Here is a 72,089-nt window from a genome sequence, read left to right as displayed (position 1 = left end):
ATCTTCGACCTAACAGCGGGCTACTGGCAGATCGGTCTCACACCCTGGGCTCAAGAACGGTCCGCCTTCTCTACCCCCGATGGCCACTACCACTTCAAGGTCATGCCCTTCGGCATGAAGAACGCCCCCGCCACATTTCAACGTCTTGTGAACCAGGTATTGGCGGGGCTCGAAGAGTTCAGCGCTGCCTACCTGGACGATATCGCTGTATACAGCTGCCACTGGTCCGACCACCTCCTCCACCTCCAGGAGGTCCTACAGGCCCTCCAGCGGGCCGGCCTCACGATTAAGGCCGGCAAATGCCAAATTGGTCAAGGGTCCGTGACCTACCTGGGGCACCAGGTGGGAAGCGGGCTGGTGGCCCCACTGCAACTTAAAATTGCTGCCATCCAGTCCTGGCAGCCCCCCGTCACCCAGACCGAAGTCCGAGCCTTCTTGGGGCTCACCGGCTACTACCGGCGGTTCGTGAGGGACTACGGCAGCATTGTGGGGCCCCTCACGGGTCTCACGTCCAAGAACCAACCGAAGCGGATTAACTGGACCCCCGATTGTCAAGCGGCCTTCGAAAAGCTGAAGGCCGCCCTGTGCACCGCCCCTGTGCTCCAGGCCCCCGATTACAGTCGGGAATTCGTGGTACAGACAGACGCCTCCGACCACGGCATTGGGGCGGTTCTTTCCCAAGTGAACCCCGAGGGTCATGACCAGCCGGTGGCCTTCATCAGCCGACGCCTCCTGGCCCGAGAACAGCGCTGGAGCACAATCGAGAGGGAGGCCTTCGCAGTGGTGTGGGCCCTCAAAAAGCTCCGGCCCTATCTCTTTGGTACCCACTTCCGGGTACAAACCGACCATAGACCCCTGCAGTGGCTGATGCAGATGCGGGGGGAGAACCCAAAACTATTGCGCTGGTCCATCTCCCTGCAGGGAATGGACTTCACCGTGGAGCACCGACCGGGCCAAGACCACGCCAACGCAGATGGCCTGTCACGCTTCTTCCGCCTCGACGAGGAGATTCCCCAAGAAGATGGGTGACTCTCCCCGCCTTCAGCTGGGGGGGACGCATGTTGGACAGGCCACACGAAGGGCTTGCTCCCTCCCCGCATGACAGGGCCCAAGCCCCGGCCCGCCAGGGGTGACCCACGAGAATCACCCGCACCCCGTCTCCCGACGGAACTCCTGCCCTCGGACCTCCATGCATCACGGGCCCAAGCCACCACCGGCTCCCTCGGCCGGGTCGAGCCGCCATCTTGGGCCCTGCGCCACGAGGCCGCGTGGCCTTCCCCCGACCCTAACCCTGGGCCTGGCCGGCCCCGACATCCCGGCACCACCATCCACCCAGGAGATGAGCGGACCACTTGGCAGGTCAATGGGAGAACGAAGCGCCAAGGACTCTCCCCCGCCAGGTGACGATCGCCTCCAGCTCCCCCAGGCACCGGCTCCACCCCCCGCTGAGTGTCTGGACACCTTCACCCCGGACCCTCCGACCTCCAAGTGCGAGGGTCCGGACATCAAAGGGCGCCTGCCCTATAACTGGAGCAGCTCCGGAGCAGGAAGGCAGTTGTATCCTGGAGTCGAGAGACACCGAGAGAACTCAGCCTTGACGGACTACTGGCGCTGCCGTAGCCCTATCTTGTGAACCATCGTCCTGCCTGCTGGCGCTGCCGCGGCCTTCTGCAACATCCATCCTCGTCGGGACCTGCTGGCGCTGCCGCGGCCCGTTGTAACGACCATCTTCACCGGGACCTGCTGGCGCTGCCGCGGACCGTACATCGACCACCTTCACTGGGACCTGCTGGCGCTGCCGCGGACCGTGTATCGACCATCTTCACCGGGACCTGCTGGCGCTGCCGCGGCCCGTACCAGCGAGACCACCAAGCTCGAAGATTGCGAGCTACCCACCATACCATCTCAACTACCAGACTGGTAACCAGACTGTCCCGCTACCCCCTTTTCCCATCTTGAGAGACTTGAATCGAGGGGACCCCTGAGTCCAGACCTCCTTGTACCTTTTCATCGTACCTTAAGAAGTGCTTATAAAGAATGCTAACTCATCTCCTTGTGTGGTATCTGTCTGTGGGGGGGAAGTTATTTGTCTGTACGATCGCTGGAGACGGCTCTCCCCGGAGACCTCTCCCCTTGTCCTCGGCCGACCCTCCCGGTCCGTCTAACATGTGACATCATCAGCAGTGCATTGCGGGCGCGCGAGTTATAGTTAGCTTAACTAACTATAACGGGGAAATTTCATTGGTTTTTTACGAGTGAAATGTCCAGCTAACTATAACGTGTGTGAAACCTATGGTTTTTTCACTGAATTTGCAAGGTTTTTTAAATGCTAATTCCTAACTATAACATGTGTGAAACCTATGGTTTTTTCAGTGAATATATATATATATATATATATATATATATATATATATATATATATATATATGCCGATGAGTGGTAGTCCTTCTTGAGCAGCACTCGAGGAGACGGCGGAGGTTACCAGCCTCAGTCAAGGGTATGGACAGTTTAAAAGTAGCAGGTTGGTTAAAGCAGCCTTTGCAATGCCTGACGCGTTTCGCTGTGTAGCTTCTTCGGAGGCTTTTTGCCAAAGGAAGTGCAGTGGTGTGCCTGCTCCCCCATTCATTGGCCCACAATGACACGCCCCTGATTGGAGCTGCCCAATAGAATGCTGTTATAGGCATTGTGGGGGATGTAGTGCAATTTATTTCACCATTTAAAAATTATCGTTTGCACAATTGCTGCCAGGGATAAAGTCCTTAGTGAACCCCTGCCACAGAGAACCGTCCTCAATCCCGCGCCGCTCCTCCGCTTCAAGGCCGGTGCATCCGACCTCACGGCCCCCTTTGTCACGGGGTGGTGCTTTCTCGACGGCCGGACCGCCGTCTTTGTATGCCGATGAGTGGTAGTCCTTCTTGAGCAGCACTCGAGGAGACGGCGGAGGTTACCAGCCTCAGTCAAGGGTATGGACAGTTTAAAAGTAGCAGGTTGGTTAAAGCAGCCTTTGCAATGCCTGACGCGTTTCGCTGTGTAGCTTCTTCGGAGGCTTTTTGCCAAAGGAAGTGCAGTGGTGTGCCTGCTCCCCCATTCATTGGCCCACAATGACACGCCCCTGATTGGAGCTGCCCAATAGAATGCTGTTATAGGCATTGTGGGGGATGTAGTGCAATTTATTTCACCATTTAAAAATTATCGTTTGCACAATTGCTGCCAGGGATAAAGTCCTTAGTGAACCCCTGCCACAGAGAACCGTCCTCAATCCCGCGCCGCTCCTCCGCTTCAAGGCCGGTGCATCCGACCTCACGGCCCCCTTTGTCACGGGGTGGTGCTTTCTCGACGGCCGGACCGCCGTCTTTGTATGCCGATGAGTGGTAGTCCTTCTTGAGCAGCACTCGAGGAGACGGCGGAGGTTACCAGCCTCAGTCAAGGGTATGGACAGTTTAAAAGTAGCAGGTTGGTTAAAGCAGCCTTTGCAATGCCTGACGCGTTTCGCTGTGTAGCTTCTTCGGAGGCTTTTTGCCAAAGGAAGTGCAGTGGTGTGCCTGCTCCCCCATTCATTGGCCCACAATGACACGCCCCTGATTGGAGCTGCCCAATAGAATGCTGTTATAGGCATTGTGGGGGATGTAGTGCAATTTATTTCACCATTTAAAAATTATCGTTTGCACAATTGCTGCCAGGGATAAAGTCCTTAGTGAACCCCTGCCACAGAGAACCGTCCTCAATCCCGCGCCGCTCCTCCGCTTCAAGGCCGGTGCATCCGACCTCACGGCCCCCTTTGTCACGGGGTGGTGCTTTCTCGACGGCCGGACCGCCGTCTTTGTATGCCGATGAGTGGTAGTCCTTCTTGAGCAGCACTCGAGGAGACGGCGGAGGTTACCAGCCTCAGTCAAGGGTATGGACAGTTTAAAAGTAGCAGGTTGGTTAAAACAGCCTTTGCAATGCCTGACGCGTTTCGCTGTGTAGCTTCTTCGGAGGCTTTTTGCCAAAGGAAGTGCAGTGGTGTGCCTGCTCCCCCATTCATTGGCCCACAATGACACGCCCCTGATTGGAGCTGCCCAATAGAATGCTGTTATAGGCATTGTGGGGGATGTAGTGCAATTTATTTCACCATTTAAAAATTATCGTTTGCACAATTGCTGCTAGGGATAAAGTCCTTAGTGAACCCCTGCCACAGAGAACCGTCCTCAATCCCGCGCCGCTCCTCCGCTTCAAGGCCGGTGCATCCGACCTCACGGCCCCCTTTGTCACGGGGTGGTGCTTTCTCGACGGCCGGACCGCCGTCTTTGTATGCCGATGAGTGGTAGTCCTTCTTGAGCAGCACTCGAGGAGACGGCGGAGGTTACCAGCCTCAGTCAAGGGTATGGACAGTTTAAAAGTAGCAGGTTGGTTAAAGCAGCCTTTGCAATGCCTGACGCGTTTCGCTGTGTAGCTTCTTCGGAGGCTTTTTGCCAAAGGAAGTGCAGTGGTGTGCCTGCTCCCCCATTCATTGGCCCACAATGACACGCCCCTGATTGGAGCTGCCCAATAGAATGCTGTTATAGGCATTGTGGGGGATGTAGTGCAATTTATTTCACCATTTAAAAATTATCGTTTGCACAATTGCTGCCAGGGATAAAGTCCTTAGTGAACCCCTGCCACAGAGAACCGTCCTCAATCCCGCGCCGCTCCTCCGCTTCAAGGCCGGTGCATCCGACCTCACGGCCCCCTTTGTCACGGGGTGGTGCTTTCTCGACGGCCGGACCGCCGTCTTTGTATGCCGATGAGTGGTAGTCCTTCTTGAGCAGCACTCGAGGAGACGGCGGAGATTGAGGACGGTTCTCTGTGGCAGGGGTTCACTAAGGACTTTATCCCTGGCAGCAATTGTGCAAACGATAATTTTTAAATGGTGAAATAAATTGCACTACATCCCCCACAATCCCTTTATCCTTTATCCATTAAAGTACAGGTGGTATCCTGACAACTGGGGGTTGGTTTTAACTCAAGATTTTCAAAGGGGGCCGCAGCCCCACTTGAGATTAGCGAACACCGGATATAGATGTAAATGTAAGAACGTGGAATAATATGTCGTATGGGTGAGTACCCTTACCATGCAATATTATCACAATGTCTCAAAGATTATCCCTGGATTCACAACAATAATCCTTAGCTCAGTCCTGGTAGTGTGGCAAAGAGCAGTCAGGCATTACTGAAGGAACATGTGTCAGGTATTTTACAGTACCATAAGGGTTCATAAGTAATTGACAAGACTCAAGAAAAATCCAACACCAATTTATACAAATAGAGTATATTTTTATGTAAATTTAGACACCAAAACGAACTAACTAGCATGCATATAACTGGAGTTATGGATTTTCAAAAGCATTAAAAAATAAATGCTTTAAATAGTTCACACATTTAACATTGCTATCAATGGGAAAATCTGCTAGTGGCAAACGGTCATTTAGGGGTCGAGTTTCATTGTGCCCCGCAGGATAGAGGTCTTGGGGGTCCCAGGACCCAACCTTCAGTTCAATTTACCCTGGCACATGAAGACCAAGTGCAGTGGGTGTCCTGGCTGTCAGTGGTCATAAACGGGAGTCACCCCCAAGCTGCTTTTACCATAGGGACAACGCCACCAGAAACGGGATGCAAATACACAAGAGCCGGGTTGTTACTGACAACGGTCACTGGTGTTGTGAAGTGCCCTCTTCATGCAGCGATGAGGAAAGGGGTCAGTTACCGGACTGGTGACCAACAAGCCTTGGTAGCTGTAAAAGTGACTAAAATTAACTTTGACGTCTGGATGTCCAGGAGAGTGTGGCAGCGGCTTGAAACTTTGGTGAATGCTGGACTACACTTCCCACAGTGGCCCACACCGTTGCTTTCGAGCGATCCCTCGGAGGGCCTGATGGCCAGCGCGTCTTCGGTTCCAAAGCATAATTACCTGCAGTTTGCAGGGGACTGGTCTCACCAATCCAGGGGAGTCTGAGTGTGATTCTGGCTTTCACAAGGGTCCCTCACTTCGGGAGTGTCGAGTTTTAGTCAAGGACGAGGATCGTTCACTCAATTCCAAATCTGTCGCCTCAGGGACACAATATCCCTCTTTTGTTTTCTGCTGGTGGGCAAAGTCCTGTTGTGAGTGACATGGGTCTCCCCTTGGTCCTTCTTTGAAGTAAGTTTTTCAGATCTGAGGTTCTGTGGCAGGGGGGGTCCCTAAAATCCTAGATTTAGGGGAGTTCAGGGGGTGGGAGCTAGTAGCCAATGGGCTGCTAGTCCCTGAGGCTAATCCGCCCCTGAGGTGACCACATCTGGTGGTGTAGGCCACCTTCCTGGAGGTATACAACTCATGCATACCTGATTTCCAGCCTCACCCGGGGTCCAAGCACGCCTGGGGCAAGAGAAGGGCTGTATCCCCCTCAGGAAGACTACCCAGTTGCATATCAAAGGCGGTGCTGCCTTTGAAGCTTACCACTCTGATGTGTCACTTCACTGGCCCACGTGGATGAGGGAGGTGTGACCTCTTTCCTGCCAAAGCCTTTGAGGTCAGAAGCCTGTCTTGGTGGCAGATGTGTTGGGGAAACTCAGGCCGGACAGCCAAAGCATGTCAGATAAGGTAAACTGGTGGGCAACCACTAGGTAGCCACCGGGGTACATGCCAGCCTTTCCTTGGCACCCGATTCGTGTCAGGGAAGAGAAGACATGTTGTTTGACACTAAACTCAACATATTTAGGTAGTAGTATAATGGAGCTATCAAACCGGATGTGCCTGGCTACTAGTCCCATGTTATCCTATGGAAAGCCCATCACTTATAATCTACTTTAATGGTAAAACCACTATAGAAGCATATAAGCTTGCACTTACATGTCTACACTCACAATATACTGCATCCTGCCTCCCGGGCACAAGAGACTTTCTCTAGGGGTGACTGACATATTCTTAAGAGCAGTGCTGTGACCCTGTCACACATGGTGAGGAAATAGAGCATTGAACACTGTTCCTGCAGTCTGCAATGGCAGGCCTGCTGTCATCTGCTTACCTGGGCCACTCAGGGTGGCACAACCAGTGCTGCACGCGGTGAGTACCCCTTATCACCCATGTCCTTGGTACCACAGTACCACTTACCAAGGACTTACAGAAGGGTATTATCTCTGTCAATTGAGGATGCCAATTGCACATGTCACTTTAAGGGAGAGAGCACTGGCACTAGAGCCTGGTTAGCAGGCCTCAGTGCACTGTCAAAATGGAAAACAACCCTCTAGTAGTCCAAGCGGGGGTCAAATTGGGGGGACTTCTGCAAAAAGGCTTGTGTTCTTACAGATGTAGTAAGGAAAGTATTGTATCCCTGGTCGCTCTGGCATGGCATTCAGGATGGGGTGTCAGCGATTAGATTTTAACACAGCGCTGAACACTCCAATCGCCCATAAGCTAACTCTACTTGTGTGTCAATAAGGTTAATAAACTTGCAACAGTTTCTCCCAACCAAAACCTGTGTGGTCTGCTTTTGTGCTGCATATATAACCATCAAAGATTGTGTTACGATAATGAACGAGGCTTGGTGTGGAAATGCTAAGGTTGTAGGATGTCATTTTGTGTAACACACAACAAAATATAAATACCTATGAACGAACTGTACACATTCAGTAGTTACAAAAGCAAAAATGAAGCACATTTGTTTGTAAGCCTAAAGTGTGATGGAAGCAAGGATTTTAATAACATCAAAACAAATCAATACACTTTACTTGGTGTTGCACAGATAATAAATATTCACTAAAACCCAATTTGCTCTAATCATTTTTGTGCAATATATTTTTATCAGTAAAACTGTCGGTGCAAATTTTGTTGCCATTTCAGTAGAAAATGTGTTGTCTGTAAATGACACTGCACTTCAACATAATGCCTTAGTTACATTAAAAAATCCCCTGCCTCGTCCATTAAAACTATTTCAGTCGCAAAAGTTTGCCATTGAAAATAGTGGGTCGTTGTTCTAAAAGGTTGAGCAATTGGAGGAATAACACAGGTGAGCGCAAGGAGGGGGAGAAGCAGTCAAGTAATAGAGAGAAACACGAAGTGCATGAGGAGAGGCGTACATGAGGGAGACAGCTCAAAAACACATGCATTGTAATGGAGTGCTTCACACAAAAGAAAAAAGCAGTTCTTGAAAAGCAAGCAATGGAAGCAGTGATATCAGCCACTGAAAGAGATTGTTAACAGGCAATGCTCTATGGGACGGGCAAACACAAGATTGACAAGCTGAGACACAAATAAAAAGCAGGCAAATGAGAATGTCAACGAAATCAAACCAATGTTAGGCAATGAACGGGCTCCAAGCCCCTCTGTGTTCTTGGTAAGACACAATATGCCTCTCAACAGACAGCACAATTGTTCATTGGGTGTTGAGCCTCAAATACTGTATCAAGCCATGGGATTGGTGGTGGGAATGTTAGTTATTGAGATTTTTTCTGACACTGATGCCTGACCACGTCAGCCTATCTGTTTGAGTGTGCCTTCTCTCAGAACGAGGGCAGCCAGAAGAAGTCACGTGACCAGAATTGGAGCTGGTGCATAAGCAGTTCTTCAAGGTTGACCTGGTCTGACTTCACTCTTTCTCTATAGCACGTTCAGTAGGCAATCAGCCGCTAAGAGACAACTACCCTACAACAATGGTGCAATTTCTTCATTTCCTGCAGTCTCCATGCTCAGAACCTGGCCCTAGGACATCAACCTGTGCCACAGTAGGGCTCAATACATCTTCTGTTGCTGGGAGACTTGCACTGTTTGTATCTGTCCCTTATTGGATACGTGGCAGCGAGTGCCCCAGTCATGAAGTGTTGATCTCACTGTCATACCTATTCTATGTGTGCGGTGAATGTTGCACCGCGGCTGCCAATGAAGAACCTGTTCTATGTCTTATTAGAGTCGGTAACAGTACAAGAGCGAATGCCTTTGCATTACCAAAGCTTTTTTCTAGTTCTACTGGGCAAAAACCTAAGCGTAGAATCTCAATTAAAACCTGAGATTTTGAAATTCAAGTCTCCACAACAGTATTAGCGTTGTATGTCTCTCAGATATATTTAATATGTGCCTTTTCTGAACATGCTGTACAAACTTTAGCATTACCTGTTTCTTTTAAACCCAACCTCAAGGGGCCAAGGAACAAAAGAAGGATTCCCACCGTCTCTTGCTTTGAAATATTGCTGCATCCTGAGATTTCTCTTAACATAAAAAGGGGGGATGCAAGTATTCAAGAAGCGCTTATGAGATAAGGCCCATTCTCTCTGCGGAGAGTAGGGTAGAATCCCCATGCATCACATTTACCCTGCAATGGCTCACTTAGCAATGTAAAGGCAATGTAGATTTTCCTAATAAGTTATGACGGAAAGTCTTAATTTTATTAAAGACACGGAGGCGAGTATTATGCATTCTTTTCTTGCATTTATTATAATAGCAGCAAGATAAGAAAAAACAACTACACTCCCAAGAAGGCTGCAGGAGGAAACTACTGGCCAATGGGGAGAACACTAACAAAAAATACACCAATCAGGTCAGCCCAACTACATTAGGACCTATCTGACCGCAAGCAGTCCTCTTTTCTTGTGCAAGTTAGTAAGAAGGCGAAAACAAAGGAACCAAAAATAACAGTAGATAAACAGTCAAAATCCAGGTAAACAGATCTTGAACCAGGAACACCATGGAGGAAACATCCTGAGGAAACCACATTGGTAGGCAGTTAGACGTCGATGCCAAGAATTCTGGTGAGTTAGGACGACTCTCACGAGGAAGGTGGTGGTAGAGCCAGAGTACCTAAGGGGGGGAAAAACAGAACAAATTAGAGCTGTTGTGGAGGGATAATACTCGCCTCCGTGTCTTTAATAAAATTAAGACTTTCCGTCATAACTTATTAGGAAAATCTACATTTTATGGCAAGACCGGAGGCTCCTATTATGCTAGTTCAAAGCATATCAACAACCAAAGAAGAAGCAGTAATCACAGGTTTACAATAAAAGGTCTTAAACACATTATCATTAGACCAATCTGCTGACTTAAGGATATCCTCCAGGCGCGAGCCTGACCAAAAGGCCTTAGAAGCCATGGCACTCCTGGTAGAATGAGCTCCAAAAGTAGAAGCGTCAATGCCCGCAAGAGACATGATCCAACGGACCCAACGGGCCAGGGTAGCAGAAGAGACGGGGAGGTGAGGTTTGCGTAAAGAAATGAGCAATTGCGTATGGGAAGAAGACCTAAAGTCAGCAGATTTGTTTTCATAGGCTTTTAGGCAATGACCTACACATAATTTTGGTTGAGCTGGAAAATAAGGATAAAACACTGATTGTAAATTTGTTTTAGTGCGTCTCTGCACTTGAAACAGCACACCAGTAGGAGAAAACTGTCTTGAAGAAAGGTCTAAAGCTCTAACATCAGAGACACGTTTAATAGAGATTAAACACAACAACATAGTAAGTTTTGCAGACAACATTTTCAGGGAGAGAGCAGTATTGTCAGGCCAATCCAAAAACAATTTGAAAACCAAATTAACGTCCCATAAAGAAGAATACTTAGCCAACGGAGGTTTGGAAAAACGAACTCCTCTTAACAAACGGCAAACAAGTGGATGGGATCCAACCGGTTTATTGTCAACTGGACAATGATTAAGAGAAATAGCTGATCTGTATAAATTCACTGTGCGATAAGACTTGCCAGCACTGGCCTCCGAGGCCAGAAAATTGACTACAAAAGTCACAGAGGCTGAAAAGGGATCGACAGACCGTTCAAGACACCAGCTTGACCAAAGAGACCAAGCGGATTTGTATGCCCTGGAAGTACCGGGAGCCCAGGCCCGGCTGATAAAGATTGAAGCTTCTTGAGAAAGGAGTTGGTCAGAAGAGAGAGACCGGACAGCTTCCAGGCCGATAGGGTCAAGGACCGATCGAGAATGAGGTTGTGAGGGGAACCTCGAGGATCCAGGAGAAGATCTGAGGAATGAGGGAGAAGGACCGGAAAGTCCACTGTTAGTTCCAAAAGGGACGGAAACCATATCTGGGATTGCCAAAAAGGTACCACTATGACCAGTGACGTCTGTTGGCGTCGAATTTGAGAAAGGACCCTGTTGATCATAAGAAAGGGAGGAAAAGCGTAATTGAGATGCAGTGACCAGTCTTGGAGGAAGGCATCGGTCGCTATTGCCAGCGGATCCAGGCACCAACTGTAGAAACGAGTTAATTGAGAATTGAGGCGAGACACGAATAGGTCGATGAAGAAAGGGCCCCACTTGAGAGAGAGAGAAAGAAACACGGAGGGAAGTAACCTCCAGTCGCTGGAATCCCGGAGATACCGAGAGTGCCAATCCGCGATGGAATTGAGATCGCCGGGGAGATAGTCTGCTTGAAGAGAGAGATTGTGAAGGAGACAAAAATGCCACAGACTCTTGGCGAGTTCCGCGAGGGGTTTGGATCTTGTGCCACCTAGATGGTTGATGTAACGGACCGCAGAAACATTGTCCATCCTGAGAAGAATGGAACAACTTACCTTGTTCTTTGCGAGACTGCGGATTGCAAAGGAGCCTGCAAGCATCTCTAAACAGTTGATGTGCAATGACGACTCGTCTAGAGACCATGTACCTCCAGTCGAGATTGGTCCACAACGGGCGCCCCAACCCGCCAGACTGGCATTTGATTCTAATACAAGATCTGGGGCCGTGGCGAAGATAGTTCTTCCGTTCCACGCATCTAAATGGTCTATCCACCATTGCAGCTCGGACCGCGAGTCTCTGTCTAGAAGGATAAGATCGGAGTAAGCCAGACCCTGACGCAGATGTCTGATTTTTAAGCGTTGAAGGGCCCGATAATGAAGAGGGCCGGGGAAGATTGCTTGGATGGAGGCTGAAAGGAGCCCCACAATCCTTGCGAGGGAACGAAGGGAAATTTGGGATAGAGAAAGAACTTGAGAAATTTCTGCACGAATAGCCACGATCTTTTCGGTAGGAAGGAAGAGAGATGCGGAGGGGGAATCCACGCGAAACCCCAGAAATTCTACACTTTGAGAGGGAGCTAATATGGACTTCTCCGGATTGATAAGAAAACCGAGATCGAGAAGAAGGGATTGGGTCACCTGAAGGTCCCGCAACAGACCTGGTTTGCTCGTATTCATTAGAAGAATATCGTCCAGATAGATGATCAGGCGAATACCCAAGGCTCGAAGATAAGCCACCACTGGCTTCATGATTTTGGTGAAGCACCAAGGAGCCGAAGAAAGTCCGAAGGGGAGCGAACAAAACCGATAAGTTACGCCCAGCCATTGAAACTGGAGGAACTTGGAATGCGAGGGATGGATGGGAACTGTCAGATACGCATCCTGAAGGTCCAAGCGGACCATCCAATCGCTGGCCCGCAGAGTGTCTCTTAGATGGAGAATGGTCTCCATCTTGAAATGTCTGTAAACGACAAACTGATTGAAAACTTTGAGGTTGATAACCGGTCGCATCTTTTTGTTCTTTTTGCGAACCAGAAACAAAGTGCTGAGAAATCCAGAGGGATCGAAAGGAAGTCTTTGGATAGCTTTCTTTGCCAACAGGGAAAGAATTTCCTTAGATATCAAGAGCGAAACGTCGGCGGAAAACACCAGAGGCGGAGGCAAAGTATCCTGGAGAGGAGGAGCGTAAAATTCTATAAGATAGCCTTGGACAGAATTGAGAACCCAAAGGTCGGAGGTTAAAGTTTGCCATTTGCTTAGAAACAGAGCCAAGCGCCCTCCAACGGGAGGGCCAGAAGACAGGCTTACCTTGTTGGGAATAGTTGGAGTTGTTGACGTTGCCTCTGTGGCCCCTCTGTCAACGACCCCGGAAGCCACGGCCACGTTGGGGGTAGAATTGAGGCTTGTACTCTTGGTATCCGGAGTTGGAAGCACCTCTGGAACCTTGGTAGGAGGAAAAACGGCCGGAAGAGCGGTTCCTGCCTCTGCCGGCCCTGCCAAAAACCCGAGGGGCAAAAACTTTTTTGATTGAAAGTTGTGCCTTATCCAACGAGGCGAAAGTGGAAACAAATTTCGAAAGGTACTTGACTAAGGAGTCACCAAAAAGAAGACCATCTGCCTTTACTCCAGGGTCCTGAGATGCCAGATTGGCTAACTTAGGGTGTAACTTGATTAGCAGACCTTTGCGCTTCTCGTGAGTAATAGCCGCATTGGCATTGCCCAATAAACAAAAGGTACGCTGGGCCCAAAGCGAAATATCTTCTGGATTCAAAACCAGCTCTTCTGATCGGGCTGTCTCCGCCAGATCCAAAATGCGGGCAAGAGGGCCTACCATATCCAAAAGTTTGTCCTGGCAGGAGGACCAAGCTCTGTCTACCCCCTTACGAGGGTCTTTGCCAAACTTGGAGAAGAAGGTGAGGAGCGGTTGATCAATGGCGGGAGTGACCGTGATATGAGAGGCCAAAGAAGGTTTGGGGCACTCGGATTTTAACTTAGCTCTGACTGACTTGTCCAGAGGCTGTCGCAGCTTAGAAGAGATGTACTCCCCTACATGGGGAACGGGAAACCATTCCGTAGAATTGGGATGTCTAATCAGGGCATGATCGAACATAGGCATTCCCTCCGAGTCCAGAATAGGTTCTGACTCAAAAGGTGATAATTTTTGCTTTTTGGGCGAAGAATCGCCAACTCCAAAAAGATCAAAGAGATCGTCGTCATCTGTGTCACCCAAATCGTCATCCGTATCCTGGATGGTATCAATGACCAGCTTCTTAGGAACCTCCACATTATTTTTCTTGGCTTTGCTTTTGCCAAATGTCAAAGTAGACCCCTCCTTTGACTGAGGCCTGGGAGGAATAGTATCCTCAATCTTGCGCGAGGAAACCTCGCTAATCAAATGTGACACTTTTTTAGAACTAGTGGAAGGAACCAGTTACGTTTTCTGCTTTCCCCCGCAGAATGTGCCAAAGCTTTGGTCATGAGACTAAGAAAGGAATTTTCCATAGTCTTAGAAACTTTCCTCATGGAATGTTCTACCGCAGTTTCAACAGAAGAATTGATAAAATGACTTAAATCCGATTTAAAATTGGTAGTATCGTCATTATCAAGCTCAGGAGAGCTGGGCACATCCATTTTCAGTAAAACTGGTGAACAAGGGGTTAACTGCAGGCAGAACAAAAAGGGGGCGTGCACAAGCAAGCTTGCCGGTGAAAAACGAACTGCAGAGGAGGTTCGCTGAGGAGACAGGCAGTCGAGCTCTGAGGCGAGCGTGAGAAGGAAGCTATGAGGGAATGAAGCGTCTACAAGAAAGACCGGTAAACAAACAAAGCGCGCGCGCGTGTAGACGCGCTGAATATGAAAGGCGAGGGGGGGTCAAAAGAGCGGACCACAGGGAAGCCGAAAGCGCAATAAGCAGCACGTGTAAACAGAGCGTGTGAGAAGCGCTAACGAAAATATTCAATTTAAACCAAATTATTCAATTTAAACAAATTATTCACACAGCGTAATGAGGAGAATAAATTAAAATCGACTTATCTGACTGCGAGCAGAAAGAAAAGAGGACTGCTTGCGGTCAGATAGGTCCTAATGTAGTTGGGCTGACCTGATTGGTGTATTTTTTGTTAGTGTTCTCCCCATTGGCCAGTAGTTTCCTCCTGCAGCCTTCTGGGGAGTGTAGTTGTTTTTTCTTATCTTGCTGCTATTATAATAAATGCAAGAAAAGAATGCATAATAGGAGCCTCCGGTCTTGCCATAAAATTTGGAGTGGGGGTCAATCAATCAATCAATTAATCAAACAGCATTTGTAAAGAGTCCTTTAAAAGCCCTACAGGTGCATGGAAGGTACGATAGAATCCTATACATACCCCCGCAGGCATAAAAGAACCCCCTCCCTTATTATCCTTCTCCCCCTCTTCACCCCATCTAGTTAGTATTGTTTGCCGTTCATATGAGCTAGTTATCAATCTCCTGTGGTCTCCCCACCGCTGTGGTTTGGAGGCAACGCCCAGGTGAATGTAACCTACTATTATGTATGTATTCATCTGCCTCGTGCATATGTTTGAATACTCAGTAGTGTGAGACCTAAAACGTTATTCTATTGGTCACAAAGACTCTTGCTTATCTCTATAACCACATTAAGAGCATTATTAGTCATTAATTCTGTGATTAAGTCTCCACGCGTCCTTCTGTGGATGGATGTCTTTACTGGTAATACAAGTAACCAGACAGCGTATAAAATATCTGGACTATGCTGGGACATGCAGAAGCAAAGAAATACTCCTTCCAAATCTCTTCAGTACCGCTGCATGAAATGTTTTATTTCAGGTATATGCCGGACGAGGAAGTTACAGAAAACAAGAAATGTAAAGATACATATTAAAAACAAGCCTCCAAGTTCTAATTGGTCACTGCAGAGGCTGTAATGGACGTTGTACTGCAGAGAAATAATGTCCTCTGGTGCTGTTTAGGCTATGAGGTGTTGCATTATTTTATGAATTTCTCCTCAGAGCTGGCTGGAGACTGTATGGTTGTCAGCCAATACATTTGAGAAATTGTACTGTGAAAATAAGAATTTACCTTCATTTAGATATTGAACATTTAGCCCCCTGGACAGCTGCAGGTAGAGGGATTAGGTTTGTTGTCTCAGTACAGTATAAGACTTGTTGTTAAGCTTAAGTGAAGGCTGTGGTGCTGATGAGAATCAAGCCCCTCCCTTTCTGTTGATAGGCATAGTCCAAGCCTATCAACAAGGTAGTTGAGGGGAAAGCGGGATGGGAGCAAGAGAGAGTGAGACACTGGTGCAAATCGTCTGCTTTTTAGGTTTAGAAGACAGATGGCCGAATTAATAATGGATGTGTCTCTAAATGACGAAGAATATATATATATGTATGCTAAACCTTGCTTGTCAAACTCCGAGGCTGAATACTATAGAAAGCAAAGAATAACAAGCAAAATAACACTGGACCACCCTGACAACACAAGGGAACGGTGAAAAGGGGAAAACAAGAAAAGTGCAGGGATTCCTAATGAGAAGAACCTAATTTGACTGGGAATCCATACAACTAGACTGATGTTGCCAAACAGCTACTGCACGCGAGTTCTGAGCTTAAATACTCCAACTGCCTAGACAGCCCCGGAAGTAGCGGGTTTTTCTTGGAACTGATTACAGGACCGGGTTAGCGGTCTAGTTCTTCCTCCTACCTTCCACTGGTCGGATCTCCACCATGGCAGCTCACCTTATAGTCCCTTCTTCTGTATCAATGCAGATGCCTCTGGGAGCTGTAGTGTAACCTGTCTCTACCATTGTATCGCCCATGTTCTCTCCCCTTGCTTCTTACAATTCCTTTCTGTAAAGCTAGTCTGATCCTGCTTCACGTTCCTGGCAGTCACTCCAGGGTGTAGGGGGTCCTGGTATACATGGACGTGTGGTATGACATTCTCCAATCAACCCGGGGACATGTACAAAGGAAGCAGGTTCCTAGGAGCGTTCAGCGATATCATCATATCCCTTCCAGGCAACAAGATATTGCAACTGACCATATCTAATCTTCATTTCAACAAGGGATTCTACCTTTTGTTTAAGTGACCCATCTACCACAGTGAGAGGAGGAGAATTATCTGCAAGAGATCCCGCGGACTTTACCGAAGATATATCTGCCGCTGGGTGAATTAGTTATTTCTCTTGCAATTTTTTTTTTTTATAAACAATTTTTATTGCGTCAAACAGCAAATATTTTGCAGAGCTCTGTGACCCAGAGGAAACCTGCCGCCACATATAAGAAACAATAATCGTGTTGACATTTATAAATTACAAATTTGCAATCAACATAAAGCAAAGATCTCCTGAGGCGGAAGCCGGGAGAGGTTGTTTTTGTATCTTGCACTGTTTTTAAACCCAAAACTCACCTTTTTAAACTGTGATTTTCCGCTGGAAACACTCGCACTCCAGGGCACGGCAGAGCAGACCTAGCGCTCACGTGACCTGAGCACCGGCTGCCTTCGCCGCTGGACACGCCCCCGTGAGGCCACGCCCACTTCCCGCCTTCAAAAGCGCTGAGTTACGAGCGCCCTGTGTTGAAGCTTAGACTCCTGAGGCGGAAGCCGGGAGAGGTTGTTTTTGTATCTTGCACTGTTTTTAAACCCAAAACTCACCTTTTTAAACTGTGATTTTCCGCTGGAAACACTCGCACTCCAGGGCACGGCAGAGCAGACCTAGCGCTCACGTGACCTGAGCACCGGCTGCCTTCGCCGCTGGACACGCCCCCGTGAGGCCACGCCCACTTCCCGCCTTACGGCTCCTCAAAAATGTGTAACTTCAGAACGCGCAGCGGGCGCGCCGGTGGCGCGCCGAAGGCGCGCCTAAGGCAAGCCCGTCTGCGCCCGTCCGCGACCTGCCGGGGCCTGGGGCCATAAACTTTGGCTCTCATGATAGCCACACCGTGACCTACGGCGCTGCGGCCCTACACAGCATAGGTAGGATTGTTACTCCTAAGTGCTCCCACACTTTCGCGCCGTTGGAACTGCCCGCCCGCTGTCCAGGGTGCATGCACTCTTTCCATAAATCCCCGTCAGCCACTACACAAACGTACCATATGTACTTGTTAAACTGCCGATCTTTGCCCAAACACAGTACACAGATTGCCATGCTGCTTGAAGAACATAAGCCTGACGCAGTATTTCTGACAGAAACGTGGCTCACTGTACACTCTGAACCTGACGTAGTTCAAGCCTTACCCGCAGGATATTATATCCTCAGAGCAGACAGATCGGTAGGGAGAGGCGGAGGTCTGGCAATCATTCTGAAGAACCAGTACCGATGTTATACCACAGCTGAGACTATTCCTGAATGTGAGAGTATAGCATTCTGTATAGAGCTCAGCGCCAATAACACCTTTTCGGGTACCTTGATTTACCGCCCCCCGGAGCCTGTAAAAGAGTTTCATAGGTCTCTTCCTGAGACAATAGCGGGAAGAATCCTCTCTGCCGCCAACTACACGATCTTAGGAGACCTTAATCTCCACTTTAATTCTCTTTCAGACCACATCGCTCAGGATTTATTAGAGGATCTGGAAGCCCTCCAACTATCCCAACTGGTTGCTGCCCCGACTCATGAAAAAGGCAATCTACTCGACCCCATATTCAGTAACTGCACGGATCTAATCGTTGGTCAACCCACCCCCCTCCCATGGTCGGACCATTTTTTGGTCCCTTTCACTTGGATCAAATACAAAACCCCCCAGCTCCCTCCTCAAGTTTCCTCTAGGAGGAACTGGTCCAAACTTCCATTGGAGCCCTGGCTGCTTAAACTAGACTCTACCCTCCCCTCACTTGATCCAGATCCTAATATGGCCAACTCTCACTACGAAAATTGGATTACCCACTCGCTAGATTCGATCCTCCCGGTCCGCAAATCTTCTTCGAATAGACCACAGAAATCTGCCCCTTGGTTTTCCGATTCTTTAAAACAACTAAAACGCCTCTGTAGGCAACGAGAGCGAGCCTGGCGCCTAGACTTCCTTCCAGACAAAAAGGCCTCCTACAAAGAGTCGATTAAAGTCTATAAAGAAGGGATCAGAAAGGCCCAGGCAACTTACTACTCTGAGAGAATTTTAGAAGCAAAATCTAAACCAAAAGAAATTTTCCAAATCATAAAACATTGCACCATCGCCAACACAGCACCCCCACCCAACAAAACCAAGGATCAATGCAACGAGCTTGCGGATTTCTTTTATAATAAAGTCACAACAATTTACTCCACCTTCCCCACCTCAGACATAATTCCGGATACACTCCACCCTCCCCCCCCTAAAGCACCTCGGCACCCCAATCAGCCTCTCCTCGAGCATTTTGTTCCCTTGGATCTTGACATTTTAAGCAAGGTGGCACGGCAAGTAAAATCTGGCTCCCCCCGTGATCCCGCCCCTCCAGAAGTTTTATTACAGGCAAGCCCAGCCACGCTACCTGTCATCCGGGATCTGCTAAATACCTCTATCTCCGCTTGCTCAGTCCCCACTGCTTGGAAGCAGGCCATGGTACGGGCACTGCTGAAAAGCCCAGCCTGGACCCAAACGATCATTCCAGCTATCGTCCCATTTCACTTCTCCCTTGGACCAGCAAGGTGCTAGAAAAGCATATAAACACGCAGCTGGTCCAGTTTCTGGAGGACCACTCCTTACTTCACACATCCCAGACAGGCTTCAGACCAAAGCATGGCACTGAAACCGCCTTGCTAGCCGTCACGGAAGAAACTCGAAGGATACTGGACCAGGGAGGATCAGTGGCAGTGATCCTCCTTGATCTAAGTGCCGCCTTCGATACGGTCAGCTATACCACCCTGCTGGACCGTCTCCATAACATCGGAGTCTCAGGTGACGCTCTAAGGTGGTTCGACTCCTTCTTGTCTGGGAGATCGTTTCAGATCTTCGACGGAGAGATGGTGTCCTCGAGTAAACCTCTGAGCTGCGGAGTACCACAGGGCTCTTCTCTGAGCCCTGTATTGTTCAACATCTATATGAGGCCGCTGGCGGGTGTTGTCGAACCATATGGCATTAAAATTGTGTCATATGCCGACGACACCCAGCTTGTGGTCTCGTTGGCCACGAAGAACAATAGGCACTCCGCAGCCGATCTGTTAAACTGCCTGATGGACGTCAAGGGATGGATGACCAACTCCTCCCTAAAACTAAATGGTGATAAAACGGAGCTTCTGCTCCTAGGCCCTCCCTCTCCGGTTTCCCTCACCTCTCTGTGGCCTAGTGTTCTGGGTTCTCCTCCCACCCCCAAGGACAGTGTCAAAAGCCTGGGGGTGTGGCTGGATAATAAACTCTCCTTCTCCACTCAGGCCAAAAAACTGTCTTCCATCTGTTTCGGCCTACTTAGGATCCTGAGGAAGGTCCTCCCGCTACTCCCCCTCGAGGCAAAAAAGGTGGTGATGCAAGGCCTCATCCAGTCTCGCCTGGACTCGAACAATGCCTTATATATAGGGGCACCGGAGACAACTCTCCGAAAATTGCAGGTCGTTCAGAACTGTGCAGCTCGCACATTGCTGGAAATACCGCGCACTCAGTCAGCCAGACCTGCTTTGAAAACTCTCCACTGGTTACCAGTGAGGCAGAGGGTCACCTTTAAGGCACTGTGCCTGGCACACCACGCCGTCTGGAAAACAGCTCCTGCCATCAACTCCGACCTTATTACTCCTTACCAACCCAACAGGAACCTCCGGTCGACGGATGCGTTCCTTGTGGTTGTCCCCAGAGTGAAGCGAGCCAGGTCGGGGGGCAGGCTGTTCTCCCTGAACACCGCCAAACATTGGAATGCCCTCCCCATCTCACTTCGATCCAATCCTGACCTCCTCTCATTTCGTAAAAATCTAAAGACACATTTGTTTGCCAAATCCGACCTCTCCTAGACTTTCCTCTAGATCACTCTCTGCTTCTACTCAGCGCTTGGACGCTTTCGGGCAGCAATCGCGCTTAACAAGTACTTTACAATTACAATTACAATATATGACAAACCCTTCCCTCCCCCGTGCACTGTCAAAATAGCATCTCTTAAAAGTGTCATAAGTTACCGCTGTAATAATACTGAATATACAATGTGATAGGTCCAACGTTGCATGGGCATATCCTGTTATTTATTTATTTTAATTTTATTTTATTTAATGCGTTTTTATATAGCGCGGACATTACCCGAAGGTGTCAGAGCGCTTCACAATAGGAACAGTAATGATACATAAGGAGAAAAATTACAAGTGAGCATGTTACAAAATCAAACGTTACGTTACATGAGGCAATAGTGACAATTGTGCAAGTATCAAGAACAAACAAAATACAAGAGGTAGCAAACGATACGTTACAAAAGGAAAAATTGACGTGTGCAGGTTACAAGAGCATACAAAGTACACGTAGAGGTAAAAAGATTGCAATAAATGGCAAACACTCAAAACACTAAAACAAAAGTTACGTTACATGAGGCAGTGGTGGCCGTTGTGCATGTATCAAAAGCAAACAAAATACAAGAGGTAGCAAACGATACATTACAAAAGGAAAGGTGACGTGTGCATGTTACAAAAGAGTACAAAGTACAAGTAGAGGTATAATACTGCATTAAATGGCAGACACTCAAAACACAAAAACACACTGGAAAGGCACTTCTATAGGCATGGAGAACATAATTTCCTATAATGGAAGGACTTCCTTCAGAAAATAGAGGGTGTGAATTAAATTTGGAAGTGTCTTTGAAGGAGGAGATCTTTGAGGTCAGTTTTGAAGGCCTGGGAAGAGGTGGTGGTCCGGAGCTGAGGCGGAAGTGAGTTCCAGATTCTCACCGTGTTGCCTGAAAAGGATTGGGCCATCGATCTTTCCTTCTTGAAAGTGGGAGGTTCAAGCAATAAATTAGCAAAGTATCTCTGCCACGGCTGTAACAGGCTCCAGAGGGAGGCCTCTGTAGAGGGCTCACCGTTTAGAAATCTTGGTGTGTTTCATTGGACACGCCCGAGCCCTAAAAACTGGGAGTTCCAGACCCAATGTTAAAGTCCAGTCCGTTGTTCCAGGTCATTAGCGAAGGTGGGGCTGTCGCTTTCCAGTTGCTAGCAATGTCACGTTTAGCAAGTATAAGTCCCAACAGCAGTAAGTGACGTTTGTATAGATTGCCCCCTATAGTCTCCATAACGTGTAGTAATGCCAATTTGGGTGTATAGGTGAGATCCCACCCCAAGACCTCCGACTATCATGCAAACACTCTGCGCCAAAATTGTACAATCACATCACATTGCCATACTGTGTGGAGAAAGGTATCCTCTTCATGGCAACACCGCAGGCATAATGGGGAGGCTATCAGGCCGGCTCTCCACAGTCTGACACAAGTATAGTAGACCCTGTGCAGATACTTGAATTGAATCAATCGAAGGCACATAGCTATCGTGGCCTCTCTAGGGGAGCAGAGCGCCTCTGTCCAATCCTCATTCTCTAAGGGGCCGAGGTCCACCTCCCATGTTCCCTGGAGTTTATCTAGTGTGGTGGGGCTGTTTGTCACCAGAGACTGATACATTTTGGAGATTTTGTGGTCCTGTAAGTCACCCATAAATAATGTAGCTTCTATGGGACTAAATTCTGGGAGGGATTCCAATCTTGTAATGTCGGGAAGGAGTGCGTGTCGAAGCTGTAAGTATTTGAAAAATTGAGTTTTGGGCATGGTAAAATCCTGCTAGAGTTGTAGAAAAGACTTAAGGGTCACACCCTTCATCACATCCCCAATGGTAGAAATGCTGATCGCATCCCAGTGACAAAAGTCCGATACACCAGCTAGCTGGGGCAATCTGCCATTCGACCACAGTGGGGTCACCTTTGTCAACCTGCCCCACCATCCTATCTTCTGTAGAGCCTGTTTCCAGATCTGGAACACCACTCTGGTAGCCGAAGGAAGTGCTCGGCGCATCGGTGCAGCATGTAGGATAGTGTGTATGGAATGGGTCCCCATATGTCTCCGCTCCAACAGATATGCCGGGACCGACCGGTCTCCATACCACCACTCATTCAAGATAAGCATTTGCGCTGCCATGTATTGATCGGGCAATTTTATCTTGACAGCCACTGCCCCTACTACAATAGCAGAAAGGGATCCATAAACTTAGGAACAACAATAGCAGAGCCCCAATACATTGTTGATTAGCGGGATCATCATTAATGCAAATTGTCTGATCACTTTTTTGGTAAGTTTGACAGATCTTAGTGAGAAAAGTGTGCACTACTTAATGTGACGAGATGAATACAGCCAAAATGCCTGGAGCTGTTTCCCTGTATGCACTCTCTGCCAGCAGTGGCTCCTCCCCCCGTGCCAGCACCGTTAAAAAAAAAAAGAGAAAACAATAACAACCCCTGATTTATTATCGTTTTAATTTGTTTTCAGGCCGCCTCAAGGGGGCAGGGGCTTGGGGATGATAGGCATCGATAGGGAGTGGTGGGCACTGCCACCAGTATGCATGAAGGTTTGGCCGTCCGTCTCAGACCCGCCCAACCATCATGCGCACTGTAGCTCGCCAACTCAGCTGCGTTGCTGGGTTGCAGACAGCAAAGTACAGGCTCCCAGTCTCCCTTGGAGCGCCAATCCTTGGTGCTCAGGCCAATCCTGAAGCTGCTCTCATGCATGAAAGTAGCTTCAGGATTGGCTGCAAGTGAGGCTTGGAGCCTGTGCCTGCAGTGGATCCACGAGAGGAGCAGAAGACCGGCGATGCGGAGGGCTGCTGGCGGCAGGTAAGTTCTTTCTTTCTCCTTTTTTGTTGTTGTTGCAGTCATCTCCCCCGTCTCACCCCTCTCCTGCTATACTGGCTGCTACTGCTCCCTGTTACAGGTCATGATAGGACTTTTTTGTGATGGTTCCCAGGTCTATCAGTCATCTTACACTGGAAATGAGAGAAAAACAGGGGGCCATCTAGCATGTTGTGGTACACTCCATGGCTTTGATATTTAACAAGTTCTTGTGGTCAGTCCAAACCATGATTTCATGTAGTGCCATCGATGAGAAAATGTAGATGTTGTAATTTGTCTCAGTGCTTGTCAAGGTTCTCAAATAGAAAGCTATAGGATGAAGAGCCTCAGCCTTCGTATGTCATTGGGGGAAGAACAACCCCTATGGCCTAAGAGGAGGTATCTGTCTCTACGATGAACAGCAGCTGTATGTTGGAAGGCCCCAGAACTGGGGCTGATGTAAATACTGTTTTCACAGTTTGAAATGCTGGATCTTGCTCTTCTCCCCAGTGAAATGTCTGTCCCTTCTTGGTCAATTGAGGTATAGGAGCAACTAAGGATCACAAATCCTCTATAAAGTGGTGATAGAAATGTGCAAATCCAATGACTCTCTGAATTTCTTTAATATTGGAGGGTCTTCGGTGATCAAGAACAGCACTCACCTTGTTGATATGCCGATTGATACCGTCTCTGAAAATTTGGAAACCTAAAAAAGTGATGGAGGAACATAAATACATTTTCCTCAATTGGGATAATATTTCTCTTACAAGCTCTCAGTGTTATTGCAGAGTGCCTGAGAAACTCAAGATATCATCAAGATATACTACCAAATAGATATTCATCTAATCTCGTAAAATGTAATTGGCAAAATTCTGGAATGCTGCAGTTGCATTACAGAAGCCAAAAGGTATATGAGATATCCGTAACGTTTATGCCATGCATTAAAGGCCGTCTTCATATCTTCCTCCTCACATGTGTGAACCAGAGTACATGGCCCCCATAGATCCAATTTGGGGAGGATCTGAACTGGTTTCATGCGATCCAACAACACTGTGATGAGAGTGAGAGGGCATGGGTTTCTGATGGTGTTCTTGTTTAATTTGTTGTAAGTAGTACATGGTCACTGTGAAGAAAGTGGGAGTTCCTGCGCTCAAAGTGAAGCCTTTTTCCAAGTTTTGTTGTAAATATTGTTGAAGAATCTCAACTTTCTTTATAGTAAAAGAATACATTCTTTCAAGTTGGGATGTGTGAACCGGGAATTAAGTTAATAGCTCAGTCGTACTAACAATGTGGAGGTAAGGCATTCACCCATTTTCACTGAATACATAAGCTGAATCTTCATAGATGGCCGGGGTGCGTGTCATCGTTCTTGATGATTATCTCGACTGGACCCTCAGGCAATTCTCAGAAGAGAGGCTAAAGCGTGAGACTCATTTAAGGTTATATCTTTTCCGTGGTTGCTCTCTAGTACTATTGTTATTACCAATACAAAAAAGCATAATGGATGGATAACTGCAATATATCATGCATTTATGTAGTCTAGGTCAAGGAGTTCCTAAGGCCATTGAGGAATCTGGAGCTGCAATAATATCAAATGGGATCCCTTCCAAGTGACCTATATCTGGAATTATAACCAGAGGTTCAGTCTCACATTTCATGAAGCAAGAAGATACCAGTTCCATGAGTCCCTTTTGTTTCTTCTGGATTATTTTTACTGAGAGAAGGAATCTTTAACTCCTCTTTGAACTTTTGATCCATAATCCACTAAGCCGACCATCACTATAGGACCCTGTGACAACAGCATAGTTACTCACAAGTAAAAATAACAAGCATTTGCAATGCAAGAGGTCTCACATTTACAATAGTTTGAGCTATTGGCATTGTAAATGGCAATGCCTTTTATTTATGTGTTGTTTTTAAAACATAAATCAAAGGCATTGTCATTTACAATGCCAATAGCTTAAACTTCCAAATGCGAGACCTATTGCATTGCAAATGCGTTTGGCGCCCATGCTATAAAAATAAAAAAAGAGAGTAAGGAGAGAGCTTGTCCTGCCTTCAATAGCAGCCAGGACAAACCTATTTGAGAAAATAGTGCTCGGAGGCTGTAATTAAAGCCTACAGAGTAACAAGACATGTAACAGGGGGTGCCGCCATGGGCGGTTACAAAATGAGACAAGGTGGTACTAAGGATGGACTACTAAGCATGTTAACCAATGAACAGCCACAGTTTACAGTGGACAATGACACAAGCCAATGAAAAATATGGGCGGAGCTTCATGTCCCTACCCTGAATACAGCATGTCTCACAGAGCAGCGCATGCGATGCCCAGGCTCGACCTAAAAATTAGGTTTGCCTATGCCAGACATTCAGTTATATGGTCTGTTTGAGGTCTGTCAGTCACGAATGAGCAGCATTCTCTCTTGATTCTTGGGAACATTGTTTACAAATTGGCCGGACTGACCACATGAGAGGCAGAGTCCAGTCTTCTGTTATTGTCCCTTTTCTGCTGATGATCATGGACCTCTTGCTCCCCTCACACCTCCATGGGTTCTTCAGTAGATCACTCTGTACTAGGAGAGGGAAGGAGTGAATGGTTCACTAAATCCACCCTCTATGTTCGACACATCTCGTATTTTGTTGTGAGCCTCTCTGGATGGTGAGGGCAACAACAGTTGTGACTGTACTAGGTCAATTTACTACTAACGATAAGACGCCCTTTAATTCATCATGTGACCCCTAGAAAAATGCAACTGCTGCAGATTCATCGGTCCATTCAATTCCGCCACTAATTGCTGGAATTATCTTCTATACAAAGCTGGCCCTGCTTTAATGCCAGCAAACAGAAGTGTCCCATCTCTGTATTTTGTACTGGTCCAAAAAGTGCTTCAAACTGATTCATAAACTGCGAATAGCTGCATAAAAAGGAGCGCTGCTTAATAATAGGAGGTGTAGTACAAATGAAAGCAACATTAGTGAGATATCCCATAACAAAGGCCACTTTGGTGTGTCTCTTGCAAATTGTTGAGGAGCAATAAACATTCAGAGTGATAAGGCATCTCCAGCTTATTTATCTGGAGATGCAATGCCCATTCAGCCTGATAAAGTCCAATCAGATTGGATATTTCCTATTCTTGGCATCAGCAACTATAGTCGCTTTCATAACAGCCAACACATCTTTCGCGGTGTTCAAAATACCACTTCATATAGATATAGATTAGCGCATAGGAATACGTATTAACCACTCTTTGTCAAGCAACTTTAGTTTAGGAACTTTCTTTCCAAACACCAAACTCCCTAACTATGTCTTGCGTCTTGAATGTAACCCGTAATTGATGCTGATGCCCAATATGAGCTTGTTTTGTAAAAACAACTTCTTATTACATATTTCTATTAAGACTATGAAGATTAGTATGATATGATTTTCACAATGAGTATTACCTTTCTAATAGTATGATGCTTCCTAGTACAAACATTGCCTTGGGGTATTTTAGGTTGTATTTCATGTTGAGGTTGGTTGGGTTACAAAACCAGTGGGTGTGTGAACAGGAGCTGGGTCACTGCAAAGCTTCTCTCCTTGTTTTATTCTATTTAACCCCCATAATAAAACGAGGGTATCACAATTCATTAGTGAGGGGATTTATACAGGGTGTGTCTGCCATGGTGTGGGTAACAGAGGGAGCACCTGCTGTGGCGTGTGTTCAGCCGGCAGTCAGTGAAGAGAATCCAGTGAGATTCAAAACACGTTAAAGTACTTACTGGGCATTATGGGTGTTGCCAAAGTAAAATATATTTAATATTACAATCCATCCAGTAGTGGTGGGTTCAGTTTCTAGTTTTTTTTTTTTTATGTCCATATTGTATGCACAGTGCCCTTATAGCGACACGCATAGATATATTTTTCTGTGCTCTCCGGTTGCTTCTGGTAAGTCACGTAGGGTGATGCATGGTTTTTCTTATTCCTCTCTATAGGCAAATATTTCCTTTTCATTGTAAAACGTTTAGTATGTGTATAAGTCAAGGACATTTGCATAGCGCAAGCCTAGAAGAGAGGTAGAGGAGAGTTGTACAGGGGTAAAGGGAAAGACACCATCAATGTATGTTTGGAGATGGAGATAAGCTGGCTTCTTCTAGGAGTGAGTGTGGGAAGTTTCAGGTTTGTGGTGTAGTTGTCTTTAAGGGGTGCTTCTTTGCCTTTCCTAAAATAGAGCAGGGATAATGCCATCTTCATGGATACAGGCATGCATTACAGATATTTAGGTGCATAGACGAAGAAGGCCTCATCCTTTTTTTTGTACTCTCACTATAGGCTGATCAGTCTCTTGATAAGTTGGCATGAGTGTCTTTGTAGGTGGTGTAAACTACAGACAGTGCCTCTAAGTTTCTACTTCTCCAAAGTTACACTCTTGGTAAATTCTACACTCTCTGGGTTTGTAGTTTAATGTGTGTAGGCCAGTTTCTGTTTCTAGCCTATTCGCTGCATTCATACTTGTTGACTGTGTTTGCTTTGGATTTTTCATCTCTGAGGTATTAGCAAAACTGAAGTGGCTTCGCAGTGATCTGTTAGCATTCTAGCTCATTGTGTTGCCCCAGGTGTGCCTACCAGTACATTCTGTAGAGCTTCATGTGGGCCAGCTCTATGTCCATGGGAAGTGCTGCTTGTGGTCTCCTCTGCTAGGACTCTGTGGGGGCTACCTAAGATGGATTTGAGGCCTATGGGAAACTCTTTCAGGGATTATTTTGGAGGTTTGGCTGCTTGGTCTTTTAGCGCCTAGCAGTGGCAGCAGTGGTGTAGCTAGAGCTTCTGACGCCCGGGGCTATACCTCAGATTGCCGCCCATGGCAGATAGCAGGGGGGGTTGCTGGGGGAAAAGTATGTATTTGCTTGCTCTGGAGCCCAATGGAGTCAAAACGTGTAGCTTGGCTCTATCGCGCCAAAAACCTCCAGCTGATTATTGATATATAGAAGTTCATTTCACACAAGGCCTAGTGACTTAGAGAAATCCCACACTGCTTTTGCCTTACGGCTCAGGGCAAGGTGAATACTCAACCATGTGTGGTTTGAAGTATCCTTCAAAATTTCACACCTAATGTATTAGTATTTACAGCATATCTTCCATTAAATGCAACACAATGTTGGAAACTAATTGGGATAGTTAGATTTTATGTTCTGCTGTGCAGGTCAGTTCAATGGTTAGAGTCCACTGTTAACTGTATACGAAAACAAATGCTCACAGGTCACAGAAGAAGGAATGTACTGAGGGTAGCATGTTGAATTGGAACTGAATTATTTCATTCAAACGAAACAGAGCACAGGAATGGTAAGCAACACGTTGAAGAGGATGTAGCCTTAGGGCTAGGGCGGTTGGCCTTGAAGCTGGGGAAACGGGCTTGAGTCGTGGCAACGACGCTCAACATCCTGGGATTCTGGGCAAATCATGAAATCTCCCCGTGGCTAACCAAAATAATGTATATGTCCTTCTGTAACGAAACAGGTGCTCATGTAAAGCGCTCTGATACCCGATGTCTCGGATCTAGTTTGCGCTGTATAAAACAATTATAAAGAAACAAACTAAAAAAACCACAATGTAAGCACTGCTCGGTGCGACCTCTCAATCATACCTACGCATGAAATTTAAACAAAAACACCATTACAACACCCTTCCTATTTTATTTGACAATATCAGGGAGCTGAAAGATCAGATGCGTTTCAAAATAAGTGTTAATTCAGGAAAACCGGAAAGCAATAGCTGTTGCCATCACAAACTTCAGGATAGGAAGGAAAAGTGACACTATTTGGGTAGACTGACCCAGAAAAAAAAACTGTAAACCACCAAATTCGATAGTCATATGACATACAGACTTAATGTTTATGACACTATTTCAATTAAGTTAATTGTTGTGTACTAATGATCAACCTGTGTGACAAGTATGCACCTTGTACAAATTTCAAATTAAGATTCACGTTAAAGGTCTGGTCTTTTTTATCTGTACTATTTTCACAAATTTTACTTTACATAGTATTCTTTCTGCTGAACAGTCTGCTACCTGCTAAAATATTCTCTACTTCCCACCAGTTGAAGCCTTAAGTATGAATCTGTTATATCCAGTGAGCCCAACTTGATTCAATCCACCAGTAGCTTTGGGGAGAAGTAAACCCTCACCATGTAGATCAATCAATCAATCAGGTATATGCTGCATATGTTCGTTCCTTCTACTCTGGCAAAGGGGTAGTGTCAGAAAATGAAGCTAGTAAATGGAGCTATACCAATAATACTATTCACTCAACATTAGGAGACAAAATGAACACCATATTGAATGATAGCACTTTTATGGCTCAAAGTAAAAAAACATTAATTAAAATTTCTTGCAATGCTAGTTCCTTACTCAGGCAGTATTAGTAACAGATCACATCTCACAGAGAGTGCATTGTTGTTATGTGCGGTGGATGGGCAGCGAGCTTGTGCTGGACACCTGAAGCCAGGCAGGGCATGCACAGCTGTGCTGCATCAATTTTGAAGACGTCCGAGGTAGCAGTAGTGCAAGCAAGAGGGGTGGTAACCCCTTTTTTGCACCACCCACTCAGGACACCTTTTGAATCAGGCGTATGAGAAGTGGTGAAGGTATAAGGCACGATGGTGATTGCCCAGAGGGCAGAGGAGCGCGCGAGTCTGAACATTTCATGGCTCAAGAAGGTGGAGGTCTCTGGTCAGCAGAGGAGGAAGAAAACCTGGAGAGTGGGAACCCTGTGGTGATAGATGGACTCCTAGCTTGACAACATCGTGGTAAACCACCCAGGGGCCAGGCAACCAGGGAAGGGTGTCTGGTGGAGCCATCGAGAGAAAGGAGCAAGGAAGGTGACTAGGGTAGACCCTGTAATCAGCAGTCTGAGATACATACTCGCTACCCAAATCAGAGACTCAAAGACTTTGTACAGCATGTCCAGGTAGAAGGTTCGGAACAAAGTGGGAAAGGGATGTAGTGAGCCAGCTGGCCACTGTAGGGCTCACCTATGCCCCGGATATCATGGATCAAGTACCCTTCTGGCCGGGCGCCGCCAGAGGTTTTAAATAAAGGGGTATTGGACCGCATGTGGTATTCGTACCTATACAGCAACCAGTGCATGCGTGTCTTCATTGGTGTGGGGCTGGGCCTATCTGTTACCACCTGCAGAGCTTCCCTGCGCCATCAAAACTCCCGCACTTTAGGAAGTGCAGGACTCTCTTGTGGATATATGTCCATCGCTGTAGAACACTGGGGAGACTTGCCACTGGAAACCTGTGGGTAACCCCCATAGCAAAAGTAAGAGCATGAGTGACAGTGAGTCCTACTGACACTGGAAAGAGTGCAGTACCATCCGCAAATGAGAAATTTACAATTATTCCTGCCATGTAATTCCATGTTTTGTCAGCCTTGTGCGGTGCCTTACATTCCACCCTTTCATGCCTAAGGCTGATAGAATTCTGGAGTCAAAGCCAAGTGCAATGGGCCCACACCTCCATCCTCAGTGCCAGCTCCCCCCCCCCCTCCGCATCAGCAGTAACTGGACCCAGCAGAGGGTCGGCCTGCAATGGGCCGGTTGTCTGTGCGGCGAACCCCTCTGATGGTCGGTGTGTGGAGCCGGGTCCCCAGCTGTCGGAGGCCCTCCGCTACTGACTGACTTTACAGCCACGAGCCTGACACCTGTGGAATACCAAGCAGGTCGCAGAGGGGGCCGGAGCTTTCGCTGACGCCAGGCTGCTGGGCCTCCTCTGTTTCCCCGTCATTTCTTCCTTTCTTTCCAGAATGTCAAGTTACGCCGCAGGTTTTACAGCATCAGGTGATAAGGGTTTTCCAGGCCAAGTGTATAACAGTACAGGCCGAGCCGGGCCCGCTGCACAGAGCGTGTGTTCACCGAGCAATGGAGAGAAATTTTCAGCCATCTTACCTCAGGCTCCCGTAGGTCGTGTGTAGACTACACAGTGGTGGCGGTACCGTAGAGGTTAGTTCTGCTGCAAATCGCCCAGCACTCCCATGCCTCGTCTCCACTCATGACGAGAGTGCGTCATGGTGGCACGCACAACTGCTGTATTTTCGGCGCTGGGGCTGGACAAATATGATGCCCAGGGCCGTCATTGGTGGCGCTTACACGTGCTACAAGATTGACGGCCCTTGGACCCATAAACACGGGATGGGACGTCGCGCACTGCACCACCACCACTACCCTTGGTGGTGCGTGCGCTGCAGCATTTTGCAAGCACTTGCACTTCACTGCACGTCACTAGTGTCAGGGTGGGGTTCGCGCGTCACTGGTAGCCCATGGCGGCCGCCTTTATAATTTAATTGGGGACACTGACACTACTGTCCCCAAATAAATAATAAAGACCACCGCCACGGGCCACCAGTGCCGTGCAGCCGCCGCCCCCAAAATAGTGCCGCCTGGGGCGGACCCCCCCCCCTAGCTACGCCCCTGAGTGGCAGGCATATGGATCACTCTTTTTGATGCTGCACCAATTATGGAAGGCACTTTTAAGAGGTATTCTTTTTTTTAAAATTAGTTTTCATAACCCAGTACACATCAATGCAAAGAACATGATAAATAACATACATGAGTCGTCCATTAATCAGTAACAACTGTTGACACATTTCACAGTAGCAATGGAACGTTGCTATAAGGATGAAAAGATTAAATAGTACACTCTAGAACATCAATATTGCAGTCTGCGGGACCCATTAGTCTAAGTGCAAGCGGCTACTATGTGTGAAATACATCCAACATGATCGTTTTAATACAATACTCATAGGGGCATATTTACAAGCCCCTTGCGACACTTTTGCGCCGCTGTTGCATCACTTTTGTGATGCAACGGCGGCGTAAAAAATGCGGACAGTTTACAACATGACGCATCGAGGGAGATGCGTCACGTTGTAAAGCCCTGCGTCACATTATACCTGCGTCATGTAAAATGTATGTAGGGTAGGCATTTCCGCGCAGGAAAGTCTTGTAAAAGTGACGCAGTGAAATCTACAAGATTTCTCTGCGTCACTTCTAGGATGCCACTGCATCAAAACCTTACGCCTGCTTGAAGCAGACATAAGGAGTGATGCAGTGTAGTGGGAATAGGCCTCAAAATGCATTGCTGGAGTTGCGTCGTGCATGCGACACGACTCCAGCAATGCGTGACATTTGCCCCAACAGATGCGTCAGAATTTCTGATGCATATGTCAGTCCTTGCGCCATGGTGCACCGTATTGTAAATACGGCACATCCATGGTGGCGCAAGGGTTTCTTAGAGTGGCGCGGGGAAAGTGACACATCTATACAGATGCGTCACTTTCTTGTAAATCTGCCCCTTTGTACTTATGGTTTCTGGGCCTACACTGTACAACATGCTATCATTCATTGTCTGCGCTGTAAGCCTTGTTTTGAAACCAAACATTGCGCATATAGAACCCAGAAACTTTTTGGATGACTTTGGGGGGCATCAGCTCATTATTAACATCGGCCTGGGTGTTACAGTAGAGCATATCCTGCTCCCATTCTGTCACTGTTGGTGTGGGACCACGCATATAGTAGACCCATAGAGACTAATTTCCTGATGTTCTTATTAAGGGGTTTTGTGTATCCCAAAAGCACTGGTAGGGGGTCAGGGGAGAGGGATTGATCCACAATAGCATTTAATGTGTGAAAAATGTGCTTCCAAACTTCCACAACTGGTGGACACGACCATGCCACATGCAAAAAATCTGCCTCCGCCTCCCCACAATGTTCACAGCAGTCGGCGTCCCTGAGTCCATATCGAAATAACCTCTTTGGCGTGTAGTGTACCCTATTGAGATACTTGAAATGGACCAGATGTCATCGGTAAGGGCTACCCCAATTTCATTGTACCACTCCAGCCTAGTTTTGGTGTATTGTGCATGTTTAAAGGCTTGTGATGTGGCATAAACTTGCGAGACTAGCTTGATGGGGGATTCTGAATGCAGTCGTAGCGAGAGAGCAGGCAACTCCGGAGGTTCTTGTAGCTGATCCCCAAGTAACACCCTCAATGCATGGCGGATTCTAAAAAAGTGAAATTGTGTTAAAGAGGTAAGGTCGTGTATGTCCTCTGCTGCCTCCTCCCACGTGCGTGCTCTTCCCTCCTTAAAGAAATTGCCCATCACATGTATCTGCAGGACTATCAGCGAGCGGAGTGCACCTCTTTCGGTGCTGATACTAAGCCAGGGGCACCATTCCACAGGCATAAGCGGGGAGTACAATAAGGCACTGGCCTGTTTTCTTAGTAAGACATGCCAGGCGTGTACGGTAGAGTTGACTGAATCCAGCACGCTGCAACGCCTAATAGGTGCTTGAGATAGACAACAAGGGAGGGGGTCAGGGCTTGGAGCTACCCTCTCTATTTGGAGGTGGGGTAGATTGTGCAGATCATGGATCCAATTGTGAGCATGCGAGCTTTGAGCCACCCTGTAGTATAGCTCCAGATCCGGTGCCCCCAAGCCTCCCGCAGACTAGGGCAGAGTTAGGATATCCAGTTTTACATGCAGAGTTTTACCAGCCTAAGCAAACGTTTTAAAAATGTGTTGGGGTACAACCACAGGGATATTGACGAAGAGAAAAAGGAATCTGGGAAGTATTATCATTTTCATGAGGGACACGTGACCCACCAGTGATAGAGGGAGGCAAATTCACCTTTCTATGTTGTCCTCCAATTTAGTGATGGCTCTGCCATAATTTGCCCTACGAACTTGTTCTGCATCAGAGTGGACCTGTATCTCCAGATATCTAACTGGATCTGATGTCCATTGAAGGGAATAGTCTAAGGCCATCTGCATTGTGACCTGTGTTAATGGGAAGATTATAGATTTATCTCAGTTGATTTTAAGACCCGAGATGCTGCCAAATCTCAACACCTCCCGTATTACTGGAGAGAGATTAGTGTCCGGATCACGTATATACAATAGCATATCATCCGCATAAGCAGAGACAATGAGATTGTAGTTGGGGAAACGTATGCCTCTATTGCCATGATACTCACAAAGTGCACTGAATAGGGACTCTGCTACCACGGCATACAGTAATGGTGATAAGGGGAACTCTTGTCTGGTACCTCTAGATATCTGAATGGGAGAGGAGACAGCATCCCCTAAGCGCACTTGAGATGTGGGAGAGTTATAAAGAACCAAGATTAATTTTAGAAACATTTCTACGACTCCCAAGCGCCTTAGCACCACCAGCATGAATTTCCACTCAACCGAATCAAAGGCTTTTTCAGCGTCTAAAAACACTGCTGCAGCCTTAACGTCTGGTTTAACGTGTTGTAAAGCTCCAAAAACAGTTCTCAGATTATATGATAGCATGCAGCCAGGCACAAAGCCCGCTTGTTCAGGGCCTACCATAATGGGCAGGAGAGGGGTCAGTCTGTTGGCCAATATTTTAGCAAACATTTTTGTGTCAACATTTATCAATGACAGTGGTCTGTAAGACAAGCACTCTTGGGGAGCCTTGCCAGGTTTCAATATGGCTACAATTAGTGCCTCACGCATGGAGGGAGGCATTATGCCAGTCTCTCCTAGTTACTGGAACAGGGTGCTCAAGTGTGGGACCAGCAGTTCACTAAAGGCCTTGTAGAATGACACAGTGAGCCCATCTTGGCCCGGGGCACTCCCATCCCTCATGGAGTTAAGTGCCATATGGATCTCAACAGCGTCAAGGGGCCTCATGAGGTACTCTCCATGACTATCTGTCATCCAGGGTAGTTGTATATATTCCAAATAATTCACTATGTTCTCTTCATCTGGGGTAACTTTGGAGCTATACAGGTCCTGGTAGTATCTGCCAAATCTGTTCACTATGTCCGTCTGCACTTTTAGGACAGTGCGCTCCTCATCTGTCAACTTGTTAATGACTCCAGACTCACATCGACAGCGAGCGATCGCCGCCAATATTGAGCCCGGCCTGTCTCCCTCACCTTAGGTTCTGACCAATGCATATTTCCCCATATGCTTAATTTCACTATCGGCTTCCTCATGGTACTCTTCTAGTGTTGTTTTCAGTTGTTCTAAAATCTGGGGATCATTCCTATTCAGAGCCTCTCTCTCCAGTGCACCCAATCGATCCTCTAATAAGTGAGTCTACCTCTAATGGAATGGAGTACCCCAGAGTGTTTATTCATGGCGCCCGCCTTATGAACACCTTAAATGTCTCCCATACCATGGCAAAACAGTTGACTGAAACAATGTTAGTTTAAAAAAATTCAGTAATAGTGTCAGCTAAATCTGCTTTAAATACTGTGTCTAGTAGGGAGTATGGAGGGAATCTCCACAGGAAAGGGGAGGGCCCCGCCGGGGAATTTCGACCGCTAACAATATGGGAGAGTGGTCGGAAAAGGAGCGAGCTAACACTGTGCAGTCCCGTACCCTGGACACTAGAGCCTCCGATATTAACCAGAAATCTATTCTAGTGTGTGTATCGTGGTACACACGGTAGTGTGTGAAGCCGCCTCTCCCAGGGGATCTGGTTCTCCAAACGTCAACCAGATGCACTTGTAGCACTATGTCAGCAATGGCATTGGCAGCTGTAGAGGGACGCCTAGGAGGACCCTTCGATCGGTAAAGCGCAGGATCTAATACACAATTAAAATCCCCACCCCAGATCAGTGGTAATGAAGGGTAGTTCTTAATGAGTGTCAATAGTGAGTTGTAGAACTGAGGATCATCATAGTTGGGTCCGTAAGTATTAATAATTTGGAAGTCAGCTCCTCTACCATAACATCTTGAGATTACGTATCTACCAGCAGGATCAGCCCTGCGTTCTTTCGAGTTAAAGACCTGATTTAGGATTTACCCAGGTAAGTACGGCCCTTGAGTGCGAGGTGAAGCCAGCTGCTTGGAACAGACCTAATAGGTTTCGTCTCGTGAGCATAGCGCTGTTGGGGGCAAGATGCGTTTCTTGAAGCAGAGCAATGTCCACTTCCTTTCTTTTCAAGTACGCCAGGATTTCACGCAACTTTCTATGGTCATTCAAACCCCTCACATTCCAGGTCATTAGCCGCAGTCTCCTTCTATGTCCCTGCTCTGTTCCACAGTGTAATACAAAAGACAGTGGTCCTAGACCTTTTTTTTGAAAGACATAAATCAACTCCCCGTCCGGGTGTATTTAGTAACAATTTTCATGAGCATACTCAGGCGCAACGCACCTGCTCATAGTATTAAATACCTTATTCAAAAATGAAAAAGACGTGCAATGACCCATAACTCAATTCACCATGCATTTTATTCTTATGCCATTAGTGTACGGTTCAAGAACATTTTCTGAATAATGTACATTTATCATTAAATATAGAAGGTTGCTCCAGGTGGAACGTGCATAAAGAGGGTGCTCAAGTGTAGAGAGATGTGAAAAGAACTTCAGAGTGGTGACATAGGGAAAAGAACATTCATAATTTTAAACACATGGACCGGTTGTAATTCACCGTCCTATCTCGCCTGGCCACGTTTACAGTAAAATTCAATTCAATTACAATTTTAATTAACGCAATAATACATTCTTGCGTGGCACGTTTATGGGAAAGAGTGTGGGGTCCAGGCTGATTAAAGGGGTGTCGACGTTTTGACCCGTCTTGTGGCCACGAGGGTAGTTCGAGCCTCGACCTTGCGGGTCTTCCTCAGGACAGGGTGGGGCAACCTTGTTAGATATAGGGCTTAGTCACATACCCGCCAAAAAGACTTGCAGGGTGCAGGTTCCTAATCAATAGAGGTCCATGAAATTTTCTATGGCCCAAGGTGCAATTCCAACCGGTAATTGCGTGTCAAGGCAGTAGTCTTAATCGTACATGAATTCAGGCGTTAGAAGACATACGGTCCCCGTGGGCAGTCGACCGTCAATTAGGCAATGAATGCAGATTCAATACTTGCGTATGTGTACGAGCGCTTCCGTTGTCGATGCAACAGTGTGTCATTCACAACTATCACATGATCTGACCATCCTAGCTGCTATTTTGAATATGTTAACATTATCGCTCATGACCCACATGTAAATGTGAACTGCAACAAAAGGAACAAAAGCCCTCCCTCCTCCCATGCCATGCCGACCCCAACTAGGCATAGGCGGCCTGCTCCCCCCCCCAGCAACTACTAATACATATAAAAAGAAAACAACAGTTGTGCAGCAATAAGCACTAATTAACTCGTGGTGATTAAACGTGGGACACATTGGGGCGGATGTTGCCGGCCAACACTTATGTGTGATCCCAGTGTCGCACCACCACTAGCCAAAGGTCAAGACTTCCACAGGAGGGAATAATTCTCCCTGGGAGCTGCGCAAACAGATACTGATGGCTAGTGACTCTCGCTTGAGAGGAACCAATTGTCCATAACAATGGGTCTGGCTTATGCAGACAAGACAAAGACAAGTAGATGATAGACGGAGCAGTGAAACTTTTCAGACACTCACCCCCAGTCACAGATCTGGGTTGAATCCATCATCATTCTTTAGCTGACTTCGCCACCTCAGTTCAGACCCAGCTATATGCAAATCAGTCTTGACCATGTGCCTTATGGGAACAGTCCAGCCCGAACTGCCAAGCCAGGTCTTCCCTGAACCGGATACAAGTATCCTGGGACCGGTTTCTGGGTAATACCCTTCATCAGCCAGGCTAGCTTGAATCCAGTGGCAAAGTGAGCAAGGGACCCATGTTTGGGCATACCCTGCCAACTTAGGGCGAACAAAGCAAACACAAGTAGATGATGGACGGAGCGCCGAAACTTTTCAGACACTGACCCCCAGTCACAGATCTGGGTTGAATCCATCATCATTCTTTAGCTGACTTCGCCACCTCAGTTCAGACCCAGCTATATGCAAATCAGTCTTGACCCTGTGCCTTATGGGAACAGTCCAGCCCGAACTGCCAAGCCAGGTCTTCCCTTAACCGGATACAAGCATCCCGGGACCGGTTTCTGGATAATACCCTTCATCAGCCAGGCTAGCTTGAATCCAGTGGCAAAGCGAGCAAGGGACCCACGTCTGGGCATACCCTGCCAACTTAGGGCAAACAAAGCAAACACAAGTAGATAATGGATGGAGCGCTGAAACTTTTCAGACACTCACCCCCAGTCACAGATCTGGGTTGAATCCATCATCATTCTTTAGCTCACTTCGCCACCTCAGTTCAGACCCAGCTATATGCAAATCAGTCTTGACCCTGTGCCTCATGGGAACAGTCCAGCACGAACTGCCAAGCCAGGTCTTCCCTGAACTGGATACAAGCATCCTGGCACCAGTTTCTGGGTAACACAAGAGCCAGCAGATTTGTTAGTCTTCTCATGAATTGGCAGTAGAAACACAGATTACAATCCTCATTAGTGAGGTTACCATTGGAGGGTCAAGTTCCAAACTCCTCAGACCTGTTCAGATGGTCTTCACATGAGGGTTAATCGTCACTAGGGTCTGGTGTCCAATTTTCTCATTAGTCGGTTTCATCGAGACCTCCACCCGCACCATCCGCTCGATCATCTGCTGTCTGGTCTTTGCTACGCTTGCCAATCATGTCCCAGTGTTTGAGGGCTTTTTGGAGGGATTGAGGATCAGAGAAAATCTTTGCCTTCCCATTCAGCATCACTCTCAGCCGTGCCGGGTACAGCATCGCGTATTCCACTCTTTGCTCCCTCAGCTTGCACTTCAGAGACGGGAATTGCTTCCTGGCCTCTTGGACTCTGAGAGTGAAGTCTGGGAACAAGGAGAGAGAAGAGCCTTCGTACTGTAGGTCACCCAGTTCTCAGGCCTTCCCCATGGCTGCATCCCTCTCTCTGTAGTTCAGCAGCTTCGCTATGACAGGCCTTGGAGGGGCATCCGGAGGAGGCTTAGGCCCCAGTATATGGTGCGCATGCTCCACGACAAATTTGGGGGAAAAAGTGGCGGCGCCAAGCAGAGTAGTAAGCAGTTTTTCTGTGAAGACCTCCATATTGCCTGTCGCAGTGGACTCGGGTAGGCCTATAATGCGCAGGTTGCTATGCCACGATCTGGCCTCCAAATCCTCAGCTCTGTCCTGCAAAGTGACCAGAATCTTCTCCCTCTGTTTCTGTGCGCTATTAGAGTCAGTCTGAGCCTCCTCAGTTTCGGTAATTCTGCGTTCGGCCATATCGAGATGTTCCGCATGTTTGTCAACCCTCTCGGACATGTGGTCCATTCTATAGGACAAGGTGTCGATTTTCGCATCAATCGCTGACAAACCTTTCTGCATGGACACAAGAATTGTTTTAATGTCACCAATGGGGTCATTAGATAATGCGTCAGATTCCGACGCAACAGACTCCGCAGCATCCTCTTTATGCCTGGACAGCTTAGGCTGTGTCTTGTCTGGTTTCCCCATGTTGGCACTGATAAGTATCTGCACATTTAGTACAGGGTCAGCGTTTTCTGCAACTCCCTCTACCTCACCAGTGAGTGTAAGTGCCTGCTTATGCTGGACACAGGCCTCACAAAGGGAGTCAAGGAGGGATTCACAGCATGCAGTGTAGCAACTCACACAGGAGGCAGTCGCCCAACTTCACTGTCGCCTCTATTAATATGGCCCCAACGTTTCTCCGATCCAGGGGGGGGGGGATTGCATGCATACGCGCAGCCCCCAGGCATTCAGGGCCCAGTGCAGAAGCGAAGCAGCACAATGAGATGGGTTCACGCACACCCGGCAATTAGTTTAACGGTAGCAAACTCACTGAAGTTCCAGGGCTTTCTTGCACGCCCCCAGAGTCTTATGCAGAGGCTCAAGGCAGGCGGCGCCTCACCAGCAGGCCCTCACACCGAGTCGCAGCCGATCAGGTCGCACGCTAAGGATCCTCACCTCGTGTCGGCCCAGGCCCCGCAGCGTCTCACCAGCCACAAAGCTCAGCGGTGTCAGTGAGTCTTCGGCGATCGGCAAATGCTTCAAGCACCATTCAGGAGGAGCGCTGCTGAGCAAGGGGTCCGGTCGCCTCTTCGATACGGAGTTCGCGAGGGCTGAGTGAGCACGCAGAAGCGACCTAGCAGGAGGCACCGCCCTCGCCAGCCGCCACGTCACTCAGTGTAGGGGAATGCAGCGTCTCGTCCAGTTACTACAGATCAGCTGGGCCAATCGACTCCGCTTCACCAGCTTTCAGGGCACTGTCAGTAGGGCTTAGTGTGCTCAGTCCCTCGAGTGAGATGCAAGGTTAATAGCAGCCGAAACCTGCCTGTATGATGTGGTGGCTAGCGGAGCTCACTTAGTTAGTGGCCATCTTTAGGCCAGGCAAGCTCCGCCCCCCCTTTTAAGAGGTATTCTATAAGAATGTTGTCTTTGAAATATCATCCGTCAAAAATATCGCAGCCAGAATAACAACTATCCCAATATTGTGAAAGTAAGTACTTATAAGTAAGAACAGATTTACTTAGATATTCTTAGTTCTGGAATTAAGAATAGTAAATTTGTATATGCCTGCAAAAATGTGCTGGTTGAAAATTATACAATAATTTCCAATACGTGTTATAATTTGTGTCTCAAAGCATCAAATTGTGCATGTAATTCCTAATTTTCCTGCAACCACCACGCTCCATGGTATTTCACCACTATCCGGCCCTCTTGCAATCAGGGCTTTGATCTTGATTTCCACTGTGAATCAAGGATTGAGGGCTGCCTTTAGATCTCATGCACCCCAACACCTCCTAACCCCCAATCTTTGAACCTATGGCCATGGAATTGGACCATAATGAGTTGGCTGACTGGCTGAAATTAGGATGCCTCCAAATCCGAGAACTCGGGGGATTACGAGTACTTCAAGAGTAGAGGCAGGAAATGCTAGAAGAACGTTGTCTCCCTTAGACTCCTGTGTATCTTAGGGATCACGGGTCCGATGACTGAATCTCATAGGGACACCGTATTAGGTACAGTGCAGCACCTAGCGAAACAATTCTAGTGGGAGGGTGTCATGGCGAGCAAGGTCTCACCCATCATCAGTTAACATAACGTGCATTGGTCGACCTCATAATGATGAATGGCTGAATGGAACTGCCAGGGTCCAAGCCTGTGATCATGTGACACAGATGCTTGCAGTAGATGCTTGAGTCCACTCAACCACCAGACGCAGCTGCTTTGAAAGCTGCGACAAACCTGATGCCAATGAGGCTGATGGGTGTCCATCGTGGAAGTTAAGCTTGTCAGTAGTGGGAGTAAAGAGATTGTCCACTCTGTACCATCAACACTGACAGGAGAGTGTCAATGGACAGGGTGATCCAGAGCTCTCAGATTTCCCAGGTCTATGTGTGAGTAGCTCATCCAGTCCAGATTTTCTGCTTTGGGTTGTGAGTATTGTAGTCAAGATCATATAGTCCTATAAACAGGACGTCAAGTGCCAGAAAGCAAAGCAAACATCTGGACTGCATGAGGTGCCCATGATTAGACCTGGGAAGCTTGAGAGCCCTGGGCACCCCGCCTTACAACTCCTCATCTCATACGTGTGCTTCTTCGCCCTGCCATGGGTTCAGAAACGGGAATCCATGAATGAGCCTCAATGGTACTGAATCAATACCGGGAGGGATGCTGGGGCTTCGGAAGGTCTAAATGTGACATCAGCAATTGATTCCCTTTGCCTCACAGATTAAGTGATGCCTCGTAGGCATTTGGCGTCTGTAAAATACAGATGTTTATTTATCTGTTCCTCCCTTTTCAGTCTTTCATTAGTCAAGACCTTTCGAGTTTGCTAAAATTATATATATATATAATGAACTTAAAGGGGCTTTTCATCTATTGGTCTGTTGTTGTGTCATTCACATTTTCTTCTCCCCACTACAGCATGCAGTTTACCCAACGGAACCACTTGTAGTTTTATAACTATTAACCCAGGTTCCGAGGGAGACATGGTGACCCCATTGATCTTAACAGCATAGAGCAATGAGTCAGCCCACTTCAGCCTTTGGCTGACTCCACTGTGAGCGACTGCATTCTGCTGTTTCACAAGGAGCACATCTGAGTGGAAAGTGGTTCCCTTCAGCGCCAGGGACTACTGTGGTAGTGAGTATTTTATAAGACAAAAAAAATATTTTTGGTTTTAGTCACTTTTTTCATATTGGCTAGGCTGTGCAGTCAACGATAACATTTTATAAAATGAAAATATATTGTAAGTATTAAAAAGCCAAAGGGCTGGCACACAACACCAGACCTTTGACTTTGCAAATGCTTGATGTTCGTAAATTCTGGTCGCAAGAGGGATTGTTAAACTTTTTAATCTGACCGTTGTGTTGACACTCCTTGTGCTCTGGCTCCCTCTGCCGGCCAGCAAAGTTATCTTCAATACTCGATTTTTTCGACGCTGGTAAACTCGAAGCGCCACCGGCTGCTGGACACTAAAGGAACAAAAAACATGCCAAGATCCTTCCTGATCACGATTGGGGTGCTGAATTCTAGTGTGTGCGACTTCGCCCTTCAGTATGAGTGCCTATTCCTTCTTTATGCAGTTTGCGGGCCAAGGAGTCCTTTACATGAGCGTCAATTACCTTATTTTTTTTTTAAATCACTGAGTGATTAAGGGCTATATGTATGAAAATAGGACCAACGATGACCTAATTGCGATTTTTTGCGATTCGCAATTAGGAAATTGATTCCTTCTATATGACACTCATTGAGCTTCATTTAGCGATTCGGAGTGGGTCGCAAATATACCTACCTCATGCATATTAATAAGGTAGGTCGTAATTTGCGACCCACTACGATTCGTTACTATCACAAGGATGGTGTTCTGCTGGGGTCAGCAGACCACTGTGTCTGCGATTACTTTTAAATATAGCAGTTTTTTTTTATTTTTAAGAAAAGCAGCCCGTTTGTTTTCCTTAAAGGAAAACAGGGTGCGTTTAAAAAGAAAAAAATGAAATTTTGAAGTTTCATTTTTTAAGAGTAGGCAGTGGTTTCTTGGATCACTGCCAGCCCTTAAAAAATATTTATTCAACCATTCTCAAAGGGTAAGTGATCCCTTCGGATGTATGATGGTACAATGCGTACCATCACAACGCGGTATGTTACATCGCGGTTTTGACAACGCAAGTCGTTACATCGACTTGCGTTGAAGGGCGCTGGATTTAGGAATAGTGTGAATTACTATTCCAACTCCAGTCTACGTACAGTAGGGAAGGTGTTGGAATAGTAATTCACACTATTCCTTAGTCTAGAGCGCCCTCCAGTGCAAGTCGGTGTAACGACTTTCGTTGTAAAAACCACGATGTAACCATACCGCGTTGTAATGGTTGCGTGGTAAAGGATGTTTCCCGATCCCTTCCCATTTGCGAATGAGTTAACACCAACTTTCAGTTGGCGGTAAATTGAGAATGTTTTGCAACCACATTTCGATCGCAAAACATTTGTGCATACCACTGCGATTCGGTATTAGGAATGGACGCCCTCAAAACGCCCCTTTCAAATACTGAATTGCAAAACCCAAACTGCAATTTGGAGACAAGTTACTGAATCGCAATCTGGGTTTTGTACATCAGAAAAGGCATTATTGTGGTCGCAAATGACCCGATTCTGAGAATTGGTCAGTTTATGGTCGCAAATAACCAGATTCTGCAAATCGGGCCATTTGCAAACACAAAAATGCTTTGTACACTTAGCCCTAAGTGCTTTGTCCAAAATCACAGACTTTTCTGCGCAGGACACAAATCTGGTTTCCCACTTAATGTCAGCAGATCTAGACCCTAAGCATCAAGAGTCTTTGTCAGTGACTTACGTATGTTGCCAGAGGCAAAAAAAAACTTTCCAGTACTAACCAAGGTCGCAATCAGACGGAAAATAGGTCCAGGCACTAAAATAAAAGTGGTTCCCATTATTGAATCTTTTAGTTAGAAGCTTTTCTCATTTGCAAGTTGGGGCAGTGTTGAACTTACAACGACGCGCTGAATAGGTGTTATGCAAGTTATGTGAGACTCTGCATTTGTACTTGCTGTAGGTAATGAGTGTGGTAATATCAGGGAAAAGAACAGTAAAAACCGGTTAACCAGACTGTAAAACAGGCCCAAAAATAGCTAAAAAATTCGACCCACACAGTGACCGCTGAGACCAACCCTTCTGGCACCCTCAGATTGCCCTGTGGGCCAGTCTGATCTTGGGAGTGACCTTACAACCAAATGTTCATGAACGCATGTGCCTGAGAGTGTCCGGAAGTGACGTGCCGTGGACAGAAAACACTGGAGTACATATTCTGTAACATGCAGCACCAATGCTGAATCTCCTTAACGAATGACAATCATATATTGCAGGGCTCCACGAGGCTTCACAATGCAGTGATGGAGGTACACTGACAAAAGTACAGTGGATGTATATGTATATTCACTAAGGACTACATCTGCCCAGTGTTGTGGACAGAATCTTCCATGCATACCAAAAATCTGAATTATTGACTGCACTGCTCATGAGACAAGTTGTGCATCCACAATCTGTGGATCAGGTCAGTATAATGTGATAGATTGTCTATGTCACAATGTAGTGCCAAGTTCTGAACCGTGCTGACAAAGGAGGTGGTTTAAAAAAAAGTGTGCACAGTTGCATTCTTCCTGAAACTAAAATATATGCAATCAATAAAATAACCAGAGAAGAGCTAAGGTTGCACCTTAGAGCCTAGAGCTACACCATAGAAAGGTATTTTCAGGTCTACATTTCAATGAGAAGATCTGTGTGGCAGAAGCATCTTAAGGATTTATGGGGCCCTGGGCAAAGGCATATATTGGGGTCCCCTGTTTTGAGTATTTGGACTTAATGGCCCAGATGGACTCTCGGCGGGCCACATCGGATGGTGATATTGCACAGGATCATCGACGCGTCCGGCTATAAGTTTGTGCTGTGACACACACCGAAGCATCACAACATTTACTAGCAGGATCTCTTTGTGAATCCTTGTGAATGGATGCGAATGCAGAAAATAAAGCCTGCAAAGGACTCACACACCCATCCCTGCATCTGCAAAGTGCCATTATCACAGCATTTGTACCCTGAGAACCTAGGGGCTGCAGTCAGAGAACTTAAAGGTGGTGTGGCACAAATATCTACCCCAAGCTTTCCTAAATCAGTCAGTCAACATTGATTGGGATGCTTTTGTGGGTTGCCCCCACCAAGAATATTTTCAAGGCACATTGTGCATATAATTTTCGCATACATTTGTTAGAAATTCAACTGAGCAGCTCTTCCAGCACTGTCCCCTTGAGACAAGAGAGCAACCATGAGATAAGGAGAGCGACTCATTTAATTAAAGGTTTCGAAGATACTGATGGCCTTGATTGGGAAACTCCACAAATCGGGGGCGTGGAAACGTCCCTGGCTGATGCCAAAAGGGAAGAGCGTTCAACCTTAAGGAGGCTGGAGAAGGCAGAATTATCATTACAGTGACTTGTAGGAGGATCCACAAAATTCACAACTATTCAATCATGTTCTCTTGTCTCCATTGTTTGCCTAGAAAATCAGCTTCAATGCTTAGAAAATAACGCAGGACCAGTGTCATCAGGGAAGACAACTTGGACATACAGACAGAGCTAGGGGTGTTTTTCCAACAAGTGTTCAAGCTGACTTGGCGGAAGAGCATCTAATGCTTTTAAGAGCGATGGTGATATCAACAAATGCTCAAGAATAGGTGGAGGGAATGTTGGCACAATGGCATTGGTCACTGGAGGAGAAGACTACAGTGAGGGCACTGTGAGCCCTGATGAGGAAAGGGGAAATGCTCTAGAGGGAAACTGCATCCTTTAATTTCCAGGTCTGAGTCCCATGACTAATATGAGGATACAGTGGAAGTGGCATCTGCTCTTGTTCGAACTTTACAGATCCTATCGGAGCACGACCAGCACTATATGCATATGGCTGATCTCTGTCTGGAGTGGCATAGTGGGCAATACAATGATGGACTGAAATGTGGCCCAAATATTTACCAGTGGCCAAGATTAATTCAAGCATTCCACTCATCACCTTTTTGTTATCCTCTGTGTGACGCTCTAAGTGTGACAGGGATACCCAGATGTGGGTCCTGTGCTGACTGTACCACAGGAATCAAGCTATACCTGATTGGAGTGGCCTAAACAGAGTGAAATCACTCTAGGTTTGCTGGTGTTCCCGTCTGGAGTCAACCTGGCTTGGCAGTGTGGACTAGAATGCTCCTGTTGGAGCAGGACCGAGTCTGATTTGTACGTCTCTGGTTTCTGTCTAGAGTATAGGGGTGGGCGGAATTTGCGAAATGGACTTTAGCAAATTATCGCGAAATTGCGCAAAAACTCCGCGAGCACGTGGAACTTTCGCGGAGATGTGGAGATTTCTTTTCCCGCCCGTTCGCGATGTGTTTTTGCGTGCTCTCGGGGAAATGTATCTCCAACTTGCCCATGCAGTCGCTAATGGGCGCGGCCATCTTGCACGCGAGGCTTATTTCCTGTTCCGGGTCGAAGGACGTGTTCACGATTGCAATGACGTGTTCGTGATCGCAAACTCGCGCGGGATAGCGCGACCGGCTACCAACAATCCAACATCTCGTGGCGCACGTGAACGGATAGGAAAACTCATCGGCGAACGCAGGGACCCGGTAAGTCGCGACCGCGCGCATGAGAACGCATTTTTAAAGAGCGAACAAGAAAAATACTTCCATTTCGCGGCAGATGCGAATGTTTTGACATTTTCGTGCTCTCCGCGGAACGCGAAAATGTCAAAATATCGCAAATTCCGTGAGCGGAACGAAATTTACCGCCCAGGCCTAGAAATGATGGCCTGGAATATGACCCAAGTTATCACCGGTGTTTGCCATTAATTGAAGCCTTCCTTCCATCACTTTGTTGCTTGTTGATTTAGATGCCCCGAGTGTGACAGGTATGCCCAGATGTAGATGCTGTGCTCACTGTACCATAGAACTCAAGCTACACCTCACATAGGATGCCTAAGTAGGTTGAAACTGACCTGGGGTTGCTGGTGTTGCCATCTGGTGGGGGCCTGGTTTGGCAACTCAGGCTGCACCTTTCCTATTGGAGTAGAACCAGACTGATTTGCATATGCCTGATCTCTACCTAGAGTGGTACATTGCAAAAATGATGTATTGGAATGTGACCTAAGTAATTACCAGTGGCTGAGAGTAATCCAAGCATTCCACCAATCACTCTGTTGTTTTCAAGGACCAGCGCAGAAGCATCAAAGAGTCCCCAGGCTTATTCCCTGCCAGGCTAACTGTGGCAGTAGGAGTTAAACCGCCTTTGCTTTCACAGGTGGAGGCCACTAAGTCTTATATGAATTCCCATGGATGCGCGGACCAGGAGACTTGAGCACAACACACATGCTGGGTCATCATGATGAGGTGCTTGGGTGGAGAGTTTAAGGAGTTTGAGGGACTCCCCTCTTGGAAGGATGGGCTGTTGTCCTACTGCTTTCGAGATTGTTCTGCGATTTTTCTTTTCTGGAGCACTGAGTGTTCCTCCACATACCGCCCCATTGTTATACCCCTCCTGACCCTGAACTTATAGCCATAGTCAACTTATTGTTGCTCATCTAGTACCAGCTTCACCGCCTTACTTGAATGGAGGGTGCTACCTACAATTTTAGTGTGGCAATTCCACCTGGGCCTTCCTCCTTTCTTCACCCCAGTCCACCTTGCACATTTTTCCATCTGTCTTTTGTCCAGCCCTCTGAGATGTTGCTTTCCGCCCCTTATGAATATCCTATAACGATTCTAGAACCCCCATCTGAGTGCTCAAAGCAACTTCCTTTTTGGGGGGAGACACATTTGGCGGTGACCGGATACGACATCCAAACGCAGAGTGGTTACCAAGAGCATACAGTTATGTTTGCTAGTGAGACCTTCCTTTGTTTATAATGAATTTTGAAGCGTTACAGTCTTCACAATGAATCTGCTGTATGACATTATGTATCTGAACACAAATAAAGATACGGATATAAAAAAAAGTATACGGACACAATTATTAAGGTGAGAGAATCCTGCGATCAAAGCTGATGCGCTAGTTTACAGAAACACGTTTAAAGTGGGTGGAAATGACATTTTATCTAAGGGGAGTAGGTACATCCGTAGACTCACCCAGCACCAGTGAGTTATCATTAAATCCATTAGCTGAACCCTGAAATAAGGGCAGACAGTGGCTACGGATAATTTGGTAATAAATAAGGCTGTTGTTGAACCGCTGGAAGGGGTTCACAGTAATCCTTTACTTGCCACAACGAGTTTATAGATCTATTTCCGGGTGTAAGTACACCAAACCATTGAAAGGTCACGGCCGCTCTCCTTCCTTATGTTGTACCATCCCTGAGAAGTTCGATGCGTGAGGCTGGTGGAAATATTCACAACCGGCCGGCCTCATAATACCAAAGTGGAGTTTGGTTCCCCAAGACAGTATTGGTAGATTGATTATGGCCAATCGAGACCACCTGCACATTGTATGCACAGATGTCTTTCCGTGCCAAGAACAGTTAAGTGCCAACAACGTTTTGATCATCGACCTGCGACGTAGGTTACAGCTAATCCAACTTCCAAACTTGATCGCATGTTCAGCGTAATAGGAATTGGCAAAGGGACGGCTTGTCCGAAGCTCTTGATTACAAAAGAGAAATATACAATAAAGGTCAAATTATTGGGAAGTTAGAACTCTGTCTACAGTGAAGGAACTGACGAGAACCCGAAGGGCTCAGAGTGGGCATGGGTGACAGCGACCCCAGCCAGCAAAGATAGCAGCCAGGACCAGTGGCGTAGCGTGGGCGGGGCCACACGGGCGGTTGCCCCAGGCGCAAAATTCCTTGGAACATTCTTAGGGGCGCAAAATGTTAAAAGAAAAGCGAAAGGATACCTGCCTTGCCCGGGCGCTGGCAACCCACGCTATGCCGCGGGTCGAGGCGAACATGCGCAAGTGTGAACTAAAGAAGCTGTTGCAACATCATCGAAGTGTTACAGATGTGTGTGGGCTGAGTAAAGAGAGAAGACCTTGGATTGATCATCGACTGCCTCAGTGCTTTATCCTGGGGCATTGCTGGGTCGACCCGTAGGAGATTGGATTGAGAATGACTATGATTTCTTAAAAATGATAGCATTCGCTTCTTCCAAGAGGCCTGGACATTAACTGAGACTGTTGGTGATGCGTATACTGAATTTTGTATGAACCCGCTGAGCTTCGAATGAAGGGCAGACCAGGGGGGGACTTCCAGTTTGGGTATCAGGTAGGGTGATATATAAAGCTCAACACATTGGTATCAGCTATGTGCATGCCAATGTAGTACATGTGGAACCTACATGGATTGACAAAGAGGCTGGCTTTAGTGATATCCTCAATGTGTATTTGTCCCCTGGGTGGTCATCTGAGATCCAGCAAGCCTGACTAAATATGGAAAATGATGTGCAAATTATGGGAGATTATGGAGGGATTAAAGATGACCAACTGTTAGTCATTTTCAGCGCTTTTAATGTGTTTTCCACGGATGATATTATTAATGATTGGACTTGTTGGATCGGGAGGGGCGCCTAAAGCGCTACCCTCATAGTGGTGGAAGGCTAATGTCTTCAGTTGTAGTTAAGCAGCACGAGCGCGGTGGTGGCAGCATGCCGTGTAGTGATCAGTAGGAGTGAACAGGTCCTTTTAACTTGGGCCACTGGAGTGGGGCTTACAGGCTCACTCACTTATTAATGTTCTGCTGCTTTGTGCTTATCTCACCTCTGGTCTGCATCAGTTGGTGTGAAGTGCTGCACAGCACAGAAGTGGTGTATCTGCGCTGGGTGTATGTGTCTCTGGGAAGTAGTGCATGCATGGTGTATGCACATGCTGGATGTACACGTGCATCTGAGTGGTAAAGTCCCAGAAGGATGTAGTGCAGTACAGTGCTTGCAGGATAAATACATGTGCTGGTTGTATGTGTACCTGTGAGTGGTACAATACATGAAGGGTACAGTGCCTACATATTAAAAGCATATGCTGGATGTATATGTGCCTCTGTATAGTTCTGTACATGGAAGATACAGTACTGTGCAGTGCAGGTATGCTGTTTACATGCACTGGGTGTGTGTGCGCCTGTGAATGGTACAATACATGGAGGACCCTGGGTTTTATTTTGGGAGGCCCAGGTCTCCATGGTGAAACATGAAGAGGAGGTAGATAGATCCCCGCAGACAGATTTGTGGATAGCTGCATTCCTGTAATTTGAGTGGGACACACACTGAGAAGGTGAGGACCAGGCCGTTCCTGTACACTTCAAAGATTGTTCTTTGATTTCGTGAGAGGTCACAAGGAAGGGGCCTGAGCACATCTCAGGATGGAGATGGGGCTGATAGGAGAATCATAAAGAGTGGTCTGGAAGCCCCTGGCTAATTTTTGATGCACATATCACAGTGGCTGACATCCCGTGTGAACTCTTATCACTCCGCTGGCCTGTGTTGTAGGACTATCAGCTTGTGAGACACTCCTGCTGTGAAAGACTGCTTTTCAAGAGGAAGAGGGAGCAGAGGGGTCTGTACTTCAAAAGAAGCAAGATAACAAAATAAAATCTCAAAGACTAGATCCCAAATCAGGTTTGGTGTCTGGAAATGGACGGGAGAGGTTGAGACCCCAGAAACTGCCATCTCTCAAGCAGCTGGGCTCTGTGAGGAGGAGAAGCTCTGCAAGACTTGTGCCTGTGCACAGGCCTTCTAGTCACCTTTATGGATGAGGTGGCGTCACCCATGGAATCCAAGGCCACCTTCCCAGGAGCCTGGAGCACCAGCACCGCCTGCTTGCCAAGACCAGTGCACCCTGTGAGGAAGAGGAGAGCATTGGAGGGAGCGAGGTCCAGTGGGGAGCCCTGAGAAGTAGACTCCCTGTGTGAGGAAACGACTGCTGCACCGATCGGGACATTGCCCATGTGCAGGACTGAATTGGCAAACCCCAGATGCCAAAAGGGGACCGCCATGAAGATATCCGTGTGAAAGATTGTGGAAGCCTTGTAGGCTGTGGTTGAAGTGTGTGGGATCAGCAGGGCACGACGTGCCCTTACTTTTTTAATTTAAAAAATAGATAAGGCTCACCCATTCAGGACTGGGAGGATGGGCAGAGAAGGAAAAGGACTATTTCTCTTCCTTCTTGTCCAGAGAAGACAAGGACAGTGTCCACTTCTCCTGCTCTGTTGCTGCCCCCCTCTCTTTCTTCCTCTTCCTTTTATTCCCTCTCTTTCGGTCCTTGTCTCACTCCTCCTCACTTGCTGAAAACAGTGGCTTCAAGAAATGACTCCTACCCTCTCTTTCCTCTCCTTTCCTTCATTCTTTCTTCTGTGAAATGGATCTAAAAAAGAAAGAAACACTTTTTCTGGAAATGTCTTTTTCTGACATCTTTCTATTCTAAATTGCAGCCTCTGGAGTGAAAAAAAAGGTTACAAATATGAAAAATAACTAAGTAAAGCAAGACAGAGTGGTCACAAAGTGGCCAGATTGGTTTTATTTACACCCAGACACATTAGTGCCACTTTACAGAGTTTGCCAGGGAAGAGCTACTTTCGTTTTCTCATCTTTCTTTGAACAGCATTGTTTTCCCCGGGTAGGGAAGTGCACCATTCTTGGAGGTACTACAATACCTGGTTGATGCATGGAGCGCCCCCTCCCCCATAGCAGCACAACTCGCCCGAGCCTTTCCATGTTAATTGAAGTGCCGCTCAGCCTTCACTGACTGTCCGTGCTAATTATGCCAAGTACGCCGCAAATGGCTTGCTGAGGTGGTGCCTAGCCACTTTGTGCGCCGGTGTCTATGTGCAATCCCCTTCTCTACTATGCAAACGAGCGCTGAAAATCGCCTGAATGGCTCCGTACCACCATAACCTCGGTGTCACAACCAGGGGTCTCTCGCGCCACGCCACCAACGGCTGATACATGGCACAGCCTGATGCCAGTTGAAGATACACCAAGCAAGAGGCAGGGACAACACACGCAACCCTGACTCACTTTAATCACCCCGACGGACAAAGATGGCCGATGAAGACCCCGGCCTGTGAGGGAAAGGACCCCGCGGTGATGCACGCCTGGACGAAGGGCACAACAGACGGCGTGTCCGGCGCAAAATAGGACACCAGGATGGCGGGGGAAGGCCTATATACCTTCCCCCCAATCCTCGGCACGCCAGAAGTGATGCGCCTAGTGCACCACAGGCAAGGAGGGGGGACTCCTCCCTGAGTACCCGCATTAGAGAGGGGGGTGGGTTGGTGCCCAGATGGCTCTAGAAGGCCGCCCGTTTGAGTGGCCCCCTGCATGGGCCGTGGGCAGCCACAGTAAAGCCGGAGCCTTCGGTAAGGGTCTTGTTCGGAGGCTACGAAATGGGCTTGGGGTGTTAGCTGATTAAGTGTAGGTGTTATGTGGCATAGCAGTAACGAACCTTGAGGGGGCCTCCCTGCAAGGCACATGGAGGGGCCACCTTCGGGCTCAATCAGGAGCTCTGCAGCCAGAGTGCAGTGTTGAGGGGGCCCCTGAAGCTAGGGGCCCCCCAGCACCGTGGGGGCAGTGGGGGCCTGTGTTATGCCCCTTGAAGGGGGCGGTCAATGAGTATTGGGTGCAGCAGCCTCCTATTACCTCCCCCCCTGCTTTTCTGCTGCGGCAAAGACAGGGACCGCGCCACGGGCGTGAAAGTGTCTGGCTCCGCCACTGGTGCCGTGTCCCGAAGTATTTTGAGCTCAGTACGGCCATGTTGGGTGCTTGGTGTTTAAAGCTGTGTTCATGGGATGTTTGGGTTGAAGTTCAGACACTGCATTTGGTGAATTGTCTTTTCCTTATGAGAACTATTGTATGGGGTTAATTTCATATTGAAATACACAAGGGTTTGGGGGGCTTTATAGAATTTTGTGAAGTCGAGTAGTGTTTTTTTGGGGGGGGTCATTTTGCTCAGACATGTTTACTGTTTGAGAAGGCATGGGATCGGGTGTTGTCGTCAAAGCAGGGTTTTACGCCAGTAGTTTTTGTATTTAATCTGTTTAAAGCTATATTTCCTGCAGACGTACCATTTCGTTTAGCCTTAGAAATATTATACATATCAGATAATACAAGTCAAATGTTGTCTCTGGGCTTTTCAGGAGGTTTTGGGCAAGGGAGAGAATGTTTAGAACTATAGTCATGTTATGAGCCCGGTCCTGAGACTCATGTTAACACATTGGTTGAAGCAAAAACACTACTGCTCCTGGCTCTTTATTTAATGTATTGTTTTTGTCTTCTACAGGTCTGCAGCCTCATTGTCTCATCAGTGATGGAAATGTAGTTGGTCACTTGGCTTGATGAATTACATTTGTTCTGAGGCCCACCTCCTTTGGTAAGATGCTCTGCAGCTTCGAGAGGTTTTATTACACCCTGAATTTGTTTCTCCGAGCACTTGCACAAAGCTGTTTTTTGAAAAATAATTTTGTTCTGTTTTCCCCTCTAGTACCTGGATGAACTTGAACCTGTAACAGTGTACCTGCTCTGCACGAACCACAGCACCAGAGCTCAAGATTGCTTGCTATTTATTTTGTTTTATTCAGTGGTCAAAGTGGGGGGAAAAAAGTAGGGGAACTGTGGGCGGAGAATCAGAGGGTGGAAATAACCCGAGGATTGGGGCAGTGGGCGGAGTCACAGGTGTTGCCAGAAGGAGCAAAACATGCCAATTTTTAGTATTTGCTTTGCATTTCACTGACCAGTTACAGCTCATTACATTATTTAATTCAAATTGACATTAAAATACATTCACAAATTGGGATACGTATCCAATCACAGAATGTCCCAAATACGCTTCAAAGTGCTATCACAAGCCATTTGTCTCTCAGCCGTGCAGTTTCTGTCATCAGCGCTTTTCCTCCCCTTTTCCACAAAAGCAGTTCAAACATGAATGGCAAAATATCCTATTTTGCAAATGTTTTCCACATAATTATGGCTCTACCATATTTGCTACATAATACAACATCTGCTGCATTATATGACGCTATTAACTAATAAATTGTTTGTAGCTCAAACGGATCAAAAGTTACTAAAAATGTGACTTGTGTTGCTGTGAAGTGAATGGCCCTTTGCAAAGGTTGAGTGGTTACCTTTATAACTGCTACATTTGTATGTTGAACTGGTACTAACGAGTCAAAATATTTGCAGAGACTGTTAGTATGTGTAAAAATGTCAAAATAATAAAGTATCAGGAAATATACCGCATTACGCTGCAACCTTTTTCTTGCTGCATAATTTAGTTAACACTGCAGCATAATTTTGTCCTCCATTGCTGCATAATTCCAGCAACTTCAAAGCAGGCAGCACATGTTAATAGTGCTTGTGCATGAAGCAAAGAGACTGTTAACTTTTTGAACGTATTTTAGTGTGCATGCAAATCCTGCATTGCCGAGCCCTGATGAGTTGCAGCTAATACGGCTGAAACAAGGCCAGTGAAGGTACCAATGGGTGAGGCGGACCGGCATCAAAGGTCCTGGGACCACAGGGACAGAGTCACTGTCGCTCTAGGGTGTGCTTCTTCGTATGCCTGCCGACAAGACTGGAGGTGAACTTCAGTATGGATTGCCTTGAAGATTAACCCACACTTGCCACCCGTAGGGTCCACCTGCTGATGCTGAGACACCAGGGCTTTTAAGGTCGAGCTGGGCCTTCTAAGGTCTAGCAGGGGAATGTGCTCTCTCAGGAGAGTAGTCTGTTGGACTGGTCATAAAGGCTGAACCTGGTTCCCCAGTTCCAAATTCCGCATCTCTGGCCAAAGATGTGCCACATACTCTCCCCCACTTGACACCATACTGCCCCACTTAGAGAAAATCGCACTGCCTTTAACTACTACCAAATTGTGCAACTCTAAACACCTAGATGAGATTCAATTCAAAATATACACTTGACTAGAGTAATACATTGGCTGAAAAAAGTTACAACATTCTGGAAAAAGCAAACACTCATAGGGAATACAACTTAACACTTTTACACTCATTATTCAGAAATCAATGAGCGTTTTTGCCTGAAGAGTTAAGCACATGACTAAAGGGCTTGGAAGGGACCCGTTTCAATGTCCATTGCTTATATCCTCATAAAACATAGGCAGTATGGTTTAAAAAGACCACATCCCTGGACACAGTGCTGCGGTACACATTTTATGAACTAAAATAGGGAAAACAACGGATAAGGATCACATTAAATGTTTTCCAATCCACTCATCAAGCAGGTATTGCAGTACCTCCATGAATGGCGCATTTCCCCACTTGGGGAAAAATTCTGTTTAAAGAAAGATGAGAAAGAAAAAGTAGCGATTCATTGGCAAATGCTGTAAAGTGCCGCTAATGTGTTTGGGGGTGTATAAAATCAATCAGGCCAATTTGCGACCACTCTCTCTTGCTTTATTTAGTTATGTATTTATTGTTCAAATGTTAAACCTTTTTTTCTCTCCTGCATAGAAAAATGTCAGAAAAAGACATTTGCAGCAAAAGTATTTCCTCTTTTTTTGGATCCATTTCGCAGGGGAACGAATGAAGGAAATCAGAGGAAAGAAAAGTCACGTTTTCAACAAGTGACCTGGAGCACGACAAAAAGGTAGAGAATAAGAGAGGGGGGCGGCTGCTAGCGGTGGAGCAGGAGAAGTGGACACTGTCCTTGAGTTCTCTGGGCAAGAAGGTAACGACAGCCCTTTTCCTTCTGTGCCCGCCGGTCCTTGAACAGCCACGAACTGCCGGGCTATTTCGGCCGTCCTGGGACTCATATCTAAAATAATAAAGTAGGGGAACGGACTGTATTAGATGAAAGAAGTAGGGGAACGCCGTGCCCTGCCAATCCCGCCCACTTCGACCACTGATTTTATTCTTGCTCATAGTATGGGAGGAGTGGTGAAGGAGACACACAGGCTAAACATCGATCCTGTTTTTGCTTACTTGGTTTCTAAGAGCTAATGATGAAGCTTTCCTACTGTTCTCTTCTGGTTGTGGGAAGTTCTGGTATTGCATCGCTGGAAGACATAGCAAAGGCATGCTTCACCCCTGGTTATACTTGTCGCAGTGCATACTGCTAACACAGGGGTCTTCAAACTGGGGGGCGGGGCCTCACATGATTCCAGGGGGGGCGCCAGGCTCTGCCCAAAAGACGTATTATGCTGATAACATTGCTTTTTCAGTGGAAAAAACGAGTGGCAGTAAGCCGCTCTGTAAATGGTCTTCACTAACCTCTTTTGTCATTTATATCCTGGGTGGGAGAAGGTGTTAAATTCTCCACCCCCATTTCTAATCGCACTGCAGATACTTTTACTCGTTACTAAGGCCTGCCTAACCAGAATAGTATGTTTGGCAACATCCCTTTGATTGTTTTTAAAATAGTAGCAAAACTTGACTGCAATGTTTAAATAAGTCAGGACCTCTTGAAACATTGCCAATTTAATCAAATAAATGTAAAAAATGTTGAGGGGGGTCTGATTTTATTTGGTCACGGGGGAAGGGGCAGCATTTAAAAGTTTGAAGACCACTATCCTAACAGGACCCAGGTCAGTGAACGCATACCAGGGGTACTTGGGATCTCTCGGAGAGTAATGATTACCCTTACTACAGGTCTGTGTTCAAGTGATGCCACGTGCGCCAGTTTCCTAATTTTAAATGGCTAAAAGGCTCTGGTGGATCAGTAGTTCACTCACTTTAGTAAAATGCTGAGTCTCCATGACCTAGCTCTCGAGTCAGCAGCAGTGGGAAGGGATAGCTTTGCATTGCTAGCTGTGTAAGGTAGACTGCAGACAGGCCTAGTTCTGTTCTACTTCAGTGTTTCCTGGTGTGTGAGCTGAGCTATGGCTGACGTGCTAAAAGGAGGGATAGAACCACTTGTCATTCTGGCGCATTTCACCTTTCCAGGCATTGCATCTCGGTCTCGCCCCTGCAGAAAACTCTTCTTTTGCTGTCAAACATTTCAAAAGGAGACCCTACACCAATGCCTGTCGTAGGTGGGTTTGTTTCTCTGGCTAGCTTTCTGAAAATTCATAAGTAAGCGTGCTCGGACTGGGGCTGTCACTTGAAGCGTTCCTCAAGCATCCACTAAGTAATCCTGAAATAGGCTTTCCTTAGTACATCAAAATGGATAGCCTAACTGAACTAGCTCAATGTAGTCCAGACAAACCCCTGAACTTGTCTTTAGAAGTCCACTTTTTGCCTTCTAGTACAGCCTTCTGTGGACCTCCAAATCTGCGATCCCGCTTAGTAGACTGCTTCCATCACCTTGACCACTAACCTTTGTCATGTGACTGACCTCGCGGCAGATGCCTGATTTTAGCCTGCACCATTTCTAAGTCTCAAAGGCACCATGTGTCAGATGCCTTGAATTTCTCATTTATAAATTGTGTGCGTTCTTGGATTTCCTCTGTCTGCTGTGCATTGTGGAAGCTTGATCTGGTTGGGAGATCTAGTATGACTCAACTACACTTTAGCGCCCCTGTGGTACAGGTTAATCCCTATTCTAGAGACACTTTGACAGTCTGGTTGTGCTGTCGACCTCTGCTATCTGTATTTTGAGTCTCAGATCAACCCACCATAAAACTTGATTTAATTCAGGCTGAGCCAGGAGTTTAAGGCCGCCCTAAAAATGCCTACTATTAGCACCACAAGGCACTGATCCTAGTCAGCCTATCTTCGTCTCATCTTGCGATTCTCATTATTTGACCAATGATGTTTTAGAGTGTAAAGTAGACTATCAGCTGTATAATGCTACAGGATGTATACACTTGGCCTGGTACCATGCCAAGATCATTGTTCACCACCACAGCAAGTCATTACTGTGAGGCTGCATTGTTTCATTGGGTATCCTAAGCCACCTGGTCCTGAAAACAACCTTGCACAAACCTGCTGATCGTTGTCCGTGTAGTGCATGGGCGGCATTGCCAACCCCTTTGGTGTGGTAGTTGGGCATGGCTTCAGGGTTAAACCAGCCTTGAGTATTCCTTTGCTTCACCCAGTATCTGTCCGGGGATCAGTATCTACCCTTTAACCTCTTAAGTCACAGAAGGGATCTTTTTGTCTGTTTCAGTACAGCCTTTGTCTCTTTAATGCCCAAAGGTGGTTACTAACAGTACAGGCGTCCACTCTAAAAACCAATGAACGTAGTCTTGTAAAACCTAAGCCTTTCTCCAGTCGTCCTTTGCAGGACTTGTTTCATCTACTGCTTCCTCCCTCCTTGCTCGTCCTTCTTTCCCTGCCCTACGTAAGTTTCACTATACAAGCTAGACACCGCCAGCTTTTTCCACTCTTTTGCTGTTCCTCAGCAATATGCAAGTCATTAAAAGAACTGAAATGAGTGAATGCGTTTAAAAAGGACTTTCTGAGCTGTGGTCCCATACTGGGAGCACTGTAGGAAACTGGTATTAAGTCTGGATGTTGGCAAGCGCTGGATTCCAGTGACGCCTGAAGGTCTCCAGGCAGATTGCTTGCAGGCACTTGATGTTTCACGTTCTTGGTGGCTAATTGGGGCTGTCTTCCATTTCTGGGTCTTTGTCGCTGACTGCTTCTCCTTGGTTCGTAGGTTGGGTTCCTTGTCCAGTAATGCAGGACAAACGCATCCAGCAGGGATGTGCTCATAAATTACTTTGTTTATGGTTTCCACCCCCAAGGTGTTTTTTTAAATGTATATCTTAAGTGATACCCGGTAACAACATGGAAGAACTGCTGTGGAAAGCTGGCTTAAGTTTTGGCAAAATGCTTTTTTTACCCTCCCTGGTAGCAGCCTGCTAGAAGGGGTGTTTGCTCTAGAGTCTCTGCGGGCCTCTGTAGCCCGCAGATACCAGTTAATGCACAGAGTCCTCTTGTGAGCCCGTGGGGGGGGAATTTATGTAGGAATTCCAATAGTAGGTGCCTGGTGCTCTCAGTAACAGATATTTGATCCAGCCTAATCATGGTGGATCACCATAGCAACGGTATATCCCAGCCAGTAACCCCCCTCTTATTTGTAGCAATGACTTGGTCCTTGGCAGTAGAATGGATCTTATCTTGGAGACAATATTTCCATCCTCTGCTGATGGGCTTCTGGTGCGGTTCATGGTCCTGGCCTGAGCTGCCATCACTGCGTACCTCTTCACTTGAAACTCCACCTTCACAATCCAAGCATTTCAACCTGGCTCAGAATTTCCATCCTATTAATCGCTATTACTTGGTCATTTCTGTCTTGATGGAGTGTCTCTGGGATGAATGGACTTGTGGGGTACTCAAAGCAATGGCATGCTATAGAGCCCAGGCCATAGTTGGATCAGATATACTGAGCATCTGAATGTGAATCATTTTTTTCCTGCATTGCAGTCAAAATAATAGATGGACACCTCCCTAGATGTGAGCATTTTCCTTCTAGATGGGAGTTCAATATATACATGAGGCCACTGGCTGAGGTTGTCCGCTCATTTGGGATTAAGATCATCTCCTATGCGGACGACACGCAGCTGGTGGTCTCACTGGCGCAGGAGGCCAATATGCCTGCGTCAGGCGGTCTCAAGGAATGCCTAGAGAAGGTCAAGGGCTGGATGTCCTCTTCATTTCTCAAACTGAATGGGGACAAAACGGAGCTGATGCTCCTAGGTTCCCCGGACCCCTACTTCCCCAACACCCTGTGGCCCCCTTGTTTAGGCCTTCCTCCTACCCCAAAAAACAACATCAAGAGCCTTGGGGTTTGGTTGGATAGATCCTTATCATTTAGCACCCAGGCCACAAAACTCTCAGCCGCCTGTTTTGGACTCATGAGAATGTTAAAAAAAATCTTCCCTCTCCTCCCCATGGAGGCAAAACAGGTGGCTGTACAGGGTCTAATACAATCACGCCTGGACTTCAACAATGTGCTTTATCTCGGTGCCCCAGAATATACCATACGCAGACTCCAGATAGTGCAGAACTGCGCAGCACGTCTGCTGCTGAACATCCCGCGCAGACAATCGGTGAGGGCCGGGCTGGCTAACCTTCATTGGCTACCAGTGCGCCAGAGGATTCTGTTTAAGGCCATGTGCATTGCACATCAGGCCTTCTGGGATACGGGTCCCAGGATTACCTGGGACCTAATTACTCACTACCTCCCCAGCAGAAACCTCCGCTCCAGCCAGACTTTCTTGGCCACGATACCAAGAATAAAAAGATCCAGATCGGGCGGCAGGACGTTCGCCTATAACGCTTCCATGGCATGGAACAACCTCCCCCTGCACCTGAGAGCCAATTGCAATCTGCCCACATTCCGGAAACAGCTAAAAACTTTTCTTTTTAAACTGCCCCACTAACCCCAGTTAGGCCCCTCTGCAGGTTCCCTGGTTATTCTAGCGCTTGGACGCCTTCGGGCAGCAATTCGCGCTCTATAAATCCACATCCATTCCATTCCATTCCAGTGTTATAATCTATCTGATAACGGGCTCTCCCCTAAATACTGTCTGTTTCCTTCGTCCAATGGTCCACTGTCTCCCTGGGGCTATATTTTCTCCATTGGAGAAAAGTTCTCTCCAGTGGCAGCAAGGGGTATCCAGCACTCTCTTCAGACTGGTAATGCTTGTTTACAGCCGATGCCACTTGTATGCAGTAGGGCCTGCGTTCCGCCCATCTGTCTTTAACGTTGCTCCTTAGGGAGCAGGTCCTCCCACAGTAGAGGAAACAGCCCATCTTCACACTCTCAGCAGTGAGGCTGAACTGGCTTGGGCTTCTGTTCTGCAGTATGCAGTTCAGCACCAGTGCTCTAAAAGTAAAGCGTTTCTGCATAAAGTACAACAGCAGCGGAAATGCAAACTTTCCATGATCCACTTTGGCATTTCCCCAACCACCCTGCAGTTCTCTGAGCTGATCAGGTAGGTCTGGGGCCTGACTCTAAAGCCTGCTCTTCTGTCTGCCCTCCAAGGCTTTCAAACATGGAGTGCTCTGGGGCAAGAAGCCAGTGCTGCCCCAGTCCCTAAAGATCCAACTGGAGGAAATTCCTTGACTAAAACAAAACACTGACCTGTGGCTCCGGGGCTTCAGCGGAAGGTTGCTCTTGGGTTCTTCGCCTCTGGCGTGATGTCATTCTTTCTGCTACAATAAGCATGTGTTTGTCCATACCTTGCAGGCTCAGATTTAGTATAGTGTTAGTGGATATGTAATCTGTAGTTACCAGGTTGATCTCCAGTGCAGCATTCTGAGCTGTTCATCCTTCATGTAGTTTTATTAAACAAGTTGTTAAACTGTCTTTCTTTGTTAACCTTCCTTTTACTGTCTTCAGCCTCAATTTTAATTTTCCTACCTGTCTTCTGCCTCAGTTCTTCTAATTTTCCTGCCTGCATTTCCTGTGAAATGTTTTTTAAAAAAGCAAGCCCTCAGCACTACAGCAGGGACCCCATGTGGGCCACCCGTTTCATTATTTGAGTGTCCCCACTGGGTGTTCCCAGCTGTAGTGCTGATGGCTAGAGGGCTCAGTAGAGATTTGCTGGCTCTCTCTTGAGAGAGAGCGAGAGCCTGGATTTTGGATCCCAAGTACGATTCACTATTGTCAGGCGCCCCTCTGTTGATTCAACCCTCTATTGATTCACTATTGTCAGGCAACCCTCTGATGAGTTAGTATTGTTAGGCATCCCTTGTTGATTCACTGTTGTCAGGCGCCCCTCTGTTGATTCACTGTTGTAAGGCGCCCCTCTGTTGATTCACTGTTGTAAGGCATTCATCTCTCTTTTGATTCACTATTGTCAGGCATTCATCCCTCTGTTGATTCACTATTATCAGGCAACCCTCTGTTGATTCACTATTGTCAGGCATCCCTCTGTTGATTCACTGTTGTCAGGTGCCCCTCTGATGATTCACTGTTGTAAGGCATTCTTCTCTCTGTTGATTCACTGTTCTAAGGCATTCATCCCTCTGTTGATTCACTATTGTCAGGCATTCATGCCCTGTGTTGATTCACTATTTTCAGGCATCGCTCTGCTGATTCACTATTGTCAGGCATCCCTCTGTTGATTCACTATTGTCAGGCATCCCTCTGTTGATTCACTATTGTGGACACGTTAGGCCCTTACCTTCAGCAGTCCAAAGTGTGAATTGAGCCTGTCTGTCTCCTAGGAGATTCAGAACAAGAGAAGCAGCTCCCAGCTCCCGGGCCAGCAAACCTTGTCTAAGGTCGCTGGGACCTTATATAGTCTGCTAGTGGTTGGTACATGTGATGGAGCAAGGACTCGTATAAAAGAGACTTGCTCGGATGCAGTCCTCTCAAATAACTTGAAATACCTTAATAATTATGATTGTAAATACTAACATACATTACAGTTCATACATTTAAGTTTAGGGGAAGCTTGCATATGTGTCGTATTAACAAGTAACCTGAGTGTGACTTAAAATGGCTGCTAATGCAGAATTCTGTACTGCGCATGCATCAACTACATCTACGTAGTAATAACGAGTCTTTGCTTGGAGGGAAATCTTTGCAGCTGCGCAATCGCTTTTAAGATAGCCGCTTAAAACTCACATGTTAAAGCGCATGCTTTTGCTGAAACTAAACCATGCAATTTTATTAAAAGCTAATGGGAAAGATTTTTACAAGTAAATGGGATTAAAGTAGAGATATGTGGTATACAGTGAAATCATTTTATTTTGATTTCTAACATGTTTCTTTGACTCTTTCTATTTAGTTGGTATTTGGGCCTCAGAGCAATACTAAAGTCTATATGCCATGTGATACCCAACACATGCGCACTCGTAAATCGCCAAGACCCATAATGATGTTCTTGAACCACAGCCAAGGCCACGATTGCAACATGTCCCGGGAAAGCAGTTGACATCCTGAATGAGAAAATTATTAAATGTATATTTTTATTGATAAAAATGTGAAATGCAGGTGGGAAATAAAGCTTGGGAAAGTAAATTTAAGGGGCGGGAACGCTGAACAATAGACTAAAGAAAATTATTAAAACTTAGCATGGTGTGATGATCATCCCCCCTTTCCTGTCCAAACATTTAGGGGTGGTACATGCCATTAGAAAAGTATAATTGAGGTAGTTTAGTTAGTTATGATTGTACTGTCGTCATGCCGAGAGACCGGTATGCTATCCGAGAACTGAATAAATGCTGAATAAGAATCGATTTCCAGACTTAGAATTTGAGCCAATTAATTAGAAGAAGATCACGGCAGAATCAAGGAGGAACATAGGAGAAGAAGATCGTGGAAGAATCGAGGAGGAAGATAGTGTCAGAGAGGGGTGCGACGCAGGCGTCGTATCTAGAAGAGGTCATCTACCCTGTCCCTGAATCCTGTCCTGAACATTTGGTACCTGATCTGTCCCAGGGGACTCTTTCTAGCTCCTTGACCATGGGGTTAGCTTCCACACCATCCTAGGTAACTATAAATCTGTGTAGTATGTCATTTTATTGCTCTCTCTGGTTCTCCCTATTCAGGTACTGTCATCGTAATAACAGTGTTTAACGATTTATCTGACTTAAATTTGATTCCCTTCCTTGGAGAAACGGTGTACGGATTGTATTTGGGTTGCTGGCTCACATGAATTTAACTAGCTAAACATTTAAAACTCTCCTGAGTCTGTGGTTATTTAAAATATTTTATTCTATGTCAATTTTTACCTACAAAAGTTAACTAAAAGGTCCATTGACCAGAGGAAAGTACATTCGGTCGGAAAGGTTTGGTAAGAACTGATAAGGTAAATTCATCTTACAGGTATTAGTACAACAAATTGACCCCAGCGGTACTTTACTAGCTCATGTGTATGCATGTTTAATGGGCCCAGGTGAGTATGTGGTTTGTGAGTATCTCTAGCTGGTAACCCGCTGGATCAGTTTTTCTGATAGCAGAGCAATGGTTATTTATTAACTAGTTAGGTGAAAACATCGACATTTGAGGTACTGATTATGTATTAACTAACCCGTTTGTATCTTGTTCTATGTTGTTTGGAAATTCCCGGGAATATTGAATAGCGGGTGGTGATTGGAAACCACACTGCAGTGAAGTTACTCGTTTGTTAATGATAGCGCTGAAAGGCTATGCAAGGCTGGCAGTGCTGATTTAGGGATTCATTTGTATAAAAGTGAGAGTGATTGATAGCAAAGAGTTCGCTGGTGAAACTTTGGTCTTATATCACCTAGAAAGGGTAATACTGAAGGAGTAGCAGGTTTGTCGGTGCTTGAGTGAAGAGTAAGTGAAAGAGTTTTACTCCTAGTGTATGAAGAGTAAGCGGAAAGGTTTTACTCGCAGTAAATGTAATCGACTTTCTGACTTTGCAGGAGCAAACAGAGTAGCGAATGTTTCTATGTTGTCATTTAATGAATTTTGTATGTAAATTGTGAGAAAAATGATTTGTGTTAACTTGTAAAGGAGGGGTCAGTTGCGGGTGCTGCACTGACGTCACAGAGGGCTGCGCTGGGATTGGTTGGAACAGCGGGTGTGTGACGGGCATGAAATTGTAAAGGAGTGTTCAGTAGTAAGGAGTGATACTTACGTCACAGAAAAGCCGTGCTAGTATTGGCTAAACGCATAGAGTGAAAACGAATTTGATTGGTCGAAAGAATAGAAGCAGCGCTGGTATCAGTCGATTATTAGAGTAAAAGCGAACATTTGATTGGTTAGTAAAATAGAAAATACAATAATAATTGACAGTGGGATTTGCAAGTGGAGATACGATCCAACTTTAATAGGGAATCGCCCAGACAGAAGGTATTTAGGCTTTGCCAGAGAACAATATATAAAAGGATCAATACCCAAAATGTATGGAGAAAAAAGAAAAATGACATTTATGCAGAAAATAAAAAATTTTTAAAAAACAGGATAAACCCATTAAGATTAGAGAGGGAGTTCTTATCCCTCCCCCAAAAACACCCGCATCATACATGATGATGGAAAGAGGCTATCATACTTGTGTAAGGTTGGAAAATTGGAGAAAATATACAAAAAGTGATGGAGTGCTAGCTTTCCCAGAACATTGTACGTTTAATGGGAGAATTCTACATAATCTGAGATTAAGAATGAATGAATGAATTAGAGCCCTGACCAAGATTAACACAATATGAGGCTTTAGAAGAATGGGAAACTGAAGCATTTGAGCGTGATAGATCCAGAAGTAGAGAAGCTTTAGAGGGTTTTATCCTAGACTCACGAGATAACCAGATGAAACAATGGAGACAAGCAATGGTAACCGAAGGATTATATCCTGTACTAATGGCTGAGGAACCATCAGGAGGCAAGTGCACAGAAAAAAACTAACATTTAACGATGACAGGTAGTGGAGAATCAGAAGATGATTTTATGGAGGACATTTTAATGAAAAACCCTCTGCCTTACCAAGAAGGACTCAGTAGAACTACTCCTAGTGCCCCGGTTTTGGGAACACCATTGGTTCCACAATTTATACATGACCCAATGAATGGAAGGGTACTTCAGGAAAAGGAAAGAGAGGCAATAAACAAGAATAGAGAAGAATTAACACAGAAAATAACCCAATTGAGTTCCCACCCTGAAGCACTGACTATACCAGTTACTATAGGTCCGGTAGTTCCATTATATGGAGATAAAGCAATCTGTCAGTAACCACCAGTCATGTCCACACCTGCAATTGAACCCAGAAAAGAGAATATAATACTTGATGATCAAGCCAGTGAATGTGATTTGGTGATATCATTAATGGATTTACCTATAAGAGGACAGATAAAGGAAACCCAGAGAAGAGTCACACCTAGTTGTTCAAAGGAAGTACAAATAGAGACTTCAACAGGAGTCAAGAGTGCCACAATAGTATCACCAAAAGAAATAGAAAGATGGGCACAGGGAATAGACAAGCCAAAACGGCCACTGAAAACTTTTAGATATTTATAAATTGAGAGTAGAATTAGAAGAAATGGTAGTTGGAAATGTGGAGTTAGATAGTTTAAATACCTACACTGAAGAAGAATTGCTGTTCATTTGTAGAAGTATCACTAGAAATACAAAAATAATCCACGAGAAATTGACAGACCTAGCCTCTGAAATGGGAGTTGAACTAGGGAAATCCAAGGTATTACAGAAACCATACAGAGCAGAATTCAGTAATAAGGACTTGGAAAATATGAATGTGTCCGGAAGAAAATTACAGGTTAAAGAGTTAATGACCATTTTACAAAAATGGGGTGATCTAGACAAATGGAAAGCTAGATGGATGAGAAAAAAGGAAGAAGCAAATGCCAATCGAACAACTTCTGAATTTTTGTTGAAAGAAACAGGAAAGGTAGAAAGATTATGTCCAATTAGAGAGGTACCAGGAGGAGGATATGTACATGTTCCTTGGACCAGACAGGATATTTTGTCATTTACAAATGATTTCCCGAAGTTAAGAGAAAAGCCAGTTGAATGGTATCGGCAAGTTGAAAGATTTGTGAAGGTCTCTAAAGTATTGTTAAAAGATTTGGATGGCTTATTTACTATAGTGGTACCTGTTGATTTATGGACAGAATGTAAAATTACTGTTGATTGGCCTTGCGATAATTACCCGAGAGATGAGAAAACAGGAGCACCTCCAGAAGAGGTAATGAAGAAATATCACCAGGTGATCACTTTCTTGAAAGGGAAAATTCCTCCAAAAGAAATAGATTATGTAAAGATTGATAGAACGACCCAGGATATACTGTACATACTTATTATGAACGCTTACTGCAGGTATTTAAACATTATAGTGGGTTTGAGAACATTGGAGATAAAGATGTGGGACATTTTGTGTATCGATTTGTGACAGGATTAAAACCAGAAATTGGAAACATGATTCGTCAACACATGTTGTGTTGGCAAGCGAGACCAATAGATGACATTCTTAAATACGCAAAGTATTGCAGAGATGAAATTGACAATAGACGAAAGAAGTTAGGAGAAAAGGTGATGTGGGCTCAAGTAAAATTAGCAGAACAGCAGGAACTCCAATTAAACAGTCAGACAGGAAATCAAGGGAAGGGGCAGGGCCAAAGAAAAAGTTTCCCTGTCATGGGTGCGGAAAATTGGGGCAATGGAAAAACGAGTGTAAAAATATTCAGAATAATAATGGCCCAAATCAAAATTTAAATCCACAGACGCAGAATTAGGTGATAATGAGTCAACTGCAGCAGGTTGTAAATCTAAAGAGTCAGTTGCCACCTGCCCCTATGCCAAATTTTGTGAACCAGGCCAAGTACAGTGCGGACACTGGATTTCAAGGAGGAAGTAGTAAGAAAAATTCTGTAACATCACAATTTCTTTTATAGGACACTTATTTTGATGACAGCGACCAATGACTGTGCCTGAGGGGGATGAAAAGGAGTTCGTACTTGGCGCCTCCTTACCGGTAGATCAGTCAGGTCCATATGTTGATGGTAAGGTAGAAGGAAAAGATATTACCTTTTTGGTGGACACTGGTGCTACCCGTTCTGTGAGAACATCAGACATCCCAAACCTACCCCTCTCGGGAGAAGCGATCCAAGTAGTGGGCATTTCAAATAAACAGATCAGAACCCCTATTACAGAACCAATGGAGGTACGCATTGACAATTTCAGAGAAATGCACAAATTTGTGGTGTGCGACTTCAGTCCCGTAAATTTATTAGGAAGAGATCTACTGTGCAAAATGAACTGCACCCTTTTTTGCACGCCGGACAGTGTTACAATTCAAACCCCAGATGAAGACGGAGTCTACAAAATCATGTTAGCTAAACAAGGCACAGAAGTAGACGAGATGTATTCCTTGATGACAAACGACGATTTGCCAGATGAGGTCAAAACAACAGTAAATCCTGATGTGTGGGATTTTACAGGAAAGGAAGTATGGTTAATGGCAAATGTAGACCCAGTGAAGGTAACTGTGAAGGAAGGTGCAGTCTATCCAAACACTCGACAATACAAAATGAGCCCCGAAGTTAAAGCTGGTGTTGCAGCAGAAATTGCTCGAATGATTGAACAAGGCATTCTAAAAGAAATAATGAGCAGTCCCTGTAATTCACCTATAATTGGCAATAAGAAACCCAGCGGGAAATATAGAATAGTTCAAGATTTAAGAAAGATTAACAAGATTATTGTACCTTGTTGCCCTGTAGTGCCCAACCCAGCAGTAATTCTGTACCAGTTACCATGGAAGGCAGGATGGTTTACTGTAATTGATCTATGCCATGCCTTTTTCTCCATTACATTACACCCTGACAGCCAGTATCTCTTTTCATTTAAGTTTGAGGACCGTATTTTAGTCAGGAATCGCGTTCCTCAAGGGTATACTGAAAGTCCTTCGATTTTTAATCAAATATTGAAAAAGTGCTTAGAAACCTTAGTGCTACCCAGGAGATCAGTGCTGTTAATATATTGATGACTTGCTAGTCGCGTCTGAGACAAGAGATGACTGTGTTACTGATTCAATTGCCTTGTTAAATCATTTGGCTGATGGTGGACATAAACTGTCCCCAGAAAACTTGCAGTTTTGCAAGCCTGGAGTCAAATATCTAGGACACCAAATAGAACGCGGAGTAAGGAAAGTGACCCCTGAAAGAATAGGAATAATAAGACAAATGAAATTGCCGCAAACCCAGAGAGAAATAAGAATGTTCCTTGGGGTTGTGGGATGCTGTAGGCAGTGGATTGTAGGGTTTTCTCTGCTAGCCAAACCCCTAATACAAATGACCAAGAAACGAACAAAGGATCCTATAGAATGGGATGATGAGAGTATGGAAGCATTTGTGAAATTACGGAAGTGTTTGTGTGAAGCCCCTGCCTTAGGTATGCCAGATTACTTGAAAGAATTCGCACTGTTTTGTTGTGAAAGAAATAGTTGTGCACTCTCAGTTTTGACAGAGAGACATGGTCTGATGCGACGTCCAGTGGCATACTTCTCTGCTACTTTGGACCCTATAGCCTCAGCTTTACCTGGTTGTTTAAAAGCAGTAGCTGCAACCTGCATGAGTCTGGAACAAAATGAATCAATTGTGATGGGACATCCTGTAAAGGTGCATGTTCCACATTCAGTTGAGATTCTTTTAACAAGAACTCGAACTCAGTATCTTTCTTCTAGTCGGATGACTGAGTATGAAAGAATCATATTGGGTGCTGAAAACGTGACAATAGTCAGGTGTACTGTACACCATATTACCATTTGTATATGGAGAAGAGGTGAGAGATGAAGTCGAGCACAACTGTTTTAATGTGACTGAACTTTGCACCAAACCCCGTCCAGACATACAGGAAGAACCTTTGAAGAATGCTGAACATGAGCTATTGTAGATGGCTCGTGTATGCACCATGAGGAGGAAGGACTAAGTGCTGCTTATGCTGTGTTTACATTGACTGGAATAGTCGAAGCATCCTATTTACCAGGAGTCAAATCTGCACAAGTAGCCGAATTGATAGCTTTGATTAAAGCTTGCAAAATTGGTAAAAATTGGAATGTAACCATTTTTACTGATAGCCAGTATGGTTACGGGGTTGTGCATGATTTTAGCCAGCTGTGGATGCAGAGGGATTTCTTGACTTCTTCAGGATCCCCAATCAAAAATGGAAAATTCGTAAAAGAACTGCTTGAAGCAATACAATTGCCAAAAGAAGTGGCAGTGGTCAAGTGTGCCGCACATCAGTCAGGAGATGACTATGTGACAGCCGGTAATAGGTAGGCTGACCATGTTGCCCAATACTGTGCCAGAAATAAATTTCCGGTAAACAAGAAAATTGAAACAAGTGGAATTAGCTGCCAACTTATGCTACTCTCAGGATTGGAAACATGGGAAGAAGTAAGAAAACTACAAGATGAGGTAGAAGTGAAAGAAAGAGAAGAATGGGTAAAAGTACGGTGCCAAAAGAGGTCAGAAGATGATGTGTGGGTTTAACGAGATGGCAGACCAGTAATGCCAGACCGTATACTTTCACAATTGGCTAGGATGTATCACGGAGACAACCATATAGGCAGGGATGCCATGATCAGACTCTTTAGGCAGGATTGGTTTAATCCAAAGTTCAGGATTGTAGTAGAGAGTCTATGCCAGAAATGCTTCATCTGTCAACAAAGGAATCCAGGCAGAAAAACAATTGTCAGTATGGGAATAATTGAAAAGCAGAAGGTCCATTTATATGGCTACTTCATACAATTACCACCATGTAGAGGATTGAAGTACATACTTGTCATAGTTTGTTTATTCTCATGGTGGGTGGAGGCATACCCTACTAGAAGAAATGACAGTATAACAGTTGCCAAACTATTGTTGAGAGAACTGATTCCACGGTTCGGTTTTCCAATAACTTTGGAATCAGATAGAGGGTCTCATTTTAATAATGAAATAATTCAACTAATCTGTAAAGCATTTAAAATTGAACAAAAACTGCACTGTGCATATTGCCCAGAGGCTTCTGGAGTGGTAGAACAAATAAATGGCACTATAAAAACAAGACTGGCAAAGGTGTGTGCATCCATCCCACTGGAGTGGCCTGATGCTTTGCCTCTTGTTCTGATGGGACTCAGAAGCATTCCTGACAAGAATGCAGGATTGAGTCCCCATGAAATACTCCGGGGAAGAGCAATGAAGAAAGCACACAAACTGTTGACTATATCTGATGATTTTTATATTGGACTATTGCAAAGAACTGGCTGACCTAGTGCGTTCTATCACTCACCAGGTTGGAGAGGACGCAGTTGCCGGGCAGCCGGATCAAGCACATGATCTGAATCCCGGTGACTGGGTGTTGGTGAAGAATAACACTCGAGAGCCGTGCTTAGCACCCAGGTGGGAAAAACCACATCAGGTTGTGTTGGTTACAACAACAGTACTGAAATGTGCAGGCTTGCCTAATTGGATTCATGCAAGCCATACTAAGAGAGTACCAGCACATGACGAGGAAGGACCTCAACTGACTCAAGCAGTTGAGGCTGCAGAAGGTTGTGCAGCTGAAGGATCTAGAGTATCAGACCCTGAAGTAGTTGACCAAGAACAACCAAGCATAAGTCAGGATGACTGGATACCAGTGGTTGACATACCTGAAGTAAATGTGTGAACAAGAAGCCAAACCCGGTTAGAGAGACAGGAGAATAGTAAGGACCAGATAGGTATAGAAGAACAAGGTCAGGAAAGTGAAAATGCAACTGTTGGAGAACCTGAGCAGGACCAGACAAGGAGAGAACAATCTACTCAGACAGAGGTGGATGAAACAATTCATGAGTCTGAGGAGGGACAGATAGGTCTAGAAGAACACGATCAGGCTGCAGAAAACCAAAGTGCAGTAAGACCTGAGCAGGACCAGTCAGGAAAAGAAGAACAAGTTCAGGTAGAAGAAGAAAAAAATCTAAATAAACCTCACCAGGGTCAGGCCAGGGAGGAACGCATCCAGGCAGAAAATGACGTTAGAGAAATAAGCCCTGGACAAGGACAGACAGAGAGGGATTCTGAAAACAAAAAAAAAACAGATTGTGCCACAACTTAATGAAAATAAAAGAACACTCAAAGACAGTGACAGTGCAGTGCAAGCCAAAAGGGTCAGAAGGGGTGATAACTGGCCAGGTGGTGTTAAAAGGTTAAAGTATCATTTCAAAACAATAAATGAAGAACCTGAACAGGTAAACAAAATTTCTAGTCAGTCTGGGACATCTACTGATAAGCCAAAATGAAGAAGTCAAACATTAAAAGTATTGAACAATAAGTTCAAGTGTCCTGAATGGACATATGTAATTCTTGAAGAATTTGAGAATCTAGATTTAAATGAAGAAAGTGATGAAGAAATACATGCAGAACAGATTGTCTAAGAAGTGAGACCAACCAGAAAAATCCCCAAGAATTTATATCTCATAAATAATTCAAAAATAAAGAAGAGAAATCTTCTTAGCCCAAAATGGCTGATGATAGGGCTGCTGGTGAACCAAAATGAAATTGTGTAAAAAGATGTTGTAGAATATGCATATGCAGTATATTTTTGGTACTTATAATTTGGTTAGTACTAACAGTAGCCATCCATTATTTGATGGTTACCAAAGAAAAGAATAACACAAGCACACATGAAAGGGTAGCTAACATTAAAGGAAATAAAGTAGCATTGGAAGCACC

General features: G+C 46.1%; 1 long non-coding RNA gene across 1 annotated transcript; it reads left to right on the top strand.

The window, feature by feature from the left end:
- Window positions 1-14,192: 14,192 nt before the first annotated feature.
- LOC146833257 (uncharacterized) lies at window positions 14,193-53,682 on the top strand. Its single transcript, XR_014960214.1, has 3 exons — window positions 14,193-14,262; window positions 53,351-53,440; window positions 53,552-53,682. It is a non-coding gene; the product is annotated as an uncharacterized LOC146833257 (long non-coding RNA).
- Window positions 53,683-72,089: the final 18,407 nt, after the last annotated feature.

This window comes from Triturus cristatus, chromosome 4_2 (assembly GCF_964204655.1).
Source record: "Triturus cristatus chromosome 4_2, aTriCri1.1, whole genome shotgun sequence".
Classification (NCBI taxonomy): Eukaryota; Metazoa; Chordata; class Amphibia; order Caudata; family Salamandridae; genus Triturus; species Triturus cristatus.
The sequence above is the reverse complement of the archived record's forward strand: the minus strand, read 5'-3'. Positions and strand labels throughout refer to the sequence as shown.